Source organism: Pistacia vera, unplaced genomic scaffold, assembly GCF_008641045.1.
Source record: "Pistacia vera cultivar Batoury unplaced genomic scaffold, PisVer_v2 Contig41, whole genome shotgun sequence".
Classification (NCBI taxonomy): domain Eukaryota; kingdom Viridiplantae; phylum Streptophyta; class Magnoliopsida; order Sapindales; family Anacardiaceae; genus Pistacia; species Pistacia vera.
The window spans coordinates 1-72,089 of record NW_022196235.1 but is presented as its reverse complement, the minus strand read 5'-3'; the positions used below and the strand labels follow the sequence as shown (position 1 = coordinate 72,089).

Genomic DNA, 72,089 nt, shown 5'->3' with positions numbered 1-72,089 from the left:
CTAGCATACTCCGACAGTCTCAATTATCTCTCTCTCTCTGATCCTCTCTGCCTCTCTTGCTAGCTCAAACTCTAACAATCTTTATTCTTTAATTTCTTTTAAGAAATATAATACTAGTAAAAGACATGTTCCCACCCAAGGTTTGGCAAAATGGCACGTTTTCACCATTGGTTTCATAAATTATAGATTTTCAACCTTAAATCAATACCGTTAGCAATTTTTAGCCCCAAATTTAAATTACTTTTTTTAACCCCCACAGCTCAAATCTAAAATCTCAAATTAGTAAATTAATTTTTCTGTTATCTCCGTTTATATCATAATACTGATTTATCTATCTTACTCTTTTTTATTCATATTTATTATAATACCTATTTGCTTTCTTACTTTCTCCTTTTCCTTGTTAATAATATTAAATTTTCTCACTTTTTTTCTTTAGCCTATTTATAACTCAAAGTTACTTCTCTCAATTTTATTTCAATTGCATGTTGTAAACATTAATACAAATAGTCACATTCTTTATTTTATGCATCTATACCTATTACAAATACATTAATTATTGACATGAAGAAAAAATTCGTTGAAAAATTAAGTGTATAATAATCATAGATAACTTTCGATATAAAAAATTTTGTTAAATCACGTTTTGATGTATGATCAAATTTAAGAATTGTTTTATATATTATTAAGACTTATTCTTTTCATATTTTATGAATAATACAATATATATATTGTTAAGAAATATGGGTTATTTTGTTTTATTGTTTATTAAGGGTAGATCTGTCTTTTCATTATTTCCTTTGTTTAGCCTATATATATCTTTGTATTTAGGTTAAATCATACTTTTTTGTATTCAATTGCATTGTGCAGTATCAATGAAACCCTAGCCTCCTCTTTTTATTATTTCTTTGGATTGTTTAACATGGTATCAGAGCAGAGTTTCATGAGACAAGGCTTAATCTTAAACATAGTTTATGCGGATCCAACTGGTATTTGTTTAGTTTCTGCAATCTGGTATTTCGTTGGTATTCGTTCAATTTCGGCAATCTGGTATTTCGTTTTCCTTTCTTTTGCATTCTGGTTTTCTTTGTTTTTTGAATATGGCTACTGAAAGAGACGATTCGCTTCAGTCTGTAAGTGTGAGGTTTGATGACAAGAATTACTCATATTGGAGTTATGTGATGATAAATTTTCTTAAGGGTAAAAAGATGTGGGGATATGTTAGTGGAACTTCTGTGAAACCTAAGAATACTGATGAGGGTCATGATGCTTTGATAGATTCCTGGGAAGCAAACAATGCAAAAATTATTACTTGGATTAACAATTCTGTTGGGCATTCCATAGGTACACAATTAGCGAAGTATGAGACAGCAAAGGAGGTTTGAGATCATCTACAAAGGTTATTTACTCAGTCAAATTTTGCAAAGCAGTATCAATTGGAGAATGACATACGAGCTCTTCAGCAGAAGAATATGAGTGTTCATGAGTTTTATTCTGCTATAACAGATCTTTGGGATCAATTGACTCTTACGGAATCTGTAGAATTAAAAGCATGTGGTGCCTATATTGCTCATAGGGAGCAGCAACGGTTGGTACAGTTTTTAACGGCACTTCGCAGTGATTTTGAAGGACTTAGAGCTTCAATTTTGCATCGTTCTCCAATGCCTTCTGTTGACTGAGTTGTCAGTGAGTTATTGGTTGAAGAAATATGTCTTAAGTCTCATTCTGAAAAGGGAATTCTTTCTGCTTCTACTTCTAATCCTTCTGTGTTAGCAGTACCTTCGAAGCCAGTCTTTAATAATCAGAATAAACCTTACACAAGGGTTGCCTTCGACGAGTGCAGTTTCTGTAAGCAAAAAGGTCATTGGAAGGCTCAATGTCTTAAGTTGAGGCAGCAGAATCAATCGCAGCAGCAATCTCAAGCTTGGAAGCCTGGTAACCAGTCACAATCTAATGCTCATAGACCACCTCAGGGTTACAAACCACCATAGTCTAATACTATAGTAGTATTTTCATCAGGTCCTTTCACCAATCCTAGTACTCTGGCTGAGCAATTTCAGAAGTTTCTCTCCTTACAGCCACAAGTTATGTCTGCTTCTTCTTTCGTAGGTCAGTTACCTCATAGTTCTTCAGGTATGTCACATTCTGTATGGGTTTTGGATTCTGGTGCTTCACATCATATGTCTCCAGATTCTTCATCTTTTGCTTCTATGTCTCCTTCGTCTTCTATTCCTGTCATGACTGCTAATGGCACTCTTATGCCTTTAGTAGGTGTTGGTTCTGTTGTCACACCTCACTTGTATCTCTCTAATGTTTATCATATTCTAGAACTTACATTAAATCTTGCTTCTGTTGGTCAGTTATGTGATTCTGGTAATTTAGTCACATTTTCCTCTTCTTTTTGTTATGTGCAGGATCTACAGTATCAGAAGCTGATTGGGACAGGCCGTAGGAAGGGGGGACTCTATATTTTGGATGAGTTAAAAGTGCCAGTTGCTGCTACTACTACTAGTGCTGATGCTGCCGCTACTAGTGTTGATTTGTCTTATTTTCGTTTGAGTCCTTCTTTTTCTAGTTTTTATTTATGGCATTCTCGTTTAGGTCATGTTTCGTCTTCTTGTTTGAGATTTTTGGCATCCAAATGGGCTTTAGCAAATTTGCAAACTTGTGATATTTCTGATTGTAGTGGATGTAAACTGGCAAAATTTTCAGCTTTACCTTTTAATCGAAGTATTTCTGTTTCTTCTTCTCCATTTGATTTGATTCATTCTGATGTTGGGTTGAACTTCATTGTTGCCACAAAGGAGGGTTCGATATTATGTTTCTTTATTGATGATCATACTCGGTATTGTTGGGTTTATTTAATGAAAATCGTTCTGAATTTTTGAGATATAACAGCCTTTCGAGCTTGTCAAACTCAACTTCTGCTATTATCAAAGTTTTAGGTTGATTGGGTGGGGTATACACTTCTAATAAATTTTGTAAGTGCTGTCATAGATGGAACTATTCACCCAACTCGTGTACAGATACTCTGAGCAAAATGGTGTTGCTGAAAGAAAACATAGGCACATTATTGAAACTGCTCGTTCTCTCATGTCTGCCTTTGTCTAGTGTGTTTTGGGGCGAAGCTGTTTCTATTGCTGTAGGTTAATAATTAACAATTCATCTTCTCATAGTTCAGGTTTTTCTCTTTCGAAAATGTGTATGGGTATGCCCCTGATTCTTCCTTTAAAGTTTTTGGTTGTACTTGTTTCGTTCTTCGTCCTATGTAGAAAGCAGCAAGTTGTCTCTCGATCTGCTATTTGGGTCTTTCTTGGATATGGTGAAGGGAAAAAGGGGTATCGTTGTTTTGATCTAATAACTCAGAAAATTTATGTGTCTCGTCATGTGTTTTTCTTGAGCATATACCTTCTTTTCTATTCCATGATTCCTCCACTATCATACCTGATAGATCTGATCTAATTAATAGATCCTTTCTGAGGATTCTGATAGTTTGTCATCTCCGGTTCCTAGTACTGATCATTTTACAGGTATGACATTTTACTCTCCAGACACACTGAAGCCCCCTCTTCTCTATGGTCACTCAAGTTCATTGAGATTGTGGATCCACCTTACGTCAATCCATGCATTCGTAAGTCCACAAAGTTACCAGATTTTGCTATTCTGTTATTTTCATTTTGCTTCTTTTTAGCTTCTATACATTGTCTCTTTGAGCCTCTTCCGTAAAGAGGCAATTCTTGATCCTCTGGCAGCAAGCTATGGATGAGGAACTTTCTGCTTTGCATAAGACAGGTACTTGGGATTTGGTCCTCTACCTCCTGGTAAGACTATTGTTGGTTGTCGTTGGGTGTATAAGATCAAGACTAATTCTCATGGATCTATCGAGCGATACAAAGATGGTTGGTTGCAAAAGGGTACTCTCAACAGTATGGTATGGATTATGAGGAGACATTTGCTCCTGTTGCAAAAATGAACTACATTCTACTCTTATGCAGTAGCTTCAGTCACGGTGGCATATCTCTCAACTTGATGTTTAAAAATGCCTTCTGATGGAGATCTTCAAGAAGAAGTTTATATGGCCCCCTCCTGGTGTTTCACATGATTCTAGGCATGTTGCAAGCTGAAGAAAACGTTATATGGTCTAAACAAGCACCTATGCTTGGTTTGAAAAAATTTCTATTGTGATCTCTTCCTTTGGATTTGCTTCTAGTAGTCAGATTCTGCTTTTTTTGTTAAGTGCACTGCTGCAAGGGATATCATTCTATCTTTATATGTGATGACATGATTATTACTGGTGATGATATTGATGGTATTTCAGTTTTGAAGACAGAGTTAGTCAACAGTTTGAAATGAAGGATTTGGGTTCTCTATGATATTTCTTGGGTGTTGAGGTAGCCTATCACCTAGAGGTTATCTTCTCTCTCAGTCGAAATGGTTGCAGATATTCTTGAGCGGGCTAGACTTACTGATAATAAGACTGGCGATACTCCAATTGAGGTTAACGCAAAGCATTCTTCTTGATGGTGTTACCTTTATCAGATCCTACTTTATATCGTACTATTGTTGGGAGTTTGGTATATCTCACTATTACCGTCCAGATATTGCATATGTTGTTCATGTTGTTAGTCAGTTTGTTGTTCTACTACAGTTCATTGGGCAGCTGTTCTTCGTATTTTGCGGTATCTTCGGGGTACAGTCTTTCAGAGTCTTTATATTTCATCACCTCTTCCTTGGAGCTGCGTGCATACTCTGATGCTGATCATGGCAGTGATCACGGATCGCAAGTCTGTTACTGGTTTCTGTATCTTTTGGGTGATTCTCTTATTTATTGGAAGAGCAAGAAACAATCCATTGTTTCTCAATCTTCAAACGAAGCAAAATTCGTGCTATGACATCTACTACCAAAGAGATTGTTTGGTTACGTTGGGTACTTGCAGATATGGGCGTTTCTCTTTCTCATCCCACTCCTGTATTGTGACAACAAGAGTTCTATAGATTGCTCACAAATCGGTTTTTTATGAACGAACTAAGCACATTGAGATCGATTGTCACCTTACTCGTCATCATCTCAAGCATGGCACCATTACCTTGCCCTTTGTTTCTCTTCTTTGCAGACTGAGATTTCTTTAACAACACATTCTATTTCCCGTTTTCGTTTTTAGATGGAAAATCTCGATGCTTGTAGCCGTCGCATCGTGAGTTTGAGGGGGAGATGTTAAGAAATATGGGTTATTTTGTTTTATTGTTTATTAAGGGTAGATCTGTCTTTCTATATTCCTTTGTTAGCTTATATATATCTTTGTATTTAGGGTAAATCATATTTTGTATTCAAATGAATTGTGCAGTATCAATGAAACCCACCTGCCTCCTCTTTTATTATTTTTGGATTGTTTAACAATATTATATATATAATATATATATATATATAAATATATATATATATATATATATATAGAATTCCATGGACAAAGGTGAAGAACAAGATCTAGCACTGGCAGCGAAGAAGCAGAGTGACAACCAGACTATTCTTTTCATATTTTATGAAATAATATATATATATGTTAAACAATCCAAAGAAACAAACGGCTGGAAGAAAGTCGGGTTGGTTGGAGAACCCGTGGTCATATTGAACTCGGCTGGACAGATCTCTTTGTAATCCTGAATGGCTCGATAAATGGCGCAGACTTCATGCTCCGACAACCCCCAGCAGCCTTGTTACGTGTGTTATATATATATATAGTATTGAATTTTAATTTTTATTTTTTCATCCTGTGTTGACATGCTGGCTTCGCCACGAAAATAGGAGATTGTCGAGATTGTAAAATCAATGATGTACTTATCCAAAATTAAAAGTAATTAAGATTATATACCTTATCTCTTTACCAAAAAAAAGAAAAAAAAATTATATTATTTCTAAATTATTAAATTGAAGCGCTTGATGGTTTGATTGAATGTAACCTATGTTATTTTGAAAGCTTGTTATTATTTAAGTTCAATTTACCGTGCACGATGTCGAAATATACATGTATTATTAAATATTAAAAACAAAAACAACTTCACTCTCGTCGTTTTAAGTCATTAAATACTCTAAGGGGAAGAAAAAAAATTTAAAATTCCACGAATATTAATCAGATTTATGATAAGTTTTGAGATGACAGTCATAAATAAATAAAACACAGAATAACGAAATTTTCACAATAATTATAATTTATTCATAAATCAATTATTTTCGCAATATTTCGTCTCCATGAGTAGAGTACGCGTATAAAAAAACATACCGTTGTCTACTATTACTTTAAAATTCCATGCCCCTTATTCATTAATAAAGTTCACATAAACTCTTCGTAAAGAGCTTCGGTCAGCATTTAGGGTAGGTAACACCACAGGTGCTGGCAACCTTTTAGCATTGGGAGAGTTCACATATTGCTTCAGATTCGGGTCTTGGAGTAACACAAAGGCATGGCTTCTGCTCCCTCAGCTTGCTGCAAAGTCGGCGACGGTGGGGACGATGAAGTGATCGCTGGGAACATGGGTCAACTGTTGGGCTACATGCTGCCTCTGCCACATGCACTTCCTTGAGTGATAGTATCACCACAAACTCAACAGCAACCAGAGCAACGCTGATCTTCTTCATGGTCGATCGAAAGAGAATATAAAAACAAGTAAAATTGATGAGGAGATTGAGAAAGAGATGAGATGGTGGTTCCGAGTGGAGTTTGTCACTGAATTTATAGAGGAGGAAGTGTGAAATTAAATGAAGAAACATAGTTTGGAGTGTGAAATGAGATGGGACCTGGTCATGGATTGAATTCGGTCGGTCCCATTTGGTTGAAACGAGTCCACCAGAAAGCAAACGTGTCAAACGGACAGTGTATAGAAAGACAAATCATTAAGATTCAAATTAGCTTGAAACTATTGGAAAAAGACAATTTTTATAAGAAAAAAATCCTAAATAGGGGTTTGAATTGGTATAATTCGGAAGTTTAGTTTATCTTTTATTTTCAAAAGTCCTGTTTCTTTCTTTTTTTTTTTTTTATTTTTTTTTTTTTAGATTTCAGAAGTATGGATCAGTTTACATACATCTCAACTAATTATTCGAAGTTTTGAGACTGTCTTTAGATAAAAGCCTTGATGGTTACTAATTAGTGTTTGGAAGACTCGAATTTAAGAGTTTACAAAACTCTTTTTGTTCTGTTACTATCAGACATCAAATATTGGTTTAGTCCTGTTTCTAACTAAAGAAAAGACAGAATAGTTTAGGAATTTTTTCTTGATTAAACTCTTTTTCAGTTTGTTCTTTAACATGTTTTAAGTTATAAAAAAAAATAAAAATTTCAAGGTGAAAATGTGTTCAACAGTGGAATCCAATCGTGGGCGGCGCAATTCCTTGAAACCTGGTTAATGAAGACAAATTTGAAAACGACAATCTTCGAACAATATGACTTATGAGACCCAATTGCTCTAGTAATTGGACAAATATGAAGTTAATTTATATTACTGTCTTTATGTATTTAGTAGTTCCTTTAAACTTATAATAATAATAATAATGAACTTCACGATTTTTGTGGATTTATGGGAAAGAAAAAAACAATTGGCATTGTTGTGGTATCGGTGAGATATGTGGTCAATCCACATGTTTACAATCTCACATAAATAAATATTCGAAAATAAATCTGATGGTGCATTTACTGAAACTTCGCTGATAATTCAATGTTACTCCTTGATGTTTATCGAAAATGTGAGGGAGGTGACACCTCGATACAGAAATGAGTAAACTAATGGTTTGAACCAAAAAATTAATAAAAAGAACAAACATACTAAACGACCGAACCAATCCGTTGGGGTTATAACTAATCTTTTAACTCCACGTAAATGTACCTCTGCTTAGGCATTGAATCTTAAGTTGAACAAAAATAGATTTGTTGGGCTACGTCCTACTCCATAACCCATAATTTTTGTCTAAGATGAGAGCTACATGATCGCCAATTCCTCTGATTATAAATCTACCGAACTTAATTGTTCTTAATTGATTTAGCTCAAATTAAGCATTACCAATAATAACTATTCAGAGCACATGCGTGTACTGATAAAGACAATTACAAGTCACTTCTAGATATCAATGAAAATGAAAACCTTCCTCTCCGGCATCTGCTTTTCTCAGAAGTTCCTTCAGTTGTTCCCGGTTTACATATTTGATATCAGCTACTTCATCGGGATTTGGATTGACTTTAACATCTCGGACGATGAAGAGCAGGTAATCGACTGCAAAATGAGGAGACAAATAACAATCAACATGAAATATAAACAATATACTCTTGATAACTCTCGGTGATTAAAACAAGACATTGAATCAAATTGAATTGTAAAACAAATCAAGAATAAAGTTGGTCATTACGTTCATGCTCGCCCCACTTGCCATCAGAAGGTGCCTTGTAGAGTATGCGACCAAGAGGGGTGAACTGATCACCCAATATGAGGAATAAAGAGATTTATTTCTTTTATTAAGATAATGCATTCAAAACTTGGGATCATTTATTGCATTATGATTTATCTTTTTTTTTAAGTTTATAAAGTGTTCAATGGATTTTAAAGATTAATTAAGGTGTTTATAAACTAACCCGAACATCTATATTATTAAAAAAAAAAAAAAAAAAAAAAAAAACTCTTCATAAAATTAATTTGAATAAGATAGATTTTTCTTTAAAAAAATCAATAATTTATATAAAACAGAAATTAAATCTCGAAAGAAAGAAGGCTTCATTTATTGGTTAATGTCTTTTCTCTTAAATATATAGGACAAGACAACAGCGGGCAGTTGGGGGGTAGCAACTAACAACTAACAAGAATAATTTATGGCGTCACCGTCACGGTGAAACAGATGGCAGTCTTTTCATGGTTATACAATTTTTCGATAATGAATTCTATTACAGATTTTGACACTTGAGATTGATCTTCATCTTAGTACTGACTATGGAGTTTATTTATGATATAAATACAAACTTACAGTTCTTCTACAACAATTACAAAGGATTTTGTACAAGCTCTGTAGAAGTTTTTTCTTATAAATTCTGAAAATTTACCTCCATTATTGCATTGTCTAATGTTCTTGATGCTTGCTGCCCACTTTCGTCATACCAGTTCATGCATCTGCAGGGTGATAAACGCAGCAAGTAGAGGGTGAAACTCAAAACGAGTCAATTAAAATTGAACACAAAAAACCATTTTTAAAATGTAATTAATGAGCTAAGCCTTCTGAATTTAGTACTAATCATCAGAATCAAGCTGCAAATCTCTTTTCTGTATAAAGCTTATTGTTTGCACATTCTATGGCAAACCCGATTTCCATACCATTAACGGGAAGCCTAATATGGGATAAAAAAAAAAAGACAAAAAATATAGACAAAACAAACATTCTTTAGAGTTTTTCTCTGATTTGAACCTATGGCTGATGTTAAAACTAGGAGATCTTTATTTTCCTACTAAAAATCGCTCATGTTCTCACTGATACCTAACTTTGATACTTCTGAATAGTTTCATATAACGATTCCAACCTGGACCAAAATTTAGTCTCGGTATTCAATACCAAATTAGAAATATTTTATATTTTAAATAAGTTGATTCATGTATTAAGGTTGTTTTTGAAATAATTAAATTGGTTAAGGGACATGATGGTCATTTATTTTTGATAGAGAGATTACCGCAGTTAATAAAATAATTGAGGGATCTTCTCTCTCTGTTCATTACGTATATTTTTTTTTATCCATCAAAAGAAGAAATTGACAGTAAGGGAATAAAGAGAGAGACACAGTGCCTTCTTTTACAATTTCATAAAGAGATTACTCATGGATTCAGGTATATAATACTCTTATCTTAAATGTGAAAATACATTAAGTTTTAGATATTGGGATTTATGTTTATGCAATTTAGGGCATAGAAATATGATTATATTATTTTTTCTTCACCATTGATGAAATTGCAATTAATTTTTTACATGTGGTATCATAGCAAGGTTTAGAAACTAATGTATTTTTCATTTAGTTGATTTTTTTTTTTTTTATAGTAGGGTTCTTATGGTATAAAAAAATTGAATTGGGTTTGGAAATTGACAAATAAGAGGACTGTCAAATTAGATTGGGTTTGTAAATTTCTTGAGTTGCTCGAAAGTTGGCCTGAATCAAATTTTTCCAAACACGTTTTTTCAATAAAATTTCAGAGATTTGGGTTCATAATATTTCTAGAAATTAAGGTCAATATTTGACATAAATTTGGGTCAAATATTGACCTATATAATAACACTATTCCTTAAGTTGATCCAGCCCAATTTTTGTTTAAGTCTATTTTTAAGTGAGCCCAATTCAAACCCAAACCCGTTAAGAAAACCCAAATAAAAGAAGTTCAAGCCATATTTTTAAGTTCGCCCAATTCAAACCCAAACCTATTAAGAAATTCAGACCCAAACCCATTGTGAATAACCCATAAAAGCCCAACCCATTTAGTAAAAAATGGGTCAACCAATCGGGTCAACAAACCTAGTTAGGATATGATATAGTGAACTGGTCCAGTTAGCGATTTGAATCAGTCAACAGTTCAAACTAGTTCAGATCATTGACTAAACCAATCAACCTTCAAAGTTACGATCAACCATCAAAGTTAACAGTCAACAGTCAATGGTCAATGAAGCGAATTGACTCAATTTTAATCTTGGATAATATTATAGTTATTATTTAAGTTTGATACTACATTATGTATAATTTGTTAATCACCAAAGTGGTCAAATTAAAATGGTTATTTCATAGATATCAAACTAAGTTAGATTCAATTACTCATGATCATTAGATGCTTTAAAGAGATGACATGATCTATTTGACATGAGTAATTTGAAGTTCATAAATTATAGAATAGATAAGGATCGCCCAAAGTAGATTAGTTAATCCTATAATTATGGACATAACTGTGGTTAATTAATATACTTGATTATGTATGTTTAGTATATCCAAAGATGACGAACATATCTAACGAAAGTACATTTGATTACCAATTAAGAAAATTGCATCAATTAAGTTTAATTATCGTATATTATTATATCTCCCAAAGGAGATTTTCAATATACAATTATGTTTTTGTAGCATCTGCTCTTTATGTCTTGTCTGTTGTTAAGTTTAATGGGTTCAGTTATAATGAATGGAGTGAGTAGATAGAGTATTATTTGGGTGTTCAAAATCTCGACCTTGCACTCATGACAGAGAATCCAACTAATCTCATTGAGAATAGTAATGTTTTAAAAACTAACCAGGAGCTTTTTTTCTTTTTATGCTATGTGAAAATTATTTCATACTATTAATTTCGATGTTATCTATTATATTTATATTTTTATACGTCATACCCTAAAAGTGCTATCTTTTGTGGACGAAAAATTTCGTCACAAAATAAATAATCTTTAATAATAAAACCATATTTTGTCCCCAATGACATGGCTTTGGGACGGTTTTTTTTTTTTTTAGGCATTTAGTAACGCAGCTTTAGGGAAGATTTGGAATGTCGCCCCGTATTACTTTTTAGGACGAATTTTTCACTTTTTGTGACGAAAATCTTTGTCACATTTTTTTTAAATTTTTTGTAGTGAATTATGTCAAATTATTTTTTCTTTTTACACTGTGTGTGAAAATTATTTCATACTATTAATTTCGATGTTGTCTATTATATTTATGAGTAATGCTACAGCACCGAAATTTTACACTGAATTTGGGTACCGAAGGACATGGCAACTAGTCAGACGCAAGCACACTGAAGTCTTTCGTGAATGAACGACCGTCCAATAATTATGGACGTCCGTCTATATTTAATAGACTCCCGTTCATATCATATGGACGAGTGTCCATTTACTATGAACGAGCATCCATTTAAGATGGACACCCATCTAAAAAATTTTAGAAGAAAAATAATGGATACCCATTTATCTTATATGGACAAGTGTCTATTTACTATAGATGAGCGTCTATATAAGATAGACGCCCGTCCAAATAATTTTAAAAAATTTTATATTTACTATGGACGCCCGACCAAACAATTTTAAAAAAGTTTGCATTCAATGCACAGGCGTCCCTTATATATGGATGCCTGTCCATTGTTTATATTCATTAAATTTTTGCCATTTAACTTTTGTCAATGTTTAAAGTAAGAAAATGCTATTCTTACAAAGACAATACAAAGAGAGCTACAAAGTGACATCAGCAGGAAGGAAAAAATAAAGAAAAAACAAAAAAAAGAGGGAGAAAGAGAGAGAAATCGTGAAGATAAAGGATGTAAATTATCTTTGTATGCCCTCTTTGTTTTTGTCTTTGTAAGACTAGTATTGTTCTTAAAGTAATTAGACAAATTTAATTAAATTTTTGTCCACATTCAAAGCAATTGGATGGACGGCCAATTAAATAAATTAATGCATTAAATAACTTTTGTCAACTTTTGGACAATTAATGCATTTAATAAATTTAAATTTTAAAATTTATTAATATTAAAATATGGCATCCATAACTATGGATAGTCGTCCTCATAAGAGGACGGGCATCCATAAATAATTTAGGACAAATCTTTTAAGTTTAAACTATAAACGGAAGTCTATTCTAGGTGGAGGGTCATCCATATAATATGAACGACAGTCCATTTCAAATGAACGATCGTCTAATAATAATAGATGATCATCCATATTTGATGGACAGTCATTCATTCGCAGAATATTTGTTAACGTGATATGTGGCTTGTTTGAATCAGTGGATACGTCATTCGGTATAAAAATTCGATGCAAAACGTTGATGTCCATAGCATTTTTCTGGATAGAAAACACATCTCCCATGAATGGATGACCGTCCAAAAATTACAGACGACTGTTTATCACGAATGAATGAGTGTTTATAAAAATATCAATAGACTCTCATCCATATTATATGGATGGATGTCCATTAACTATAGATAGACGTCCATATAAGATGGACATCTGTCCATATATAATGGATGATCATCTATATTTTATAGATGTCTATGCATCATGAATAGACAAATGTCCATAAAAATATCAGACAGACGTCCATATAAGGTAGAATTTAACCAACATTTGAGATTTGCTCCAATATAATACGCCAGTGTCTAGATACAGAGTTCCTCTGGCAGATAAAAAAGTGTTTCAAAATGAATGTAGATCAAAACTTATTTTCAGAGGTCAAATTAGGCAGAAGGTACTGTTTTGGCATTGACTTACCAGTTAAATTTCACTCATAACAGTGACCACACAAAAATTGATAAAGAAATATGGAGCAAGTGGGTAGCCCTTGAAAAACGTATAAACATAATGATGATTCGGACGGTCGTCCATTGCATATGGGCGGCTGTCCATTGTATATGGCCGACCGGCCATCCCTATTAAATTAATAGATAGGCGTCAATCATTTTATTTTTAAAATTTTCTAAATGGGTATAGACGTTCGTCTATAGTAAATAGATATCCATCTATATAATATGAATGTACGTCTATTTATGATGGACAATCATCCATAAAGTATAGATGGTCATCCATAATTATTAGACGACCATCCATTCAAAGAAGACATATTTTCTATCCAATGTGTCTGCGTCTGTGTTATGTGGTTCGATAAAAAATTTCGGTGCAAAAAATCGGTGCCTGTAGCATTATTCTTTTTGTCCAACGTGTTTGCGTCTGACTGGATGCCACGTCGTTCTGTAAAAAATTTTGGTGTAAAAAATCGGTGTCCCTAGCATTATTCTTATTTAATTGGGCATCCATCCAATTGCTTTGAATAGAGCTGGTTAAGGACACGTCCCAAGCAGGCCCAGGCTTGGGCCCATTTGGGACTGGTCCTGGGATCGGTCCCAGGCCCATGAGCAATTCTAGGACCTGGATCGGTCCCTAGGACTGGTCCTATGGGCCCAGAACCGGTCCTATGGGTCTGAAAAATTTCTTTCCCTCCTCGATTTTTTTTATTTTAGGGGTGAAACAAAATTTTGTAGGGCGTTTTTAGTATTTTTTAGGGGTAAATTTTATAAATTTTTTAGGGCCTGGAAAACTTCTTTTTTTAAAATAAATTTTGTAAAATTTTCTTTTAACCCCTATAATTTATATTTATTTCAAAATTTATAAGGGTTTTAGTAATTGTACAAGGGACTAAAACGAAAATATGTAAAAAAAATTTGGACCCAGACCTAGGACAGAGCCTTGGAGGAGGGCCCAGTGGAGGGATTGAACCCTCCTCCTAAGGCTGGTCCAGTTTTGGGACTAGGCCTCTTAGGACCGAATTTTTGGGCTTAGTTTTTAGACCCAGTCCCAAATGCCTACCTTTAGCTTTGAATATAGACACAAATTTAATGAAATTTGTCCAATTATTTTAAACATCGACAAAAGTTAAATGGCAAAAATTTAATGAATATAAACAATGGACAGGCGTCCCTATCCATTGAATACAAATTTTTTAAAAATTGTTTTCTATAGTAAATGTAAAATTTTTTAAAATTGTTTGGACGGGCGTCCATCTTATATGGACGCTCGTCCATAGTAAATAGACACCCGCCCATATAAGATGAACAGACGTCCATTATTTTTCTTTTAAAATTTTTTGGACGAGCATCCATCTTAAAAAGACGTTTGTTCATAATAAATAGACACCCATCCATATAATATGAACGAGAATCTATTAAATATGAACGGATGTCCATAAATATTAGATGATTATTCATTCATAAAAAGCTCTAACGTGATCGCGTCTGACTGGTTGTCATGTCCTTCGATTCAAAAATTTGGTATAAAATTTTGGTGTCTGTATTACTCATGCTCTATTTGTGTTTATGTATTGAAATTTGAACCATGTTTGTGAACCAGGGTGGGAACCATGTTTAGTCCTAAGGTGACCTTTGAAAGAGACCATACATCCTATGTGTAAAATGTTTTAAATTACTGCTTTGACCACCCCATAGTTTTTGTAACGCTAGAAATATCTGGATTATATGGTCTTTTAAGATAAAGTGGCTTCATCTTTATTCTTTAATTTCTTATTAATAACAACTATTAACAAGCAATCAAGTTTCATTTAATAAGAGAGAGAAAAAAACTCTCCCTGTGCATTTTCAACTATAATATTGTAAACATTAATACAAATAATCACATTCTTTATTTAATGCATTTATACCTATTATTATTATAGATACATTAATTATTTATACGGAGAAAGAATTTTTTGAAAAAGTTAATGTATAGTAACCATAGATCACTTCCGCTATACAAAATCTCATTAAATCATGTTTATATATATATATAAAGATTTATTCTTATATTTTTTTATGAATAATATAATATAATATATTTATTTTTTGTGTTGAATTAAAAAAAAAAAACTTTATATTTTTACCCAAAAAAAAAAAAAAAACTTTATATGATTTCTAAATTATTAAATTGAAGTGCTTTTGATGGTTTTTGTTGAATTAAACTTATGTTATTTTGAAAGTTTGTTATCTATTGAAGTTTAATTTAACTTCGATGCTATAACCGATGTCAAAATATACATGTATTATAAAGTATTAAAAATAAAACATTTTGTTTTAGTTTTTTACCAACTTCACTCTCATCGTTTTTAAGATCATAAAATGACTCTAAGAGGAAGAAAAAAAATTATAAAATTCCACGAATATTTAATCAGATTTATGATAAGTTTTGAGATGACAGTCATAAATAAATAAATAAAACATAGAATCACAATAATTATTATTTATTCACAACTCATAATATATTCATCTCCATGAGTAGAGTACACTGTATAAAAACAACATACCATTGTTTACTATTACCTTAACCTTCCATGCCCCTTATTCATTAATAAAGTTTACATAAACTCTTCGTAAAGAGCTTTCGATCAGCATTTAGGGAAGGTAACACCACAGGTGCTGGCAACCTTTTTAGCATTGGGAGAGTTCACATATTGCTTCAGATTCGGGTCCTTAAGGTACCCACAAAGGCATGGCTTCTGCTCCCTCAGCTTGCTGCAGCAAGTCGGCGACGGTGGGGACGATGAAGTGATCGCTGGCTTACATGTGCTCAACTCTGTTGGGCTACATGCTGCCTCTGCCACATGCACTTCCTTGAGTGATAGTATCACCACCAAACTCAACACTGCAACAAGAGCAACGCTGATCTTCTTCATGGTCGATCGAAAGAGACTATTAAAACAAGTGAAAAATGATGAAGGGGATTGGAGATGAGATGGTGGTTCTGAGTGGAGTTTGTCACTGAATTTATAGAGGAAGAAGTGTGAAATCAAATGAAGGAAGAAACGTAGTTTGGAGTGTGAAATGATCAGAATGGACCTCGACAATTGAATTCGGTCGGTCCCATTTCGTTGAAACGAGTCCATCAGAAAGCAAACGTGTCAAACAGACAGTGTATCAGAAAGGCAAATCATTTAAGATTCGAAATTACTAAATTAGCTTCAAAACTATTGGGAAAAGACAATTTTTATTAAAAAAAAAAAAAAATCCTAAATATAGATGTTTTGAATTTGAGTATAATTTGGAAGTTAAGTCTATCTTTTATTTTCAATATTTTTTTTTTTTCTTAAAGTAAATAAAAATTCTAGTGATTATTTCTATTAATATTTGAGAGGACTTAAATACAAGAATTTGTGAAACTTCTTTTTATTCTATTATCAATCTTGCTTTCTTAACTAAAGAAAAACACAAAAAAAAAAAAAAAATTACAAATTTTTTTCTTTGATTAAGCACATTTTTAGTTTTTTTTCTTTAACATGTTTTTAAGTTTTAAAAGAAAAGAGTGGAATGCAATCGTGGGCGCCGCCGGTGATTCCTTGAGACCTGGTTAAATGAATACAAATTTGAAAACAAAGTCTTACTTCTCACTAATTATAGCCATAATCTTCGGAAAGAATATTGACTTATGAGACCCAGTTGCTCTACTAATTGGACAAATATGAAGTTAATTTATATTACTGTCTTTATGAATTTAGTAGTTCCCTTTAAACTTCAAAAAATAATGATAAACTTTAAAAAATGAACCCTTACGATTTTAGTGGATTTATGGAAAAAAACAAAAATTGGCATTCTGGTGGTGTCAGTGCGATATGTGGTCAATCCACATCTACTCTGCAATCTCTCATAAATAAAGATTCCAAAAATGAATCTGATGGTGCATTCACGTGAAACTTCGCCAATAATTCAATGGTTACTCTTTAATGTTTATTGCATTATTAGGTAATCAGTAGGGAAATAAATTTCCTCCTTTAAATGCGAGGGATGTGACATTAGAGAATTAGTCTCGTAATCAAAGACATTTATTCCCTAACTTTCGTTGAGTAAGGTCAGATCTTAAAGTTATCTATTGCATTGTAATTTATCTAATGCAATATAATTTATCTAATCTTTTATATTTATAAGATATTTAATAGATTTTAAGAATTAATTAAGGGATTAATTTAAGTATATATAAACTTACTTAAATATTATACTTTAAAAAAAAAAAAAAAGTGACTTCTATGAAATTAATTAGAATAAGAGAGAATTTTCTTTAAAAAAAAATCAATAATTTATGATAAACAGAAATTAAAATCTTGAAAGAAATAGGTTTCATTAATTGGTTAATGTCTTTTCTCTTAAATATGTAGGACAAGACATAGCAGTGGGTAGCTGGGGTAACAAGAATAATTTATGAGATTATAGACGTGTGCCTTGGCGTCACCGTCACGGTGAAACAGATGGCAGTCTTTTCATGGTTGTACAATTATTCAATAATGGATTCTATTACAGATTTTGACACTTGGAGATTAATCTTCATCTTAGTACTGACTGTGGAGTTAATTTATGATATAAATGCAAACCTACAGTTCTTCTACAACAATTACAAAGGATTTTGTACAAGGTCTGTAGAAGTTTTTTTCTTAAAAAATCTGAAAATTTACCTCCATGATTGCATAGTCTAATGTTCTTGATGCTTGCTGCCCACTTTTGTCATACCAGTTCATGAATCTGCAGAGTGACAAACTCAGCAAGTAGAGGGTGAAATTCAAAACGAGTCAATAAAAATTGAACACAAATAACCATTCTTAAAAATGTAATTAATGAGCTAAGCCTTCTGAATTTAGAACTAATCATTAGCGGAATTAAGCTGCNAAGGCTGGATCAACTTCAGCCATGGTTGGAGAATCTGCAGACAGTGTGATGGATGGTAAAAGAAACTATTGGCTGTGTTTGATGATCTTTGTATCAACTTAAAATACACTGAACCTGGACCATTTAAGGTGATTAAAAATTGACAGTTAGGTGGGTTAGTTTGGAAATTTCAGTAAGAAATCTTGATTTTTCAATGCCAGCAGGTGTTGATGATGCTGCCACTTCTATTTCTTGTGGGAGTCTGGACAAATTTGTGGGACAGAGAATAAAGAGATGACACGTTGAAACTCTTCTCAAAGGGCCCATTGAGCACTATGCCATATTATTAGTTTGACGTAGACTTTAATGGAAGGTGAGGGAAAGAGACAGCCTGGGAAAGCACTTGCACTGAAAGGTTAAGCTACATTAAACTCATATACTTAAAAGACACATTGAACTTCACCCCAAATTCAGACAAAAGCAATTCCATACTAGGTTAATTGTTAGAGATGACAATTGCACCGGCCTAATCCATAAAAGCAGAGCATTACCTGCTGTTTGCGGGCATGGGCACGGGCCAGGGCATAGTTTTAGAGCCACGTCCCCAGTTACAGGTCGGGCCCAGGACAACCATCGTACTTGCGCTGAAAGGTTAAGCTATATTAAACTCATATACTTAAAGCAGAAATACTATGCTTACTCACGAGTTTTACTAATCGATTTACTACCTTTGTTAAAATTACACATAGTACCTTTACTATGCGTTATATTTTCAAAGGATAATAAGATGGTTAGTAAGATGGTAAGTAAGCATAGCATTACTCATACTTAAAGACACGTTGAGCTTCACCTCAATTTCAGACAAAAGCTATTCCATAATAGGCTAATTGTGTTGATCTAAGCAATACTTAAATGTCCATTACAGTGAAGTAAGAGATAAAAAACACCTATCTGGACAACAATCAAAGAAGCAGTTTTGACTGTCTTCTATAGATACAGAGAATTGATCTACCCACCTTAAATAGTCTTCTAATGGGTTCCGAGAGTTACAATGATCACATATTATTCTAACCACCCCATTAGGTGAGTCTTGAATTTATTTCTTACTCACCTCACATTGTGAGGCTGAGAGCAGGTTCCTCTTGACTCGAACTTGGATATCATCTTTCTAAATGAATCAGAATTACCAATTGTCACCATGATACGCTTTCCTTAATGGTTTTCACCAGTTGTACATATATACACTTCCTTATTTAGTCAGAATATGTATAGTTTTGGTATAAACAGATTTAATGGCTGTAATTTAGGCAGATTTTCGGCTGTAATTTAGGCAGATTTTCGGCTGTAATTCAGGCTTGATTTTAGCCTTGTATATTGCACATTTGTGCCTATATAATGAGAAGAAATCCTCACTAAGAGGACATTGAATCCAATTGACATGGTATCAGAGCTAGGCTCCTAAGTTACAAACCTTTCTTGTATGGGTTTTCTGTTTTTTTTTCTTCTCGGTGTTCTTGGTCATGTTGGGCTTCCTCTTGGGTGCTATTGGCGTTGTTTTTGGGACTTCTTGGTATTTTTGTCACTGTCTGAGTGCTTCTTGGAGTTTTTCGACGCATTCTGGGTGTGCTTTCTTGGTGGCACATCTTTGGTTTTGAGGTTGTCGACAGTTTCTGGTGGTGTGTTGCGTTTGTCGGCAGTTTGTGGTGGTTCCTTGGTGGTGGTCGATCTCTTCTGGGGTGGTTTGGGGATTCAATATTTTTGGGTATCGATTGTTGAAGTTTTTGGCCAGGTATCGTTCTAGTTTGTTTTTCTGAAATTGTTTGGTTGATACTGTTTGGGATTATTCTTGGGCTGGTTATTGGCTATTTTTTGTTAGTGTTTAATTCGGCTATCATGTCTTCTGATTTTATTGCAGTGAAATTCATGGGTAAGAACTATTCTGCCTGGGAATTTCAATTTCGTTTATTTGTTATGGGGAAAGAGTTATGGGGTCATATTTATGGGAGTGATAAGGCTCCTACAGATGTTTCTAAACTAGCTCAGTGGCAAACCAAAGATGCTCGGGTGATGACATGGATTTTAGGATCAGTGGATCCTATTATTGTTCTTAATCTAAGGTCATATAAGACTGCAAAATCTACGTGGGAATACTTAAAAAGAGTCTATAATCAAGACAATATTGCTCGACGTTCTCAATTAGAGTACGAGATTGCTAGTTATACTCAGGGTGATCTCTCCATTCAGGATTATTTTTCTGGATTTAATAATATCTGGGGAGAATTTACTGACATTATTTATGCCAAGGTACCAGAAGATTCTCTCTCAGTTGTGCAGGAAATTCATGCGCAAAGCAAGCGAGATCAATTTTTAATGAAGTTACGACTTGAATTTGAAGCCACTCGCTCTAATTTGATGAATCGCAATCCCGTGCCATCTTTGGATATCTGTTTTGGGGAGTTACTTTGTGAGGAGCAACGACTTACCACCTAGGCCACTTATCAGCACGACAAAATGATATCCGATGCAGTGGCTTATGCTGCTCAAGGAAAAGGCAAGGGTCGAGACATGCGGAACATTCAATGCTTCAGCTGCAAGGAATATGGGCATATTGCTACCAATTGTACACGGAAATTTTGCAACTACTGTAAGAAGCCGGGGCATATTATTAAGGAGTGTCCTACACATCCCCAGAATCGTCAGGCCAATGCTTATCAGGCTACTGTGGATCCCGCTCCTTCTGCTACTCCTAGTGCTTCCTCTGCTCTTACTCTTGAGAAGGTACAACAGATGATTATTTCCGTATTTTCAGCCTTAGGACTGCAAGGTAACAGTTTGCTTTCTCCCTCATGGATTATTGATTCCGGTGCATCTAATCACATGACTAGTTCTTCTGATATTCTTGGCAATGTTCGAACTTATACTGGATCGACACATATTCAGATTGCTAATGGTTGTCAGTTTTCTATTCATGCTATTGGGGATGTTGATTCAACTATTAGAGATGTTTTTGTATCTCCTCAACTTTCTACCAGTCTTATTTCAGTCGGGCAATTGGTTGATAATAACTGTGATGTTCATTTTTCTCGTGATGGTTGTCTTGTGCAGGATCAGGTGTCGGGCAAGATNGGATTGATTCTAATCCCAGCCCGACCCAAAATCCTCGAAAGATTCCAAAATCAAATAAAAAAAATTGAAAAACCAAATAAATAATTTTCTCTTTCAAAATCATTTATGGAAAACGTATGTTATATAATCTATCTATTATATTTGGGTACATAAATTTGTTAAATATAATAATTTAGATAGAGTTATATTCATTTTATCTAATGTGTTTAGATATCAATTAAGCTAGATGAATTTCAGTATTTATTTATCTTTCATTATTTACTTCTTTAAGTATTTATCTTATATAAATTGAGAGAAAATTCATAAACTTTCCTAAAATTTTGTATATTAGACAGTGTTGTAGTTTTCTTCAAATAAAACTTTTTGCTTTCATCGCAATTGCTGGATACTGGGTTGAAGAAAACTACAACACTGTCTAATATTATTTATCTTATATAAATATTTATTTATTTATTTTATCTTATGTATTTAGATATCTATTTATCTAGATGAATTTCAGTATTTATTTATCTCTTTAAGTATTTATCTTATATGAATCGAAAGAAAATCCAGAAAATTTCTCTAATATTTTGTAAATTAGATAGTACTGCAGTTTTCTTAAAAGAAAACTCTTTGTTTTCATTGCAATTATTGGTAACTGTTTTTGAAGAAAACTACAATATTGTCTAATAGTATTTATCTTACATAAATATTTATTTATTTTATCTAATGTATTTAGATATCTATTTATCTAGATGAATTTTAGCATTTAGATATCTTCCATTATTTATCACTTTAAGTATTTATCTTATATAAATTGAGAGAAAATCCAAAAAACTTGGTTAAGATAAATACTATTAGACAGTGTTGCAGTTTTCTTCAAAGAAAACTTTTTACTTTCTTTGCTACTATTGTAATTGCCTTTGAAGAAAACTACAATAGTATCTAATAGTATTTATCTTATATAAATCTTCTTTATTTAAAATATTTTATTTTTTTAAATGAACCTAGACTCTTTTAAGTTTCTATTATTTTCTTTTAATAATTTTCCAAGTGTTTTTTTTTTTTTAATTTCATATGAATCCTTGTTTTTTAATCTCTTATTTCTTAATTATCTCATTTTATTTATTTATTTAAAATCTTTATCTCCATCCTCGTTTATAACAACTAAAGCTATAACTCATTTTAATTGGACTCTTTAGTTAATAATTCAATCCAAGATAGAAAAGGTGAACAAATAATCCCATAAAATGGAACGTTAATACTCAATTAAACTATCAACAAGGAATTAATTTTTAAGTGATCAAATATTATTATGGATCTCCGTGCGGTTGAGCTTCTACTTTTACTTCTTTGGTGGCACAACCCCATCCAGGTAATGGCGCCTCTAGCGTGGTTCAATATTTGGCCAACGACGAACGCCTGTCAAGAGATTGGCACGTGCGCAACTACAGTGGTTAAACAAGGTTACCCGTGCCAGGAGTTCTACGTAAGAGCTAATCATAGTTTGAATTTTTAAATACTAATAAAATAGTATTAATTAGCGAAATAAGTTTTATTTATCAAACATTGGCATATTAATGTGGTTTCAGGTGACAACCAAAGATGGTTATATTCTTAATAGCAAAGAATTCCTGAAGGGCGCGTTGCCAATGGTGAGAAGAAGCAGCCAGTCTTGTTACAACACGGCATCTTTGCGGTACGTTCGTAAATTACTTGTAAGACAATCAATATATACTACCAGTAACTGTTGCATGCATTGGTTTATTTATTGTGAATAGAGAGGTTTCGTTTTGTTGGATTAATGGTGGTGTTCAGGATGGAATGACATGGTTTACAAATCAACCCGAAAAAAATCTACCAATGATTTTGGCTGATAATGGGTTTGATGTGTGGATTGCTAACACTAGAGGAACTAGATTTAGCCGACGCCACGCCTTCCTTGATCCCAACACTAGGTTTTATTTCTTCACTCTTATTTTATTCTACTTTGAAATGTAAATGTTGATCATCTTCTCTAAATGAAAGTTTATATGACAGGAATACTGGGATTGGTCATGGGATGAACTGGCAGCCAATGATCTACCCGCTTTTGTGATTTCATATACAGTCAAACAGGCCGAAAAGTTCATTACGCGGGACATTCATGGTAAGCACCATACAGACAAACATCAGTGTATTGAATTGAACTATAATTTGACTAAATAATGTGCACCGTGCTAATTTAACAGGGAACTCTTACTGCTTTGGCATCTTTCTCTCAAGGGTTAGTGGTGGACAAGGTGAATTCAGCAGTCTTGTTAAGCCCCATAGCTTACCTGAGCCGCGTCCAATATTTTCTCAATGTTGCTGCTAACACTTTTCTTGGAGAGGTCAGTGGAGTCATAGAAATTTCATTGTCAATGAGTATTTCAGACACAACACATGAATAAAATTGATGTTTCTTTTCTTTTTCTTAACAGGCTGCTGGGTTAATTGGAATAGCGAGGTCAACCCAAAAGGGTAAGAATCAGTTTTAAGATATTTAAAACTTTGTTCCTAGCATAAAAATGCTCAAAATTTTAATGGTTTGGTTCTCTGATCATATCAGGGATCGCTGTAGATAGTTTTCTCAGGTCAATTTGCACTTCTACTGGGCTAACTGCAATGATTTAGTAACATCACTTAGCGGTATTTTCTGAGCTCCAGTTGTTTGTTTTGGGCAACAACGGTCTTTTTGTGAACTATTGTTTTACTAAAAATTTTCCCAATTGCAGGATTTAATTGTTGTCTCAATGCTTCAGCGATCAATAACTACCAGAAAATGAGCCTCAATCAACATCAACAAAAAATCTGATACACCTCTCACAGAGTGAGTCGTCATTCCTAACCTTAATATTGGCTGAAAAAATAAACCTTGACTATATGAATTGTGCGGCAAAATGAAATTGCAGTTATGAACTAAGGTGATCGCAAAGTTTGATGGGCTTCTGCTGTATAATCTGAGGCGTTACGGAGCATTCAGACCACCTGTTATAATGTGGCCAACCTTCCAAGAGACCTTCCTCTGTTTTTGGGCCAGGAGGCAATGATGCGATTTCTGATGTTGAAGATGTTCAATATTTAATTAGTATTCTGAAAATCATCTTGGAGATAACCTAAAATCTCTCTTTGTAAAAGGATTACGGACACGATTTCATTAGGGCTGTAAATGCCAAGGATCTTGTTTATAACGAAGTTGTAGACTTCTTTAAAAGTCAGAAGTAGTTGATAGGGATAGAGTTTGTTTACATCCAACATGGATGCTTGGCATGTTTTTCATTTCCTAGTCAGATTGTAAACTAAACTTTGTTCTATGTGCCGGTGTTTTTGATTAAATATATCATAGTAGGTATTTTGGTTTATTCTGATACTTGTCAAAATCTCGTTATTTACTGTATTTTACATTTGTGCAAGTCAAATATGTCTTGGAAATTAATCAACATTGCATCAGATTCCTGAGCTTCATCAGGTAATGACTGAGGCTGCTGAAATATTGAACATTGAGGCTCCTGATCTGTATGTCCGTCAGAGTCCAGTGCCAAATGTTTATACATTAGCTAAAAGTGGTAAAAAGCCATTGTTGTTATACATACTAGCTTGTGGAGCTTGTAACACAAAAGGGTTACAGGTCTTTCCTTGTCTCTTTGTAACAATCTTGCATATAATTATTGAATTCTCTTGTTGTTAGTCATTTCCTTGTAGCATCTTTGATGTTTGTTACTTTGTTCTCAGACAAGGTCATAGAAATGTAATTGGGGAAGTTGAATTCTGACTATATCTGCTATTTCTCTCATTTTTTTGTTGTCCTTGTCTTTTCAAATATACCCATATGTAGATATATAGTCGAACAGACATATAATTATTTCTTTATAATATTTGGCTTTCAGTGAGATTGCTACTGACTTTTTTCCGTTTGACTTAAAAAATAGGCTGTGTTTGGCTCATCTGAAACCATGGTGTTTGGCTCACTTTTCCATTATTATCACCCTTGGAGAGTATACTGTACCCGGTTGGTGTCTGTGCTCTTTTACTTTTCTTAGTTGAGGTTATTAAAATAATGTTGAGCATATTGGGATACTGAAAGGGGTGTTGAACTCTGAATTCAAACAGTTAACTGAGCTCCCAGACGTGTATAAGAGTCTTTGTAATGGCTTCATTGGATCATTGCATTTTACATACACACTATATTCTTTTATCATGGCATTAATCCAATGGTAAAGGTGTTTTTATACTGAAGACAAGAGAGCCATATGTAGTTTTATCCACCATTTGTTTGCATCCACTTTTTTTACTGAAGGCATTACTTTTATGCTTGCAGGTTGTGCATAACTCGGTATGTCAGTTATGTCACCATGATACGCTTTCCTAATTAGTTACCAGTTGTACATATATACACTTCCTTATTTAGTCAGAAATATGTATAGTTTTGGTATAAACAGATTTAATGGCTGTAATTTAGGCAGATTTTTGCTGTAATTCAGGCTTGATTTTAGCCTTGTATATTGCACATTTGTGCCTATATAATGAGAAGAAATCCCACTAAGAGGACATTGAAACCAAATGACATGGTATCAAGCTAGGTTCCTAGGTTACAAACCTTTCTCGTGTGGGTTTTTGTTTTTTTTTTTTCTCAGTGTTCTTGGTTACGTTGGGCTTCCTCTTGAGTGCGTTGGCGTTGTTTTTGGGACTTCTTGGTATTTTCGTCACTATCTGAGTGCTTCTTGGAGTTTTTCGACGCATTTTGGGTGTGCTTTCTTGGTGGCGCATCTTTGGTCCTGAGGTGTCAGCAGTTTCTGGTGGTGTGTTGCATTTGTGCAGTTGTGGTGGTTCTTATGGTGGTCGTCTCTTTTGGGGTGTGTTGGGGTTTCAATATTTTGGGAATTGATTGTTGAAGTTTTTGCCAGGTATCGTTCCAGTTTTCCTTTCTGAAATTGTTTGGTTGATACTATTTGGGATTATTCTGGGCTGGTATTGGCTATTTTTTTGTAGTTTTAATTCGGCTATCATGTCTTCTGATTTTATTGCGGTGAAATTCACGGGTAAGAACTATTTTCTGGGAATTTCAATTTCGTTTATGTTATGGGGAAAGAGTTATGGGGTCATATGATGGGAGTAATAAGGCTCCTACGATGTTTCAAACTAGCTCAGTGGCAAACCAAAGATGCTGGGTGATGACATGGATTTTAGGATCATGGATCCTATATTGTTCTTAATCTAAGGCCATTAGACTCAAAATCTATGTGGGAATACTTAAAAAAAGTCTATAATCAAGACAATATTGCTCGACGATCTCAATTAGAGCACGAGATTTCTAGTTATACTCAGGGTGATCTCTTATTCAGGATTATTTTTCTGGATTTAATAATATCTGGGGAGAATTTACTGACATTATTATGCCAAGGTACCAGAAGTTCTTCTCAGTTGTGCGGAAATTCATGCGCAAAGCAAGCGAGATCAATTTTTAATGAAGTTACGACTGAATTTGAAGCCACTCGCTCTATTTGATGAATCGCAATCCCGTGCCATCTTTGGATATCTGTTTTGGGGAGTACTTTGTGAGGAGCAACGACTTACCACCTAGGCACTATCAGCACGACAAAATGATATCAGCAGTGGCTTATGCTGCTCAAGGAAAAGGCAGGTCGAGACATGCGGAACATTCAATGCTTCAGCTGAAGGAATATGGGCATATTGCTACCAATTGTACACGGAAATTTTGCAACTACTGTAAGAAGCCGGGGCATATTATTAAGGAGTGTCCTACACATCCCAGAATCGTCAGCCAATGCTTATCAGGCTACTGTGGATCCGCTCCTTCTGCTATCCTAGTGCTTCCTCTGCTCTTACTCTGAGAAGGTCAACAGATGATATTTCCGTATTTTCAGTTAGGACTGCAAGGTAACAGTTTGCTTTCCCTCATGGATATTGATTCCGGTGCATCTAATCACATGACTAGTTTCTTTGATATTCTTGGCAATGTTCGAACTTATACTGGATCGACACATATTCAGATTGCTAATGGTTGTCAGTTCGCTATTCATGCTATTGGGGATGTTGATTCAACTATTAGAGATGTTTTTGTATCTCTCAACTTTCTACCAGTCTTATTTCAGTCGGGCAATTGGTTGATAATAACTGTGATGTTCATTTTTCTCGTGATGGTTGTCTTGTGCAGGATCAGGTGTCGGGCAAGATACTTGCGAAGGGGCCTAAAGTTGGACGTTATTTCCTATGCATTTTTCCATTCCTGCTGTTATTTCATTTGCTTGTAATGTTGCGAAAATAAGTGTGAAGTATGGCACAAACGATTGGGTCATCCTAATTCTGCTATTTTCTTATATAATACTCTGGTTTGTTGGGTAATAAGGATCAATTTTCTTTCCTCTCTTTTGATTGTTCCACAGCAAATTAGGTAAAAGTAAGTCTCTTCTTTTCCTTCTCATGTAGTCATGCTAACCGCTGTTTTGATTTAATTCATAGTAATATGTGGGGAATTTCTCGTTATCCCCATGTAACTTATAAATACTTGTTACATTCATAGATGATTATACAAAGTATACCTGGATCTATTTTCTTCGTGCTAAATCTGAGGTCTTATCTGTTTTTCAACAATTCACTGCTTATGGCGAGACTCAATTTTCTTCGGTTTAAAATTCTGAGGTCTGATTCCGAGGGTGAAACATGTCTCGTGAGTTTCATGATTTTCTCACTAAAAAGGCATTGTCTCTCAGCGTTTTGTCCATATACACCTCAGCAAAATGGTGTTGTGAACGTAAAATGACATTGTTGGATGTTGTTCATACTCTTTTGTTCAATCATCTATTCCTCCTAAATTCTGCGTTAAAGCTTTATCTACGGCTGTTTTATAATTAATAGATTGCCATCAGTGTCGAATTATGAAACTCCTTATTCTCTTTATAATCAGCACCCTAAATACCTTGACCTGCATACTTTTGGTTGTGGGGTTTGTTCATTTGCCTTCTCATGAACGACATAAATTATCTGCTCAATCTGTTAGATGTGCATTTATGGGTTATAGTACTTCACACAAAGGCTATGTTTGCTATGATCCATGCTCTAACTGATTTCGTATTTCTCGTCATGTTGTGTTCTTTGAAAATCAGTCATTCTTTCCTTATCATGATAAGTCTTTGCCTGAGATACATGTTTTGCCTCATTTTGATGACTTGCCTCCTTCTATTGACCGATTCAAATCTGGACTTGTATATGAAAGACGACAATCTGCTTTGCCCCTTCTTGAGCCTGGCCTCCCATCTGAACCTGTTCAGACTGAATCGTCTACGGGTGATCCGAATACTATCCCAGTTCCTCGTCACTCGACCAGAGTGTCTCGTCCGCCAGACTGGTATGGTTTCTCGGCTACCTCTCTCCATGTTACTCTGTCTAATATTCCTATTCCATCCGGTTATTCTAAGGCAGCTAAACATGACTGTTGGCATGAGGCAATGGCCGAAGAACTTCAGGCTCTTCAGGATAATCATACATGGGATGTTGTCCCTTGTCCTCCTCAAGTCAAAGCTATTGGTTGCAAATGGGTCTATTCTATCAAGCTTTGTTCTGATGGCACTCTGGATCTGTATAAGGCCCGGTGGGTTGCCCTTGGCAATAGACAAGAATATGGGGTGGACTATGAGGAGACTTTTGCTCCCGTTGCCAAAATGACTATGGTACAGACTGTCCTGTCTGTTACTGCATCCCAAGGTTGGTCTCTTTATCAGATGGATGTCAAAAATGCATTTCTTCATGGTGATCTCAAAGAAGAGATATACATGACCCTTCCACCTGGTTTGTCATCATCTTCTTCCTTGGATGTCTGTAGGTTGAAACGATCATTGTATGGGCTGAAACAAGCTCCCTGGGCCTGGTTTGATAAATTCCGCTCCACTTTGCTCCAATTTTCATTTCAGCAGAGTGCATATGATTCTTCTTTATTTTTGTGCAAGACATCTCTTGGCATTGTCCTTCTTCTGGTTTATGTTGATGATATTGTTATTACTAGCACAGACTCTAGCTTGATCACCTGACTGCAGCAACATCTTCAAGCCTCATTTCATATGAAGGACCTTGGTTCTCTTACATACTTCTTAGGCATGGAAGTTCATACTGATTCCTTTGGCATTTTTTTGAATCAGCATAAATATACTCAGGATCTGATTGCATTGGCTAGTCTTCAAGATACTTCTTCTGTGGATACTCCTATGGAAGTAAACACGAAGTATCGTCGGGAAGAGGGTGATCTCCTTTCCGACCCTATTATGTATCGACAGTTAGTGGGGAGCTTAAACTACTTAACCATTACACGTCCTGATATTTCCTTTGCCGTACAGCAGGTTAGTCAGTTCATGCAGGCTCCACATCATCTACACTTAGCTGCTGTACGTCGTATCATTCGATATCTTCGAGGTTCTTCTAGTCGTGGCCTATTCTTCCCTACTGGGACTCCTCTTCAGCTTGTGGCTTACAGCGATGCAGATTGGGCAGGATATCCTGATACGCGCCGATCTGTTACAGGTTGGTGCATGTTTCTTGGTGACTCTTTGATATATTGGAAGAGTAAGAAACAAGATCGCGTGTCCAAATCTTCTACCAAATCTGAATACCGTGCAATGTCTGCTGCTTGTTCTGAGATTCTTTGGCTTCGTGGCCTCCTTGCTGAGATTGGTTGTGTTCAATTCGATCCTACTCCTCTACATGCTGACAACACTAGTGCCATTCAGATCGCTGCCAATCCCGTCTTTCATGAGCGTACCAAACACATTGAGGTGGACTGTCATTCCATTCGGGAAGTATTGGACACTCGTATCATTTCTCTTCCTCATATTTCTACTGACCTCCAGATTGCAGATGTGTTTACGAAGGCTATGACACGACAACGACATCAGTTTCTTGTAGGCAAATTGATGCTTCTTGACCGACTAGCATCACTTTGAGGGGGGATGTCACCATGATACGCTTTCCTTAATTAGTTTTCACCAGTTGTACATATATACACTTCCTTATTTAGTCAGAATATGTATAGTTTTGGTATAAACAGATTTAATGGCTGTAATTTAGGCAGATTTTCTGCTGTAATTCAGGCTTGATTTTAGCCTTGTATATTGCACATTTGTGCCTATATAATGAGAAGAAATCCTCACTAAGAGGACATTGAATCCAAATGACAAGTTATAGGTCTTACTCTTATAGTACTTGAATTGTATGTTTACTCATTAACTTGCAGTGGATTGTATTTTTACTCATTAACTTGCAGTCCTTTACTGTCTGAATACAAGGCAACTCTCACATCCCCTACCTGTTTCACGTGCCCGTGAAATTGATGAAGGGTCAAGAAGTCCAGATTACAAGACTTTCCTGAAACGTGCAGTACAGATGAATCCTGTACAAAATGTTTAGTATTGTGCTGGAGATGGTCAAAATCTGAAACAATATGATTACGTTTTAGTTACATGGTTAGTTACGAATCAGAATTTTCCCGTATTCCTGCCACTATATTCGATGCATGGAAACTATGTATACTGTTTTCCTTTTGATTGAATTTTTTTGGGGTGCTTTATCAGGTTTTCTCTTTGTCTTGCATATTTGATCTTTTCACTTTTCAAATTATTATCGAAAAGGAGCAGAGAAGGGAGGATCAATTACTCATATACGTTCCAGTCTGGACCCTATATTTAGATAAAAAATGTGAATTTAATATGCAGGAATGATTTTTGGGTCAATCTTATACAAGCATGAAAGATGTATAGTTATGAGAAGTTACTATCATACTTGATATTCTTAAAGAATCACACTCTTGTATAGTTTATGTTCAATACTATACATCAATATATACTTGGAGTCCTAATATTTATTCTCGGTGGAATAAAAAATGTCAACAGCTCCGGTTGCAGTATTATTTTCAAGGTTTCTGTATTTTAGAATGGTGTTTCAAGCATCTAGCTCACCATTTTGTGCTGTATTATACAACTTATTTACGAGTTCAGCTCTGTTTACTGCTTTGGAGGAGCGGAAGAGAAAATTTCTTGTTTTCGGATGTATTAAATAAATGAGCTTACAAGAGGCTACTAAACTTGGGACTTACAAAAGCGTAATACCATCATTTCTTAATCACAGAACTGTTGGTTTAGAGAGTGAGCTGGAGAGTGTAAAATGAGAGTGTTTTTGCAATGGAAAGAGACGTTATGAACTTGAAAATTGTACTCTATTTCATTCACTGAATATGGAATAAATTCATACAAAACAGCCCACTGTTTTACCTAAAGCAAACTACTGCAGTGGATTATAATATTACATTTAAATTTGAATAAAAACATATACCAAAACATGTCTTAGTCCCAACTAAACATGTCATACAAAAGTAACTTGTCTGTGCAAATATCTGCTGCATCAGCTATAGCAGCCTAACCAAAACAGAACAGTTGGCGCCAAAATGTTGTTTGAACCTTCAGCCGAATTTTGTTCCATTTCCAGCAGGTTATCACCAACTTCATCACTCCTCCTTGATAATCTTGCTGGAAACACCAAGTCTAAGTCTTAAATTCTCAAACTTGGTTTTAGGTAAAGCCTTGGTCATGACATCAGCTATTTGTTCTTCACCTCTGTAGTGGATTAATTTCACTTCTCCATTACTCGCTCCCTCTCTCATAGCATGGAATTTGATTTTGATATGCTTGGTTCTGTAGTGTAAGATGAGATTCTTTGCCATTGCAACAGCTGACTGATTGTCACAGAATATTACAGTTCGTTTCTTCTGAGTTTGCCGCAAATCCTACAAAATTTTCCTAAGCCATATAGCCTGGTTTACAGCGGCAGCAACAAACATGTATTTTGCTTCTACTGTGGACTGAGCAATGGTGTCTTGCTTCTTGGAAAGCCAACATAGGCTCTTGAGTTTAAGAAGAAAACATAACTTGAAGTACTTCTCATATCATCAATGCATCCAACCCAATCTATCTAAGTACCCAATAAGTTGCAGATTTTCAATCTTCTTAAACCATACATCAAGTTCAGAACTTCCCTTGACATACCTCAGCACTCTCTTGGCTGCCTTGAGATGGATTTCACTCTAGCTGGTCATGAATCTGGAGAGAATACTTGTTGCAAACATTAATTCTGGTCTGGTGGCAGTCAAATATAGTAGGCACCCAATCAGACTTCTATCCATTTTCTCATCAATTTTTATAGCCCCATCATCTTTGCTCAGCTTCAAATTTGCAACCAGAGGAGTGTCTATTGGTTTGCACCTATCCATATCGAACTTATGTAGAATTTCATTGGCAAATTTCTTTTGGCTAACAAATATCCCATGCTAACTTTGGTGGATCTCCATTGCAAGAAAATAGGACATTTCCCCAAGGTCAATCATTTCAAATTCATTATGCATGGCCATCTTAAACTTCTATAGCTGAATTGAGCTGCTTCCCATGATGAGTAAGTCATCAACATACAATGACACTATAGTGAATTCCCCTTCCAGCCTTCTCACATATAGTGTATGTTCATTTGGACTCTTTACATATCCCAAGCTAACCAAATGATCATTGATCCTACTATACCAGGCTCCAGGAGCCCGTTTTAGCCCATATAGTGCCTTCCTCAACAAATAGACTTTGTTCTCCTACCCCTCCACTTCATATCCCTCTGGTTGCTCCACATAAATTTCCTCATTGAGCCAACAATTTAGGAAAGCAGACTTGACATCTAGTTGATAGATTCTCCACTCAAATTGGGCTGCCAAGGCAAAGAGAAGCCTAATTGTGTCATGTCTAGCCACGGGTGCAAATGTATCTGAGAAGTCTACTCCAAATTGTTAAGCAAACCCTTTGACAACCAACCTTGCTTTATGTTTATACACCGATCCATAAGGTTTTAGCTTCCTTTTGCAAATCCATTTGACTTGAATTACCCTTCTGGTTACTGGTCTATCTACCAATTCCTAGGTGCCATTCTTTTCAATAATCTTTATCTCCTCCTCCATTGCATTCCTCCATACCTCTGACTTAATAGCCTCCTTGTAGCTTGTAGGTTCAAGTAAGGTTGCATTACATCTCTCATAAACCTTTGCTAGAGTCCTTGTACCCCGAACTGGAAAATCATCATCAAAATGTGCCTCTTTTGGATCATTATGTCTGCTTGCTGCTGTATCTGTTAACTACCCTCTTGAGTCTTCTTCAACCTCATTTTTCTCCCAGTTCAAGAACCCACTTTCATTTACCTTCACATCTCTAATGATGTGAATTTTCTTGGTTGTTGGAACATAGACTCTATAAGCTTTGGACTACTCACTATAGCCTATAAAGATCTCTGTCATGGCCTTGCCATCTAATTTGCTTCTTTTGATTGCTGGAATGAGTGCATAGCATACCCTCCCAAAAATTTTTAGATTTCCAACCGAAGGCTTCACTCCATACCAGGCCTCATAGGGTGTTTGATTAGTTAAGGCCTTGGTGGGGAGTCTATTAAGCAAATAGACCCCTGTGTTTACTGTCTCTGCCCAAAAAAACTTGGGCAACTTCTTTTCAGCAACCATGTGTTAGTGTATGCCCTAGGAACCAATCGTGTCATCGGTTCCGAGGCATTATGTTTTGTATATATATGTGAATGTATATAGTTTGTATATACATTTTATCTTATCAATAAAAGAAAGTGTTCTTATTTCACATGTAGTTTATTGCTTCATTTATATATATGTATTACATGTGAAATGTCCAGATGATACAAATCTTTAGAAGATCAAAATCATCAAAGTATTCCCTACATAGGTAATATTAATTGGGCAATAATATTACATAGTAGGCATGCTGAATGCCTCCGTAGAATATCATGTGATGGTATTGGTGTGGGTGATTATAAAAGTTATATCACTAGGGCATTAGCATGGATACGCGGTTAGTGAACTGTTTATCGAATATGGCCATTTATGATGAATCACATGGACATTTAAAATGTAGTCAATGATTTATCATAAGATCGTACTAGGGTATTTTTAATCCTTAGACCTGAGATATCACGGTTGGATTCTGCATAAACGCATATGGTTCATATGGTGTATAAACATGAGGCTAATCATGCCATGTGTTAATAAGCCGATTTGGCCATGTGTTGTTTATGTGTGAGGACAAGTGATAGTCAAGATGGGATCCGTTGACTTGGTATAGATTGATATCAAGTTCCTAGACAAATGTCAAGATACATTGGAAAAGGGAAATCTCCGGCCGGGGTATATAAAATGTTACATGAAAGGTTGTTTCATGGTGACACGTTCCATATGTATTGAATTAAAATTAAGATAAGGATTTTGACATACCATGAATCCATTCTTAATTGGGATTAGACAACGGAAGGATTTGATTATACAACATGTATGATTGTAAAAGGTTCGTTGGAGTATATCTTCATTGTGACTTAGGGGTTATGGAGCATTGCTAGATGCCTACCATAATCAGTGGGAGTTTTGTTCATAAAGAGTTATGACAAAACATATCGAAATAGTCTGTGATATTGGGCCCACGGCTAGGCCACAGTGAACCTAAGAGGTCACACATAAAAACTAAGGAGAATGAAGAAATAGCCAAAGAGAGTTGATTATCCAAGGTTGGCTAGCACCTACCAAAGGTAATAAAGTTATTTATATTAATCATTTTCTTTATATTAAATTGGATTTTACAAGGGGTTGTAATTGTAAACAATTTAAGGGTTAAATTGTTATGTAAACAATTTAAGAGTTAAATTGTTAATTGTGATTAAATGTTAATCCAATGTTATCATTTAAAGAAGTTTAACAACTTCATAACAATTATGGAATTGTTTAAGGAAGTCCAAAACAATTATTGAATTGTTTACAAGGATTCCTATATAAAGAAAATGATATATCAATTTTTGTGTAGAAAAAAATCTCTAAGAACCCTAAATCTCCCTCTTGGTCAAATTTCTTCTTCCCTTGGTGTGGATACTCTTTTGCTTAATTTCTCTTGAAATTAAGAGTCTCCAAGGTTGCTAAGGGCTTAAGGTAACATGTTCTACCTTACTTATTTCAATTTGGTTGAAATTTATTTTTAAACTATGACTATACTTGTTATAGTATGATATACTTGATTCTCCATGCATCTATCTTTCACCATGCACCTGGCCATCTCCATAACAATCATATTATTCCTCTCACTGACTCTATTCTGCTGTGGTGTATAGGGACTACTGAACTGGTGCACAATTTCAGCTTGCTTGCAGATTGTTTCAAACTCAGTGGAGGTGTACTCACTCCCATTGTCACTTCTGACAGTTTTGATGCTAAGTCCAGTTTGGTTTTCAACTTGCAGCTTAAATTTTTCAAACACAACTGCAATTTCACTTTTCTATTTCAAAAAGTAAACCCAGCACATCTAGGACTAGTCATCAATGAATAAATCAAAGTATTTGCTCCCATTTAGTGATGGTGTCTGCATAGGTCCGCACACATCTGTGTGGATAAGCTGGAGGTTCTCAGCAGCTCTCCAAGCTTTGTTTGTAGGGAATAATTGTCTACTCATTTTGCCAAGCTGACATGTAACACATACAACCTTGGTCTCTACAATTTATGGCAGATTGTAGACCAATTCTTTGGTCTGAATTTCCCTAAGACCATGATAGTTGAAATGGCCTAATCTTTTGTGCCATAATTTTGACTCATTCACACTAGCAGTGTAAGTTTTAGGTTCTGGTTTTTTTAGTCTAATAGGGAAGCTTTTTCCCATCATTCTAACCCTCATTAACTCACTGCTTTCACTGTCCAGGATTGTGCAAAATTGATCTTGGAAGTGCAGGGCATACTTCCTTTCTAGCATTTGTCCTACACTAAGCAAATTATGGCTTATATCAGGTACATACAAAACGTTAGGGATTAGTTTAATACCTGAGCTTGTTTGCACAGTAATGTCTCCTCTTCCTTTGATAGCTACAAACTCCTCATTTCTAACTTTAATTTTGGAGTGGTATGACTTGTCCATGTTGACAAAATCCTCCAGGTTTGCTGTCATATGATTAGTGCAGCTACTGTCTATCAGCCATGCATCATTGTAAGCTTGAACTGCATAACATGAAGCCACAAACAATTGCTCAGAATCTAAATTTGCGGCTGCTAATCCTCAGCAATTTGTGCTTGTTGTTTGGCTGGTTTGGCTTGTTCTTGCACACTTTTTCAATATGGTCATATTGCTTGCATGCTTTACATTGGATATTAGGTCTGAACCAGCACCTTTTTTCAGCGTGACCCTTCTTCTTGCAGTGAGAGCGCGGTGGAAGCTCTCTCATTCCACTTGGCTTACTCCACTGGTTGGCTATTTTCTCCTCCCATTTCTTATCTCCAGCAGGCCGTTTGCTTCCTCCTTGACCAGGTTTGCCTTTAAGTCTTGCCACCATTGCACCCTCACTTGAATCCTCTTGCCTCAACAATTTCCTTTGCTCCTGAGCTTGCAAAGCATACAGCAATTTGGTGAGAGTAATTTGTGACAAATCCTTAGAATCCTCAAGTGAAGAAATCTTAAATTCAAACCTCTCGGGTAGACTAACTAGGACTTTCTCCACTATCCTTTTATTTGTCGTTTCCTCTCCCATCAACCTGATTTTATTCACCACATTCATCAACCTATCTACATAATCCTTCACTGATTCTGACTCTTGCATCTTCAGCATTTCAAACTCCCTCCTTAAGTTCAATATATGCATGTTTCTTGTTGTATTACTGCCACTGAACTCCTCCTTGAGTTTATCCCATGCTTCCTTGGCTGTCTCATATGCCATGATTCTTGTAAACACTTGTTCAGTCACTGCTGCATGGATATGTGACAAAGCTCTAGGAGCCTTGGTAGCTTCCTCATCATGCAGACTGATCTGATTCAGAGTGGGGTTTCGCCCTAATGCTAGTGGCTGTCTATCCTCTTCAACATACTGCCATAAACCTTCTCCCCTCAGGTTTTCATTTTGACAGCCCATATATGGTATTGATCACCGTTGAAGGTTGGAGGAGTAAGGGAGTCTATGTGCTGTGCCATTGAATTAGGCTGTGTGGAGTTTGACAGGTGGTTACACCATAACAGAGAGGTGAGTTTATCAGACCCTTAAGATCAGCTAAGCTCTGATACCAATTGTTGGTTTAGAGAGTGAGCTAGAGAGTGTAAAATGAGAGTGTTTTTGCAATGGAAAAAGACGGTATGAACCTGAAAATTGTACTCTATTTCATTCACTAAACATGGAATAAATTTATACAAAACAGCCCACTGTTTTACCTAAAGCAAACTACTGCGGTGGATTATAATATTAAATTTAAATTTGAATAAAAACTTATACCAAAACATGTCTTAATCCCAACTAAACATGTCATACAAAAGTAACTTGTCTGTACCAAATATCTGTTGCATCAACTACTGCAGCCTAACCAAAATAGAACAGTTGGCGCCAAAATGTTGTTTGAACCTTCAGCCGAATTTTGTTCCATTTCCAGCAGGTTATCACCAACTTCATCAAGAACTACGGCCAGAACTAAAACATAAATTAAAATCTCCAACTTCAGTTGTAGTTTCGGCCCATGGGAGGCACGCAAGACTACTTCATCAATTATAGGGCCGCAAACACACCATCTTTCGTCTGGTTTGTGCTACCGCTGAGAAAACTGATTGGATTTGGACCGGAACCTACTTTGAAAGGCGCTGAGTACTTGAAGGCTGATCCTTTACCTAAACTTTAAGGGTAATATTTCGGACAACTGGTCCTTCTTGAACCCTTATCATAAGCTTTCCGTTGCATCCATCTCTGGCGTCTCCTACTGTAAAGGGTAATATTTTGGACAGCTGGTCCTGCTTGAACCCTCACTATGAGCTTTCCCTCGCATCCATCACTTTCGTCTCCAACTGTAAAATCCAAATAGTATGAAGAACCCTCAGTGAGCATTACGTCTATTTGTATGCCAGTTGAAACTCCTGAGACAAGCTCAATTGTAGCATTGTCTTTGTGGACAAAGAAATGCATGGAGTTGATGTATTTGACAGTTCCTATCATAGTCCAATTCAGTAATGCAGACTGATCAGAATTTCGTTCTGATTCAAGCAAAATTCCTTCAATAGAATCACTCAGGAAATCTGACCCAGCTTCAAAACCTCCATTCAGCAAGAGGTTATCCGTGTATCTAAATCATAATTGAAAGCAAGACTTTAGTATGTGAGAAATGGAATTTATTTTGCAGAATGTCATGTATATATGATTTACAATTGAATTCATAAGTAAATAAGTTAATCTACTTAAATTTCCGGGAAGGTTCTGAAATGATCTTCAATATCAGACCCCATTATTCACTCCACTCTCAAAATTAAATTTATTAAAAGTTAAGAGTTAGAAATACACTTACCAATGGCTTTAACAAGTGTTTCAATGGTTTTGAGAAGCGGCATATCAATCACTGGCCAGCATATTGAATTGGCATCAGATTGATTAGTTAGGCTTAGAATCACCAGATCAATAGGCTCAGCCTGATCCCATCTACCCAAATAGAGAGCATAGCTCTCTTAGCTCTCTTTTCCATAATGTTACTTCAAAGAGAAGACTCTGCCACTGTCAAGTGACTCGGGTCCAAACACTAGTGCATCAGCATTCGCTGAACAATTCTCAACTCCTGGAACTAGTATGAATGTAAGTAAATAGTTCATGTTATCACCATTAGTGATGAAAGTCTGGTTGATTTTCCCATCTTGACCCAGTTTTATGGCGTGTCCATTATCTGGCAATTTCATGCTTTGGCATCTTTCTAATTTAACAGGGAACTCTTACTGCTTTGGCATCTTTCTATCAGGGGTTAGTGGTGGACAAGGTGAAATCAGCAGTCTTGTTAAGCCCCATGGCTTACATGAGCCGCATCCAATCTATTCTTCTCAATGTTGCTGCTAACACTTTTCTCGGAGAGGTCAGTGGAGTTATAAGAATTTCATTGTCAATGATTACTTCAGACACAACAGATTAATAAAATTGATGTTTCGTTTCCTTAACAAGCCGTTGGGTTGATTGGAATAGCATAGTTCAACCCAAAAGGGTAAGAATCAGTTTTAAGATATTTATAAACTTTGTTCCTAACATAAAAATGCTCATAATTTTAATGGTTTGGTTCTCTGATCATATCAGGGATCCTTCTGTTGATAGTTTTCTCAGGTCAATTTGCTCTTTTACTAGGCTTAACTGCAATGATTTAGTTACATCACTTAGCGGTAATTTTTTGAGCTCTAATTGTTTGTTCTTGGGCAACAACGATCTTTCTGTGAACTATTGTTTTCACTAAAATTTTCCCAATTGCAGGATTTAATTGTTGTCTCAATGCTTCAGCGATCAATAACTACCCGGAAAATGAGCCTCAATCAACATAAAAAAATAACCTTAATATTGGCTGAAAAAATTAAATAAAGCTTGAACTATACGTAATTGTGGGGTAAAATGAAATTGTAGTTATTCGAACTAAGTTGATTGCGAAGTTTGATGGGCTTCTGCCATATAATCTGAGGCGTTACAGAGCATTCAGACCACCTGCTTATAATGTGGCCAACTTCCATGTGACCTTCCTCCTGCGATTTTTTATGTTGAAGATGTTCAGTATTTAATTAATATTCTTAAGTCTCATCTTGGAGCTAAAATCTCAGTTTGTAAAAGATTACGGACACTTCGATTTCATTAGGGCTGTAAATGCCAAGGATCTTGTTTATAATGAAGTTTTAGACTTCTTTAAAAGTCAAAAGTAGTTTATCCCCGAAGAGGGTAGAGTTTTGTTTACATCCAATTTTTCAATAAATCATTTTCAGAAATTAGATTGGTTTTGATGAGAAACTGTTGAACGATTGGCAGCAAGTTTATAAATTTACTACTCCTCAGATAAAGATTATTTTAATTAGTCATTATGGAAAAACAGATAAATTGTTAGAGGATCGGAATTTTTTTACAATTTCACCTGCAGACGCCGATGCTATGAAAAGAAGGTGGAGGAAAAATATTTCAGCATCCATTTTGTTGGTACAGAGAGGAGAATAACCTGCATACTAAATATGATTATATGTGTTTATGAATCACATGTTCATAGAGTCTACTTTGAAATTTGAATCACAGGTCTCTAAACTAATATATGGGGAAGTGGGAAGCTTCTTCTGAGTACGAGGAGAAACACAGGTTCACTGGCACTTCTTTTGGTGAATACATGGGGTCTACAACCTACTTACCTTTGCCAGAGTTAATGTTACCCGTATACCATAACCAATCTTCGGATCATAAATGCTCTTTTATTGAGCTTCTTTAATAATTTAAAAGATATTTTAAAGTTGAATTCTTCACAAAAAAAAAAAAAAAAATATCGTATTTATTTGTAATTTAAAAAGATTATATAATTGATTAAATTATCTAAATGGATAATGATATTTACCACCATTTGGTTCATAAATCGAACATCGGTTCTCAACCATTTTAATACAAATAATTCTACTTTTACTTTAAAGAGAAATGCAATAAAAATAACCAATTTATGCAATAAAGAAAAATTCAGAGTTAGAAATATTAAAAACAAAAAAGGAAAATATTTATTATTGTTGTGTGTGATTTTTCCTTCAAGCTCGGAGGATTGCAAAGTTATAGCCCGATCCAAAACTGGCTCGACTCTTTCGATTTTCCGACCCAACATAAGCTTGTCGAGTTATAGCTCGACCTAGCACAAGCTAGTCATGACCAATCCTTGCAGTTGTTCAACCAATTCATAGATAACTTCAGATCCCAGATATCTCGAAAAGGATCAGATCGACAACAATCTTTGTGTGATCACAACGTCCAATCGCGAGAATATCAGAGTTGCATTTCAAACTTGGTTGTAATCTCTTTATTTTTGCTCTTTCCTTTGTACACAATCTATATATAAACCCACTCCAATGATGAGAAAGGGGTTAGCAAATTATTTTAGGATTATCATTGTAAGCTCTCACAGCTAATATAAGAACAGCAGACATATGCTCAAGAGTTTATCTCGCTGAACCACTTTAAAAATATCTTTGTTATTTTCCTTACAGCATTTCATTGTTTATTCATTACTGGTTACTCGTAATCACGCACACATCAGTTCTGATCCCACCAAGGTCTATCAGATCACTTTGGATGGTGTATTTGCATTAACTTTTTGGCGCTAGAATGGGGGTCTTCGCTAAAATCCCAGAAATTATGCAAGCAATCCTAGTAACCCGATCACTTTAGGCCTACAATGGTTTGTACAAGATCGAAAACGACCATAGGAAACCACGACAACGTGGAAACCACCCACCAAGAAGTACATCAAGATTTTGTTGGACGTCGACCGCCAATGCCACCGGTGCAGCAAGCCACAAACCAACTGGGAGTAGGGACATCAAATCCCAAGAACGGCCAATTGGTGGAGATGATCAGAACGATGGTTGCACAAGTAGTGCAATAGAAAGTGGCTGAGTTGAAGAATTGGCAACCTGCCCCCTAGGATCTTGACCGACCACATTCCACAAACGTCACTCTGATGGGGCGACCTCCAGCTGACGACCGGTCTAGTTCGTCGGCATTAAGGCATGGCTGATGGCTCTGGCATCATCGAGAACATTCTATGCAAGAAAGAGAATCCCGCAGGCAAACTAGCCTTGGGATGCTGCAGCCCATAGAAGGAGACGAAGATAAGGGTCACTAGAGAGATACCCAACTTACTCGGTGATACCCCCAACGTTAGCGTGCCGGTTTAACTTACGCCCAAGACAGGCTCAGTCCTTGCAAGCTCGCGAGACGAGTTATGTGCACCAATATGCCAATGACCGACGTTCTGCTTATAACCAACGTCACAAGCAATGTAGTGACGAGCATGATCGCACCTACCAACCTAGCCATCATGACTTAACCTCACGCATCAATGCGCAGAATAGAGGAGGCTCAAAAGTAATATATCTGCGAACTCACTTACTCGAGGTAAGGCTGAACAGAGTCAGCCAAGGTAATCACAACGAAGACTTAGATCAGGTACAAAAAATGCTAGATGATCTAAAAGCTCACTAGAACAATGTGGCAAAAGAGATAATGAGCTCTCCCTTTACAAAGGAAGCTTGCCAATTCCCGCTTCCCTAAGGATTCAAGGTGCCAGAAAGCAGGTTCGATGGGAGAGGAGATCTTAGAGATCACATCGACACTTTTAATGACTTGATGGAGCTACATCAGGTCTGTGACTTAGTAAAATGTCACTGCTTCATGGTCAAACTGGTAGGGGATGCCAAGAGGTGGTATAAAAGACTCAAGCGAATTCCATCAGTTCTTGGCAACAATTCTCCTTGCTATACTTGCAGCAGTTCCAAGCGAGTAGACAATTTGCAATGCCGCTCAGCTACTTGAGCAACATTCGTTAGGAGAGACACAAAACATTGACCTCATATTTAATGAGGTTCCAGAATGAACAGGCAAAGGTCGCAAATGCACCTGAAGAGTTGATCCAAACTTTGCTAATTGCAAGCATCAAACCGCAAACAGAGCTGTGGAAAGAGCTCCAAAGTGAAGACCATGTGAGCCTAGCAAGGTTTTACCAAATGGCTGCCAAGCGTTAGTAAATAGAAAGCTCGCTAGCCGCCCTAGCCAGAAGCTCGCCAAGAATAGCCCTATACAAGTGACAGGATCACCCAGTAGACAAGCGAAGGGGCCAAGATCGCAATGACAATGATCGAAACAAGTCCCAAAAGAGATAAATAACAGATAATTGTGGAGACAGGCAACTTTTCCCGTGATATGCAGAATACACCTCTCTAACATAAGACATAGCTCACATTTATGAAGTCTCCCATGAGGCTAAGAGACTGCCTGCTCTAGAAAGAATAAAGGGGGCTCCAGGCAGAAGAGATCGGTAGAAATATTGCTGATACCACCAAGACATCAGGCACAATACCAATAAGTGTCGGGCTTTAAAGGACGCCTTCGAAGACCTGATACGAAATGGCCATTTAAAAGAATTTTTTACGGAGGCACTAGCTTGCAAAGGCATAGGCGAGTTGAATAACCAGATCTAGCAAGCCTTGGCCAACACCAACAATGAAGTCCTGGTAGGCATGATCCATGGAGGGCCCGACATAGCAAAGAGCTCAAGGCGTTCTCGCGAGTAATATCCTCGAGAGGCCAGAAAAGACTCGATTTTCTGAGTAATGAGCTGTGAGCAGAAGCCGCTGAAGTAGCCTAGACAAGAGAGCCAGTGGTAGGATTCACAGTTGAAGAATGTGAAGAATCCCCTAGCCATAATCATGATGCGATTGTAATCACGGCCAGGATTGGCAATGCTAGGGTACTAAGGGTGATAGTCGATAATGGAAGTGCAACAAACATCATATTCTTAGGAGATTTTCGAGAAATGAGGCTCACGAAGAGAGACTTTAGAGCGTGTCAATCACCGCTCTATGGATTCATCGGAGACAGCCAGGTCCCCAAGGGAACGATCGACCTACCCGTGACTCTAGGGACAAAGCCTAAAAATTAGGATAGTAATGGTAGAATTCCTAGTGGTGGACTGTCCGACTACGTATAATATCATCTTCAGAAGACCGATCCTAAATGATTTAAGTGTAGTCACTTCGGTGCGCTGCCAAGCAATGAGTTTCTCAACTCCCAAGGGGGTCGCAATGATCAAAAGTTGCAGAAAAGAATCTCGAGAAAGTTACAACCAAGCCATTAATGTTGTACTAAAATGGCCACTCCCGAGGACAATGGTCATTAGAGAATCTGAATACCACTCCAGACCTCTCGAGGATACCATAGAACCTTGCATCCATAGGGAAGAGCCCATAACGGGCACAACAGAAGAGCTGCGAAAAATATCTGTCAACGTGGAAGGCCCAACTCACATACTGAAGGTCGGCAACAATTTTAGCAAAGAAATAGCTGATAATCTGGTAGGGTTTTTGAAGAAAAACCTCGACCTATTCACAGGGGTGCATGCTGATATAGTGAGGATCAACCCCGAGGTAATATGCCATAGATTAAACATTAATCCAATAGCTCAGCCAATCAAACAAAAGAGAAGATCTATGGATGCAAAGCGCTCTAAGGCGCTCAAAGATGAAGTTGACAAACTCCTGAACATCAATTCATTAGAGAAGTGAAGTACCCAGATTGGCTTGCCAACCCAGTTTGGGTGAAGAAGTCCAATGGAAAGTGGCGGACTTGCGTCGACTTCACAGACTTGAATAAAACCTGTCCCAAAGATAGCTTTCCGCTGCCCTAGATCGACCAGTTAGTAGATGCGACAGTTGGGAACACACTACTTAGCTTCATGGATGCATACTCAGGATTTAACCAGATCTCAATTTATCAGCTCGATTAAAAACACACCTCCTTTATTACTGACTAGGGTATTTATTGTTACAGGGTTATGCTGTTTGGCTTGAAAAATGTTGGGGTGACCTATTAGCGCTTGGTGAACAAGATGTTTGCCAACCAAATTATCAAAATAATGGAGGTGTACATTGGCGACATGCTCGTCAAATCAAAGGTCATCGAAAGCTATATTAAGCACTTGGGGGAAATGTTTAACATCCTCAGAAAATACAGAATGAAACGCAACCCTCTGAAGTGTGCTTTTGGAGTAAGCTTAGGAAAGTTCCTAGGGTTCCTGGTAAATCAACAAGGTGTTGAAGCCAACCCAAAGAAGATTTAAGCTCTGTTAGACATGAAAAATCATACCAGCATAAGACATGTACAAAGTTTGACAGGGCATGTGGCCGCACTTAGCAGGTTTGTTTCTCAAGCCATAGATAGATGCTTACCATTTTTTGAGACTCTGAAGGGGAAGAAGGGTTTAAAATGGATAAAGAAGTGTGAGAAAACTTTCCAGGAATTGAAGAAACACCTGGGACAACCTCCTCTGTTATCAAAGCCTGTATAAGGCGAGCCATTGTTTTTATATTTATCGGTGTCCAAGTTCGTGATTAGTGGAGCTTTGGTACATGAAGAATGGGGAGTGCAGTGGTCGGTGTACTATGTGAGTAAGAGGTTGCTCGATGCGGAGACAAGTACCCTGAGATGGAGAAGCTCGCCTATGCCCTTGTCATCGCCACCAAGAAGCTGTGGCCCTATTTCTAGGAGCACTCCATTCATCAGCTGACAAATTTTCTATTAAGGAAGATAATGCAAAAGCCCGAGGCATCAGGCAGATTGACCCAGTGGACAATGGAAATGAGTCAGCACAATATCAAGTACATCCCGATGACAGCAATAAAAGGTTAGGCTTTGGCGGATTTTATTTTAGAATCCTCTTATCAGCCAAAAGGGGAAGTAAGCCCACCAAGGGCAAGCGTCTCAAAAGAAAATGAACAGCATAAGCCAAAGTTTGATGAACTATGGCAGTGGACTCTATATGTAGACGGGTCTTCAAATGAGAAGGGGGCAGGAGTCGAGCTCTTGCTCCAAAGTCCAGAAGGGAACCCGAGCAAGGCCATAGTCAAATTCGGGTTTGTCGCATCTAACAACGAGGCTAAGTACGAAGCATTGCTCGCGGGGATCCGCCTCGCCAAGGAAATGAGGGTAGCGTCCATAAAGATCTATAGTGACTCCCAACTTGTAGTTCATTAGATTACCGGAGAATATCAAGCAAAAGAGGATATAATGGCATCCTATCTTCAACAAGTGAAATCTGAACTTGAGTAATTCAAATCCTTTACTATTCTTCAGATCCTAAGGGAGAAGAATTCAGTTGTCGACACTCTAGCTCTTCTAGCCTCTGCAATGAGCCAAGAGAAGGATGATTCAATACCTATTAAGTTTCTCCCAAGTGCAAGCATCTCCTCTCCATAGGAACCAATCTTAGTGACAAGTCAGAGATACAACTGGATGGATGCAATAATTGCCTACCTAAGAGATGGAACAATACCTAAAAGGAGAAATGAAGCTGAAACACTCCGAGTAAAATCATCTCGATACACGCTCATCAATGACAATTTGTATGAGCGTGGGTTCAATTCACCATTATTGCGGTGTGTTGACCATGAAGATGCGGACTATGTTCTAAGAGAGATCCATGAAAGCATCTGTAGGAACCATGTAGGAGATTGATCTCTAGCATACAAAGTACTTTATAAGGGTTATTACTGGCCGACAGTCTTTGACGATGCAGCAAACTATGTGTGTAGATGCGACAAATGCTAGAGGTTCGTAGATGCTCAGTGAGCTCCACCCCAAGAATTAACTACTTTGACAAGCCCCTGGCCGTTTGCAATTTGGGGCATCAACCTGATAAGCCTTTTACCTCAAGGAAAAGTGGGTATTAAGTTCGCAGTAGTTGTTGTAGACTACTTCACCAAGTGGGCAGAAGTCGAGCCTTTAGCCACCATCATGTCGAACAAGCTGAAGGATTTTGTCTACAAAAACATCATTTATAGATTCAGAATTCCCCATATTACAATAATTGACAATGGAAAACAATTCAATAGTAATACTTCAGATCTTTCTAAAAATGGGTTAGTATTAAGAAGAGTTTCGCTGCTGTTCATCGACCTCAAGCCAATGGTCAAGTGAAGGCTGTGAACAAGGTTATCAAGCACACCATCAAGAAGAAGCTTGACACCTTGAAGGGAACGTGGGCCGAAGAATTGCCCGTATGGTCTCATAGAACAATAGCTAGAAACTCGACAAGAGAAACCTCGTTCTCTCTATCATATGGTTGTAAAGCAATGGCTCTAGTTGAAGTGGGGATTAGTTTGTTCCAGAGGGAAGTTTTCAACGAAGAGAAAAACGAAGATCTTCTCCGCCTAAGGTTAGACCTAATTGAAGAACATCGAGCCAAATCTCAGTTAAGGCTCGCCTCGTACTAGCAACGAGTCAGATGATACTTCAATATCAAAGTCAAGAACAGGGACTTTGAGGTGGGCAACCTTGTCTCAGAAAGATTGTCCAGGGTATTTGGAGGCACTTGGGCCCAAATGGGAAGGTCCATTTAGGATCTCTAAAAAGTTCGCACATGAGACCTTCCACCCAGAACACCTCAATGGCGAAACTATACTGCGAGCTTGGAATGCCAAGCATCTGTGAAGGTATTACCAATGAGCAGCTCGGGTTCTAGCCATGTTTTATTTCCTTCCAAATATTCATTGTAAGGTTGTTCACAACTAAAAGATTCTGTCAATAAAAGGAGGTATTATTCATAAGTTATTCATTGATTATCATTTATCATTTTCTTTATGTTGTTCATAACTTTATGTTGTTCACCATTTTCTTTTTATTTATTAATTAGTTATCATTTATCATTTATTGCTTTAAAAATCATGACCTACATGATTGCATTCAAAAACTCAGAGTCATGAGTTAGGAAAAAGGCAACTTAGTTCGATAAGCCACGGCAAAATTCAACTCATTAAGGGTGAAATTTCCCGAATCGACGAAGTGAAAAGATCCGAGTAAAACACATCAGAAGAAATCGGTCATAAACCAGCGACCAAAACTCGAGACGGACAATGAGTCTGAAGTCTGAGTTGGCGGATAAAATTTCCTCGTGTATATTCGGTAAGTTCCTCAAGAAGCAAGTTACGCAAAACTTGGAACAAATTCAAATTTTTTATGACGATTTAAACGACTCTGTAGAAATAAAAATTTTTCAACAAATATATGTAAAATATCTTCCATTGATTGAAGAGTTTGTTTACCAAAAAAAAAAAAAAAGATACAAAAAGGGGAAAATTTATAGGCAGTTGGAGTAGCAGGGGGGTCATCGCGAGTCAGACCATGAAGCTCGCCGCTAACTGGGACAGATGGTTCCTCGGCAGTAGGAGTCATGACGGCTTCTTTAGGGGTGGGAGCTAGCACATCTTTTGGAGCCTTGCTCGAAGGAAGGTTGACAACAATGAGGGAAAGAGTAGCTAAGGGAGTCAGATCCTCAACCTCTTGCTTAAGGTCGGTTTCCTCATCGCCTTTGTCGACTTCCTCCTGACCCTCACCATCAGGCTTGGAATCATCCAAGTACACATAAGTCATTCCCTGAGCTTCGGTCCTCATCCTATCAACCTTTCTCTGATAAGCTCGTGGAAGAAAGGAGAAATCGATCAAGGGGTGAGCTTTCCATAATTTTTACACAAGGAACACTGACGTCTCCCAAACACAATTAGTAACAGCTTCGTTCAACTCCCCGATCTGAAGCCTAAGCTGGTCAGTCTCAGCCTTGGTAATTTGTTGACCTTTTGCTTCCTAGGCAAAGTCAAGCGAGGCTTATTTGAACTTTAACTCCCAATCCTAGGCAATTTTCTGAGCCAAGGTAAGCTTGAAGTTCAGCTTATAATTGGCACCTCGCTGCTGTGCCAAGTTTTTCTCAGCCTCGACTACCTTGGTTTCAACCTTCGCCTGAGCAGCCTCACTCACCTTAATCTTGTCAAGGAATTCCTTTTCCTTGACCTTGAAGGTTGTTATCTCTTCCTTAAGCTGCTCAAGCTTGATCTGCTTTGCGTCATTCTCCTTCTCTATTACCTAGGCCCCAGCCAAGGCATCCTCCTTAAGTGTCTTTACTTCCTACCATCCTTGATGAGTACCCTCCAATGTGGGATAGCACTCATTATAGAGAAGTCTGCTTGCCACACAGGCCTAGAAAAGGAAAAGTGAAAGTCAATGAGGAATAAGGGAAGCATGTACAAAAATATAAGAGGGCGAGCTACTGGTACCTTTGTCATATAGTTGCATACCCAAGCTAGCAACTGTGGCGGAGACGAATCCCTGATGCCCGTAAAAGTTCGCAGGGTGTTGTCATCCCTGGCCGCCGTGGCCTCGATGCTGATATGATTAGGGAGTTTATCAATTAATTCGTCGATCGCAACTCGAGCCACCTTGTCCATCTTTTTGCCTCCTTGCTGGCGAGCTTGATTTACTCCCCACAGTAGCAGCAGCTTCGCCTATGAGAACAAACTTCTTCTTGGCCAAGTCCTTGGCCATTGACTTCTTCGAGCCGCCAGTCTGCCTTGCAATCTCCTTGCCCAAGCCACACTATTGCTCGACAACCTTTTGCTTTCTCGAGCCCCCTAAGGCTCAATCAATTTTTTCTTGATTGAGCCATCATGTTGCTCAGGCGCTTTCTGTTTCCCTAAGCGTCTAGTCGGCTCAGATGCTTTCCTCGCTAGCCCTTTTTGGGGCCCAAGGTCACCTTTTTTAGCCAACTACCTTAGAGGCAGTCGCGGGCTTCTTCGCACTTGGGCTTCCCCAAGCTCACCTCTACTTCACTTCGTGATAGCGACATTAGTGGGCTGCTTCTTTGCTGGAGCAACCGACAGTTTCTTAGCAACCCTAGAAGTTGCCACCTTTTTCTTCAAGCCCGTCTGTTTCTCGGCCCACATTTCCACGAGAGGGGAAGCAACAATCAGTGACCTACCTACAAAAAAAAAAAAAAAAAAAAAAAAAAGAAAGCCCTAGCAAGTGAACACTTTTACCTTTTTCGAGAATGATAACAAAATTGGCATTATCCTCCCAAAAGTTGTATGCCCTCAAGCAAGGAAGCCAGATAATCTCGTTGATGTTGCGCTCCCTATTAGAAAGGTCATTGAAGCCTCTGTAAGCTCGCAGCAGGGAGAAAATTTTGCTCAACGTTAACTGCAAAGCAAAAGAGTTTGGTTAGTTTGACTATCGAGCTTGAAAACACTCTTCACACACACTGGGGGTTGAAGTCTTATTAGCTTTTGAATCAAAAATGTCGGTCTTGCTGGCCTCATAAAAGAAAAACTAAAAGTCTCAATACGGGACCTTCTTTGGAACGTCGACCAGACCGTTGAAACATACTTTCCTCGCCTTGGAGAGGTAATATGTTTGGTCTTCACCCTTCTTTAATCTATACAAATGGATGAGCTTCTCAACAGATGGCTCGCCCAACTTGGCTATTTGGTTGGCTATGTACAAACCTATGATTATGACGTATGAGTTTGTGGACAGTTAGAGAAGGATGATGTCGAACCATCTCAAAACGTTGTCGATGAAATGGTGAGGGGGAATAGACATCACACATCTCAGAAGGGTCTTAGAGATCACTACCCAACATGTGGGAGGATTCTTCTAGGAGAAGCCTCTCGGAACTCTCAAGTTGAGTTGAGGTGCATAAGTAATCAAGGATTGCGATTCCTTCCACGGCCTATGAACTAGAGATCTCTTTGACTGAGTGACCTCCATAAAAGCATGATCGGACGAGCCTGTCGCATCAAGGTCTAAGCTTTGTGCGACGATCTCCTCGAAAACCTTAGGGATTATGCCCCCAAGGACTGTTGTGCCTGCAGGGGAATCAAACATGCGATCATTGTGTGGTTGCTCGATGAAGACATTATAGCTCACCTCTAGGTACTTGAAACAGAAGCAATCATGTGTCAGAGCTTGAAAAACTCGACGACCTATCCACACTTTGCTTTTAGTTCAGGCACCTGAGATAGCTCGCATCGAACAACAGACACGCGACCTACCAGGGATTCCAACAACCACCACACTAAACCCTTTTTAAACCCAGGACTATTGGAGACACACGTAAAAACCCAAGCAAAACCTTAAAAGACCCAATGTGGCCACGGTAATGGCCACCCATAATCGCAAAAATCAAGAAAGCAACTAAAGGAAGGGAAAAGAAACCTTATCGAAACAAGAGAATAGGAAAAAATCATCAGAAACGCACTATGAAGATGAAGAAGCAATGACAGAGTAAGCAAGAACGTTTGAGAATTTTTGCAAGGTGTGTAAGCTTTCTAATGAGTTCGCTCGCTTTTGTAGTGGTTTGCATGGGAGACGAAAGGGCAGGGTTTAATCGTAGCCATCAATCTACATCAGATCTCGACCCTCCATTCGTTGAGCAATCTTGGCCCTTGGACGTGGCCATGTGTCAATTATCCACAAAAGGGCGATCAACCGTCAGACTGCCATAATCATAACCATCATTGCACGTTGCCTCAACTTCACGCGTGGACAGCTGTAGTCGCCCATGGGTGTGTGCAAAATAATTCGATATCTGGTATCTGGTCTAGATCTGATCCGATCCGAAAAAATCGGATATCCGAAAATTTGGATCGGATTCGGATTAGATATATAAGAAGATTCATATTTTTTGGATCGACTGTGCAAAAAATCAGACATCCGTATCCGATTCGGTTTTTAAAAACCAAATAAAAATAATCCCAAATCATTTTTTGCTTAACTCTAGATCCCAAATCCCTAACTTTTTTCCTCACTCCAGAATCAACGAAAAAAAACCAAAATAATCGGTGCCTCTTCTCCACGATTTTGAGAGATATGTTTTCATTTCATCTCATTCTTAGATCTACTAAAAGCCTTGGTATCCTATAACTTAGTTGGCTGAAGCTCAAGAGTTTGTCTATTTGAGAAATGATTGCTGTGATGATTTAGTGGTCATTGTTGTTCCAACATTTGTTAAGATTGACTTATTATTCCTTCTCCTTAATTTGTTAGGTCTGTTTGATATTTAGAGCAGTAGTTTTTGTGTTTTGGTATATAGGATATTGGTCTAGTGGATAGCAAGATAGGTTCAATGTTTTAAATAAACAATAAGCAACATATTCTTTGTGAAGAATCGGCATTGAAGGAAAGCACACAAAAGGTATTGGTCTGCTCTACTGGTTTACTAGCATTTTTCAGGCTGTTTGGTGGCTGTAGTTTTCGGTTTCTTGCTGCTGTTTTGTAGTTTGTACTGTTCATTGCTCTGTCAAGGTGTTTCGATGCTGTTTTGCTGTGGCAGATTTTTTTGTGTTCCATTTGACTATTGTTTTGTTATTTCATCAAATCTTTATGTCTTTTAACTCCAATTTAGTTTAATTTTAGATAAATATAAAAGATTTAATTTCAAATAAAGTTCTTGTCGTAATGTTGTTTTGAAATTTGGATTAAAACTAGATATCCGGTTGATCCAATCCGAAAATTTGGATCGGATCAAGACTGGATCAGTCAAGAAATCGGATCGAATTCGGATTGGTTTCTTGGCTTATCCAAATATTCGGATTGGATCAGAATAAAGGACAACCGGATCGGATATCCGGTTTTGCACACCCCTAGTCGCCCACGCGTGATGAAAAGTAACTGCCAAATGCTGCCGCATTTAATGCGACATGACCACCTGGAATTTACACAAGTACCTTTTCTTTTCAAATTCTGGGTTCATCGAGGATGTCCCAAAAGAGAAAAGGTCAAGTGTGGAGTACGTCGATTGGACATGAGTACGAGCTCGACCGAATCTGCATCCAATACCCCGTCGATGAATGCCGAGCTTGATATCAAATCGAGCAATAGTCTTCAAAGCATGAAACGAGCATCAACACTAGGGGGCAAATGTTGTGTGTGATTTTTCCATCAAGCTTGGAGGATTACGAGGTTATAGCCTGATCCAGAACCAACTCGACTCTTCCGATTGTCCAACCCAACATAAGCTCGTCGAGTTATAGCTCGACCTAGCACAAGCTAGTTGCAACCAATCCTTACAGTTGTTCAACCAATTCACAGATAACTTCAAATCCAGGATATATCGGGAAAGATCAGATCGACAGTAATCTTTGCGCAATCACAGCGCCCAATTGCGAGAATATTGAAGTTGCATTTCAAACTTGGTTGTAATCCCTTTATTTTCGCTCTTTCCTTTGTACACAGTTTGTATATAAACCCCCTCCTACGATGAGAAAGGGGTTAGCAAATTAGTCAAGGACTATCATTGTAAGCTCTCACAGCTAATATAAGAACAGTGGACGTAGGGTCAAGAGTTTATCTCGCCGAATGGTGGGTGTCGAATCCAACAAATAATAAAATTCTCACTCTCAAATAAATACAAATTGTAATAGTGATGAGCAAGGTCGTATCCACAGAGATTGGGTAGATTTATTTTAATGAAAATTAAAGCAAAAAAAAAAAGGGGGTTTTGAAATTTCGAAGTGAAATAAAAGAAAACAATTATAATCAACTAAAAATTAAGGAAAAATCAATATCAGGCAAATATCCAACCAAAGGTATAATTTCAGAATTGGTTCAGAGAATTGATCACAGATACAAGGATAAAATCTTCTATTCTTCACTAAATTGGTTATGGTTATTAACAAGCTCTAACAACCTATCTCTCCTTACTTTCTCGATAACCAAAACAAGCTCTTTGATTACTTCCCTTGTCAATAAACAACCCTAAACAAGCTCTTAGGATTTAATCTATCGACAGCATTAATAATTAGAGAGACTACCAATTCTAGCCAACAAATACACAAGCTCGATTCATTTAGACTAGATTATACATCTTCATAACATAAATCGAAAATCCCTTTATAATCAACTATGTTATTTTACCACTAATATTAGAACACTTAAACAACTACGGATTTAAAGTTCTAAATGGCAATTTATCAACCTGATAATTGAACAACGGGCCCTTTGTATCAATCAATCAAGACAATAATTGTTAATAAACATAGAAGATATATAAATAGTAAAGAAATAAAAGAACATTGAAAATTATTTAGATCTCACGATCCTTGAAGAACCAAAACTTCAATTATCCTTTAGTTGGAAGAAAAGTATTTAACTACACATAATTTAAAAGAAAGCCTAAAGAAAAGAGAAGAAAAAGAGGTAGAGATAGATGTCCAATTTCTTGTGAATAATCTCCCTATTTATAACCCATCTAATAATAGTTGTCCTATCTAGATCAGGAAACTAATTAAAAGCAAATCCCACCAAAATAGGGAGTCTTGGCAAATCCTAAAGATTAAGAAAGGGGTAAATAAATCTTTCCAGCTGTCATATATATCTTTTTCTCCAACAAATTCGTAACCCTAAGTCAAAAATCTCGGATCCAATAAGGCGCGCCCACGCTTTAAGCAAAATCCGCTTTTGGAATGTATCTCTTTTCGAGCTCCAAATTTTTCTCTCCAAAACTCTTGATTTTGAATTCAATTTGATTTAACTCCTCAATCTACTCCACAAAATACGAAACATAATCAAAACCCAAGATTTAAGCATTTATAACCATTAAAACATGAGGAAATATAACAAATATATAGATATTATGAATGCTTATCACCGAACCACTTTAAAAATCTCTTTGCTATTTTCCTTACTGCATTTCATTGTTTATTTATTGCTGGTTACCCGTAATCATGCACACATCAGTTCCGATCCTGCCAAGGTCGATCAGATCACTCTGGTTGGTGTATTTTTGCATCAAAAATTATGTTTGAAAACCTCCCTGACTTCATTCCAAATTGATTTGAGAATGCCATGTGAAATGAAACAGTATACCATTAAATACCACAAAGGGGGCGTTTGGTTGGGGGTAACGTGGGATTACTAAGGTTATGTCATCTTATATTACTTTATTACCACGTTTGATTGTCAAGTAATATAAAATTCCGGTAATCTTCAAATATCAATAGTAGTTATTGATGGTAATGTTGGAGGTAATCTGATTACCTCCATTTTCTTAGGTATTGTAAGATTACTAGGGTAATCTTTTTTTTTTTTTTTTTGTTACAATTCTATCCCTTATTAATAAAATTTTAGGACAATAATGCCCTTAGTTTTAAATTTATTTACATGAATGTTGCTTTTACTATTTCACCTCAATTAATTAATTTTTTGGACAAAATTACCCTTAAATTCAAAACAAATTGTAGCCCACCCAAGCCACCACCCCCACCCACCTACCGCCGGCAACCACCATTGTGACCAGCCGCCGCTGTAGCCGGAATAGAGCATGGAAGGCCGAAAATGTCCGCCATGCGTCGATATGGCCATTTCCAGCCACATATCTGGCCATTGATGGCATATCTAATCTGGCCATCAAAGGCCAAATCCGTCGATCTGGCCGTCGACGGCCAAATCTATCACGTCTGGCCATTTTGGCCGGAAATGGCCATACGGCGCACGGAGGCCATTTCCTACCTTCTGTGAGCCATTAGGTTGTCGACGGCCTGTGGTGGTTGCTGGCAGCCGGCAATGGCTAGGTTTGTGGGGGTGCTTTGTTGATTTTCCAAACTTTTATTATGGGGTTATTTTTGCTAAATTTTTAACTACAGAGGGTTATAATAATCCAAATAATAATCAATATTAAAAAATAATATAATAATAATATTTAATTAGAGAACAGTTCTGTAATTTAAATAACATACCCACCAATTTATTTCTCACATTCAAACATATTAATATAACATACCTACCAATTAACTAAACACATTTTTCTAAAGATTCATAATAATCTTCAAGGTAATTTAACTTTCCAGTAATCCAACATTCCCTGAACCAAACACCTCCAAAGTAGTTTGACGGTTCGCTACGAATTATTGGGTGTATTACTCAAGAGGTCCTAAATTCGAATCCCCACGACTACTAATAAAGGATAGTTTGAGACTTAGCTGGCCGTTAATTTCAAGCCTAGGAGAATAGTCAAGATGGGCAAAAGTTGGCTCGGATACCAAAAAAAAAAAAAAAATGTATACTATTATGTTAGGCATGTGGAGATGATGCACGTATCAAGCAGGTTTGTCAACTATTAGACGGACTTTGTTCACAAATTGAGCTTGGAATGAAACATGATTCTTGAAAGACAGACTTAATTACATGAAAAGATCATTACTTTGGAAGAAAAAAAATCAGGCAATTTGCTCCTTCTCTAGCTTTCGAAAGAGAATGAACGCTTCCTCGGCATGTCCATAACTAGCCCACCCACAAATCAGTATTCCAACTAGCAATATTTCTCTAGGCATGGAATCAAACAATTCTTTAGCCCTTGAAATGGCTCCACTTTTTGCATACATATGCACCAACGCAGTGCCAAGAATGACTCCCATTTCGAGCCCTCTCGTTCTCATAAAAACATGAACCTTTTCTCCTAATTCTAAACAATCAGACTGTGCGCACGCAGATAAAACAGAAGCCAAAGTCACGCTATTGGGTTCAAATCCTTCTGAAATCATTTGATCAAACAGCAGCAACGCTTCATTAGCAAAAAAATTTTGCGCGTACCCACGTATCATCGTGGTCCATATGGTCAAATTCTTGTTAGTAAATCTGTCAAACAGTCGACGTGCATTATTTAAATCACTCGAAACAGAATAACTCGACGTGCATTATTTAAATCACTCGAAACAGAATAACTTCTGACTAAACCGTTAACAACATGCAAATCTAAATCCAACCCAGATTTTAAAACATGGGTATGAACCTGTTTACAACAATTTAAAGAACGAAGGCTAGCACAAGCCTTGAGAACAAAAGGAAAAGTATGCTCAGATGGTGCAAAACCAATTCTCCTCATATTTACATAAAGGGAAATTGCTTCATCTGGATTTTTATTACTAGCTTGAGCTCTAATGAGAGTGTTCCACATGAATTGATTCGGGTTTTCAATTTTGTTGAAAAGCTTTATAGCGTAGGGAAGATCGCCGGATGAAGATAGAGCGCAAAAGCAAAGTAAACGACTGGCGGCAAAGTGATCGTCAATGCGGGAAGAAACGATCATTTGAGCGTGGATTTGCTTTAGTTGGTGCATTGACTTGCATTTGTCTGCTAGAAGAGAGAGAGTCATAATGGGACGGGGTTAACGTAACCACACATGACCAGTTATTTACAAGAACAAATTTCATCAATATAATCATGGTAAATAATAATTATTTCTACATTAAAATTAACATTTGAATACGCAATCTAGTTTAAAATTAACTTGAGTTTATAGATTTAGGAAGTAGTTTATTTTGTTTGACCCATGAGTTTGTTAATAGCCGGGATGGCAAAATTCCTTGTGGGCTGTCCCTGCAAGCCTCTGCCCCATTCATGTTGAGGATTAAGTGTAAAAAGTCAGAGACGGGCCCAGAATGGTGATGACTCATCATCCCCACATTGGTGTTGGGTCAGAGAGGGGATTGATTCTAATCCCAGCCCTACCCAAAATCCTCGAAAGATACAAAAATCAAATAAATAAATTGAAAAACCAAATAAATAAATTTCTCTTTCAAAATCATTTATGGAAAACGTATGTTATATAATCTATCTATTATATTTGGGTACATAAATTTGTTAAATATAATAATTTAGATAGAGTTATATTCATTTTATCTAATGTATTTAGATATCAATTTATCTAGATGAATTTAAGTATTTATTTATCTTCCATTATTTACCTTTTTAAATATTCATCTTATATAAATTGAGAGAAAATCCAGAAAATTTTCCCAAAATTTTGTATATTAGACAGTGTTGTAGTTTTCTTCAAAGAAAACTTTTTGCTTTCATCGCAACTGCTGGATACTGGGTTGAAGAAAACTACAACACTGTCTAATAGTATTTATCTTATATAAATATTTATTTATTTATTTATTTTATCTTATATATTTAGATATCTATTTGTCTAGATGAATTTCAGTATTTATTTATCTCTTAAGTATTTATCTTATATGAATCGAAAGAAAATCCAGAAATCCTCTCTAATATTTTGTAAATTAGATAGTTTTAGGAAAACTCTTTGTTTTCATTGCAATTACTAGTAACTGCATTTGAAGAAAACTACAACACTGTCTAATAGCATTTATCTTACATAAATATTTCCTTATTTATTTATTTTATCTAATGTATTTAGATATCTATTTATCTAGATGAATTTTAGCATTTAAATATCTTCCATTATTTATCACTTTAAATATTTATCTTATATAAATCGAGAGAAAATCCAGAAAACTTCATTAAGAGCCGGGCCTAGAATGGTAATGACTCATCATCCCCAAATTGATGTTGGGTCGGAGAGGGGATTGATTCTAATCCCAGCCCGACCCAAAATCCTCGAAAGATACAAAAATCAAATAAAAAAATTGAAAACCCAAATAAATAATTTTCTCTTTCAAAATCATTTATGGAAAACGTATGTTATATAATCTATCTATTATATTTGGGTAGATAAATTTGTTAAATATAATAATTTAGATAGAGTTATATTCATTTTATCTAATGTATTTAGATATCTATTTATCTAAATGAATTTCAGTATTTATTAATTTTCCATTATTTACGTCTTTAAATATTTATCTTATATAAATTGAGAGAAAATCCAGAAAACTTTTCTAAAATTTTGTATATTAGACAGTGTTGTAGTTTTCTTCAAAGAAAACTTGTTGCTTTCATTGCAACTGTTGGATACTGGGTTGAAAAAAACTACAACATTGTTTAATAGTATTTATCTTATATAAATATTTATTTATTTATTTATTTTATCTTATGTATTTAGATATCTATTTATCTAGATGAATTTTAGTATTTATTTATCTTTTTAAGTATTTATCTTATATGAATGAAAGAAAATCTAGAAAACTTCTCTAATTCTGTATTTTGTAAATTAGATAGTATTGCAGTTTTCTTAAAAGAGTTTAAGAAAACTCTTTGCTTTCATTGTAACTGCTGGTAACTGCCTTTGAAGAAAACTACAACATTGTCTAATATTATTTATCTTACATGAATATTTATTTATTTTATCTAATGTATTTAGATATCTATTTATCTAGATGAATTTTAGTATTTATTTATCTTCCATTATTTATCTCTTTAAGTATTTATCTTATATGAATCAAAAGAAAATCCAGAAAACTTCTCTAATATTTTGTATATTAGATAGTACTGCAATTTTCTTAAAAGAAAATTCTTTGCTTTCATTGCAACTGCTGGTAACTGTCTTTGAAGAAAACTACAACACTATATAATAGTATTTATCTTACATAATTTTTATTTATTTATTTATTTTATCTAATGTATTTAGATATCTATTTATCTAGATGAATTTTAGTATTTATTTATCTTCCATTATTTATCTCCTTAAGTATTTATCTTATATAAATTGATAGAAAATCCAGAAAACTTCGTTAAGATAAATACTATTGGACAGTGTTGCAATTTTCTTCAGAGAAAACTTTTTGCTTTCATAGCAACTGTTGATGTTTGCCTTTGAAGAAAACTACAACCGTGTCTAATAGTATTTATCTTGTATAATTATTCTTTATTTAAAATATTTTATTTTTTTAATTGAATCTTGACTCTTTTAAGTTTCACTTATTTTCTTTTAACAATTTTCCAAGTTTTTTTTTTTTTTTTTTTTATTTCATATGAATCCTTTTCTCGGAGAGGTCAGTGGAGTTATAAGAATTTCATTGTCAATGATTACTTCAGACACAACACATGAATAAAATTGATGTTTCGTTTTCTTAACAGGCCGTTGGGTTGATTGGAATAGCAGAGTTCAAACCAAAAGGGTAAGAATCAGTTTTAAGATATTTATAAACTTTGTTCCTAACATAAAAATGCTCATAATTTTAATGGTTTGGTTCTCTGATCATATCAGGGATCCTGTTGTTGATAGTTTTCTCAAATCAATTTGTTCTTTTACTGGGCTTAACTGCAATGATTTAGTAACATCACTTAGCGGTAATTTTTTGAGCTCTAATTGTTTGTTCTTGGGCAACAACGGTCTTTTTGTGAACTATTGTTTTAACTAAAATTTTCCCAATTGCAGGATTTAATTGTTGTCTCAATGCTTCAGCGATCAATAAGTACCTAAAAAATGAGCCTCAATCGACATTAATAAAAAATCTGATACACCTCTCGCAGAGTGAGTCTGTCATCTCTAACCTTAATATTGGTTGAAAAAATTAAATAAACCTTAAACTATATGTAATTGTCGGGCAAAATGAAATTGTAGTTATTCGAACTAAGGTGATTGCAAAGTTTGATGGGTTTCTACCATATAATCTAAAGCGTTACGAAGCATTCAGACCGCCTGTTTATAATGTGGCCAACCTTCCAAGTGACCTTCCTCTGTTTCTGAGCTATGGAGGCAATGATGCAATTTCTGATGTTGAAGATGTTCAGTATTTAATTAATATTCAGAAAAATCATCTTGGAGATAAGCTAAAATCTTTGTTTGTAAAAGATTACGGACACTTTGATTTCATTAAAGCTGTAAATGCCAAGGATCTCTTTATAATGAAGTTGTAGACTTCTTTATAAGTCAGAAGTAGTTGATCTCTAAAGAGGTTAGAGTTTTGTTTGCATCCAATTTTTCAATAAATCATTTTCAAAAATTAGATTGATTTTGATGAGAAACTTTTGAATGATTGGCAACAGGTTTATAAATTTACTACTCCTCAAATAAAGATTATTTTAATTTGTCATTAATTCTCTCTCTCTCTTTTTCCGTTCTTTCTTTGTTTTTTCATTCTTGCTGACATTACTTTGTTGCCCTCTTTGTATTGTCTTTATAAAGATAACATTTTTCTATATAAATAAGCTAGATGTCTTTGGTGGAAGTGGATTTTATTAGGTACACGAAGGTTCTGGCAATAGTTATAAAAGACACACTGTCCAGGACAACTCCAATTAAACGACATCACACTGCACCATAAAAACTTCATCCCGAGGCTGAGGTTGGGTGGGTCCCCTTAACATCAACGGCATTTTATTAAAAAGTCAAATAAAGTTCAAATTTAATTAAAATGTCATATAGTTTGAAAGTGTTAAGTAAATAACCTCATTATTGATTAAGGTTAATTAAACATGATTAGTGGTTAATTATGATTAATGAAGTATTGTGTAATCTTTTAAAAATGACAATGTGTCCCCAAAGACCCGAAATTCTTGCAAACAAACCCAAACACCTTTTTCTTCTTCGTCCCGCCATTAACGCATCCCTCCTCTGGTTGTTGTTTCTTCTAAGGTTTGTCTACTTCTTCTTCTTCTTCTTCTTTTGCATCTTCTTCTTCGTCTACATCTTCTTCTTCTTGTACATCTTCTTCTTCCTCCTTCCTGTACATCTTCTCCTTCCTGCCATTAACACTACCTTCTTCCTCCGCCATTAACTTCTTCTCCACCACAGATCCTCCTCCTCCTGACATTTCGTCCAGGTATGTGTATCTCCCTTTCCATTTTATATTTCGATTTACAAAGATTTAATGATGGATTGAGTTTGGGTTATGATTTTGATTTAGTTGTTTAGGTTGTTGGGTTGTGTTTGATGTAATGCAAGTTGAAAGAAGTGAAATTTGTTGAATATTTTCTTGCATTGTGGGTAGCTGCGGGTGGTAGCACCGATTGTAGGTGGAGATGACTGAAAATGTATTCTGGATATGATGGATCGCTTAAGTGATCTGGTGTATTGCTTAAGCGATCTGGTATGTCTGGTATAATGCAGCAAAAGATCGCTTAAGCGATCTGCTATAAGGCTGGTATCTGACAGCAGATCGCTTAAGCGATTAGGTAAATGACAAAAGATCGCTTAAGCGATATGTTATGTCTGGTGTATGGCAGCAGATTGCTTAAGTGATCAAGTAAAAGGCAAAAGATCACTTAAGCGATCAAGCTTATTTATCCATTATATCGCTTAAGCGATATACCAGATCGTTTAAGCGATACACCAGATTGCTCAAATGACTCTACAGATGCTTTTTAAAATCTTTCAACCCTTAATAAATCAGTTAATAATATTTTTTTTCTTGCATTATAGGTACTTGGCTATTATTAGACATGGGACAAGTTGTTTTGGGTGTTGAATATTTTGGTGAGTGGGTGGAGGAAGAAAGTTGCTGGAAATGAATTGGGAAGAGCAAAGAAGTTATACCAATTGTTGTGAGCACAGAGGTTAGTTTTGATGAGTTGATTGATGAAATAATTAGAAGAGGTGATTTGAGTTGCTCACGTAGTGATATAGTTGTGAAGTATGTTTTAAGCAAAGTTCCTGAACATTATAAGGTACCTCCTACTATATTAAAGTCAAATAAATGTGTGAAATTATATAAGATTGATGTGGGTGATAATGGTTTGAGACCGATTTTAAGGGTTCCTCTTATAGATAAACCATTAGAAGTTGGTTCAAAGGAAGGGGATAACGAGGAAGTTGGCAAAGAGAATGCTACTTTTAATTTGAACTACGAGGGCATTGATTTCTTAGTTGAAAAATCAAGAGTAGGCGGTGATTTGGGTGGTGAGGAGGACACTGTAGAAGAGGTTGGTCATGTGCGGCAGAATGAAAATGTTGAAGAGGAGGACCCCGTACATATTCTCGCAAATGTAGATATTCCTTTAAATACAGATTATGCAGAAGGTGTAGTTTGTGAGGAAGAGAACACTATGGTCCTTTATGCAGGTTCAGAGTGGCAATTGCAGGTAGTAGTGAATCAGCTCATATTTTTACGGATAGATCAGAGTTATGCATAAAGTATTTATTTGATAACAAAGAGGAAGTGGTGAGGAAGCCAAAACTTGTTGCCGTGAGAGGTAATTTTGAGTTCATTACCAAAACGTCTAATTCATCGGTTGTGACAGTTGCATGTCGTGATCGAAAGTGAAAGTGGCGGGTTTATTGTAGAAGGTTGGCGAAGTCCAAAAAATTTATTGTTAACACATATACTCATAAGCACGTATGTGGTTTGAGACATATTTCAGGTGAGCATCGACAAGCCTCTACTGATGTTATTGGACAATTTGTCAAAAGTCAGTTCATTAAAGGGAAATGTCTATCTCCTAAAGACATTCAGAGACTTGTGCACACAGAGTTGAGATGTGTTGTTAGTTACTAGAAATGTTGGAAAGGGAGACAATATGCACAAGTTTTTGTGAGGGGCACACATTATTAGAAGCGTACCGTTATATGCTTGAGTTGACAAACCAAGGTAGTAGGACGGCTTGGAGTGGGACAAGAATATGAGGTTTAAATACTTTTTTGTTGCTTGCGGTTCTACTGTAAGGGGTTTTGTAAACATGAAAAAGGTGTTGGTTGTTGATGGTTGCTTTTTTACGGGAAAGTATGAAGGTACATTGTTGGTGACCACTGCACAAGACATCGAGAATCACACATATCCCGTTGGATGGTGTGTGGTTGACTCTAAGAACAACAAGTCATGGACTTAGTTTTTTCAGCAATTACGTATGATAGTGCTTGACAATGACGAGCTGTGCATAATATCCAATAGGCACAACTTTATAAAGATTGGGATTGCCACTATTTACCCTCAAACACATCACAGATTTTGTATGAGGCACCTTGGTGAGAACATAAACAAAAGTTTAAGTGTTCTGGCCTCCTTCAGACATACTACATGGCAGCAAAAGCTTATCGAGTTGATGAGTTTGAGGAGCACTTCCAGCAAATCCGAATCAAGGATGATAAAATTGCTAAGTATCTTGAGTATGATGTTGGTTTCGAGCAATAGAGTAGAGCTTACTATCCTGGAAGAAGGTTTGACGTCATGACCACGAACATAGCCGAGTCCATAAATTTGAAGTTATTAATAGAAAGAGAGTTTACAATAGTTTCCCTTTTTGATGCAATCCAGAGGACATTGTCACGGTGGTTCCATGAGCATTATACGGAGTTAGATAATTTTACCACAACTCTTATTCCATCAACTGAAATATTATTGCGAGAACATATGGAACTGTCAAATGCACTATTTGCCTATTCTCTTAATGCTTAAGAGTTCATCGTGCACCGCTATGGTCCGAATGCCCTAATTAACCTTCTTAGTAAAACTTGCAACTGTAAAGTGTTTGACATTCAACGTTTACCTTGTCCTCATGCACTAGCAACACTGAAAAACCAACGGAAGCTGGATTTTGGTTCAAGAATTTACATGGAACTTTGCTCCCCTCTCTATATGGCAAATCACTACATGTTGGCTTATTCGGAAACGATATATCTTGTTCCTCCAAAAGAGCAATGGGTGGTGCCGTCAGAGTTGGTTCACATTATCATCCATCCGCCATTCAAGAAGACAAAAAAGGGGAGAAAAAGAGTTAAGTGTATTCCAGCAGCCTCTGAGGTTCCCCGGAGGATGAATAAGTGCTCAATTTGCAAGCAAGCTGGCCACAAGAGAAGCAGTTGCCAGAATTGATCACATTTAGATCCAAAAAATCATGTTGAATTGATCAGCAGCAAGAAAGCAAGCCATCTGTAAATAAGATCAGATCGCTTAAGCGACATAAGATCGCTATTTGCATATCTGAACAGCAGATCGTTTAAGCGATCTACTGCTTAGATCAGATTTGGTGGCTACCAGATCGCTTCAACGACATAAGGTCGCTTAAGCGACCGAAGATTGCTTAAGCGATCTGATGAAGTTATTATGTTTCTCTTTTGTAGTGCATTAAACTGATTTTATATCCCTATAATTCCAGTTATGTCATCAAGAAGAAGGATGAAATCGAGAGAGTTGCTAAGGCCAACCGTTGAAGAGTGGCTGTTTTCAATTTTTTATGTTTTAAATTTTATTGTTACCTTGAATAAATCATCCTTTATAACGTATTAAATCAAATTAATTATTTTTCATTTTCATCAATTTTAAAAAGGGTTTAAGTTAGTAAAATTTTGCATATTACCTTTGAATAGCATTGATAGCTGCCCAAAGAAGTAAGACAAGCAAAATAAATATTATCAACATCACTGTCGTATCAAGACAATCAATCAATCAATCAATTTACTAAATTAGTCACGAGTGTGGCATGTTAGTAGAAACGTACCTCATTTCACAAATATGGATGGTTATGATTGAATATAAAGCTCAGCCACAACACGAAATATAATTTCTCACTCAAACGTGCACAATATCAAAAGATCGGCGAGATAAGAAGAAAAATGGCCTTGGTCGCTTAAGCGATCAATGATCGCTTAAGCGACCAAGGCCAAAAGTGAAGAATCGTTTAACGACCAAGGGTAAAAACGAAGAATCGCTTAAGCGAGACCTTAAATTGCTTAAGCAATCGTGCATCTAGGCAGATCTTGATTCTACCCTGGACTTGACTACTTAAGCGATCCCAAATCGCTTAAACGACCAAGGGTAAAACCAAAGAATCGCTTAAGCGAGACCATAAATCGCTTAAGCGATCATGCATCTAGGCAGATCTTGATTCTGCCTCAGACTTGATGGCTTAAGTGATCCTAAACTGCTAAAGCGACGTAAAAGCGAACAATCACTTAAGCAAGAAAGTAAATCGCTTAAACGATCATGCATCTGGGCACGTATTGATTTTGCCTTGTACATGATCGCTTAAGCGACCAATGGTAAAAGTGAAGCATCGCTTAAGTGATCCTGATCCTCGCTTGTATGTGATCGCTTAAGCAACTAAGTCTGAACATATTGGATCGCTTGAGAAAGACCTAAGATCACTTAAGCGATCCATTGTAGTCGGATGACCTTTATTCTACCTTTGACAAGATCGCGTAAGCGATTTATTATCTCTTAAGTAACCAAGGCTAAATAGCCAAGATCTCTTAAGTGAAACCATATATCGCTTAAGCGATCAAGGCTAAATAGATGGAATCGCTTAAGCGACACCATATATTGCTTAAGCGATTAAAGGTAATTTACTTTGGTACTTTAAAAACATTTTATACTTTAATATTTTTTTTTTTAATGTTTAAGTACAGACGTAAAAAAACTAATTTAATTAAAATATAATTTTGAAAAAAAATCATTAAGTGATATAAATAATCAAATCAATTGACACAAGACAGATCATGGTTCATTAAACTAATCGTACAGTCAAAATTGAAGTTTATTTCAATCTAATCATTCTCAAATACATCATCCATATTTATGAAATTAGGTACGTTTCTACTAATATGTCATGCTAGTGCGCTATGACATTCATCCATCTATCATACGGTTGTAACCTTAATATGTGTTGATGGAATTAGGTTGCAAATAATCCTTCTTAATTGGCCTTAATAAGTGTTACTAACCGATGTTGCTTAACATTAACGTTAATAATCATGTGATGTTATGAACGTCCGAAGTTCACACTAACGTCACTTAATATGGGACAACCTATTCCCAAAAAAAAAAAATAAAGGGAATCGCTTAAGCGATCCTGTCATCACTTAAGCGATCCAGTGTTGATAAGCTTTTATCGCTTAAGCGATAGTGTTAATTGCTTAAGTGATCTTGTGAAAGGCAATAAAAATAATCCGAATACACTGGATCGCTTAAGAGATTTCATTTCTCGTTTAAGCAATCCAGTGTATTTAGCCCTAGTCGCTTAAGCGATCACGTACAGGCAAGAATCAAGATCACTTAAGCAATCATGTACAAAGTAGAATCAATATCTGTCTAGATGCACGATCACTTAAGCGATTTACTTTCTCGTTTAAGCGATTGTTCGCTTTTACCCTTGGTCAGTTAAGCGATCAAGTCCGAGGCAAAATCAAGATCTACCTAGATGCACGATCGCTTAAGCGATTTATGGTCTCACTTAAACGATTCTTCGCTTTTACCCTTGGTCGATTAAGCGATTTGGTATCACTTAAGCGATCAAGTCCGAGGCAAAATCAAGATCTGCCTAGATGCACGATCGCTTAAGGGATTTATGGTCTTGCTTAAGCAATTCTTCGCTTTTACCCTTGGTCGCTTAAGCGATTTGGTATCACTTAAGCGATCAGGTCCAAGGCAGAATCAAGATTTGCCCAGATGCATGATCGCTTAAGCGATATATGGTCTAACTTAAGCAATTCTTCGTTTTTACTCTTGATCGCTTAAGCGATACCAAATCGCTTAGGCGATCAAGTCCGAGGCAGAATCAATATCTGCTCAGATGCATGATCGCTTAAGCGATTTATTGTCTCGCTTAAGCGATTCTTCGCTTTTACCCTTGGTCGCTTAAGCAATTTGGTATCACTTAAGCGATTTGGTATCACTTAAGCGATCAAGTCCGAGGCAGAATCAATATCTTCCCAGATGCACGATCGCTTAAGCGATTTATGGTCTCGCTTAAGCGATTCTTCGCTTTTACCCTTAGTCACTTAAGCAATTTGGTATCGCTTAAGCGATTTGGTATCACCTAAGTGATCAAGTCCGAGGTAGAATCAATATCTGCCCAGATGCACGATCGCTTAAGCATTTTATGGTCTTGCTTAAGCGATCCTTCGCTTTTACCCTTGATCGCTTAAGCGATTTGGTATCACTTAAGTGATCAAGTCCGAGGCAGAATCAAGATTTGCCTAGATGCATGATCACTTAAGCAATTTATGGTCTCGCGTAAGTGATTATTTGCTTTTACCCTTGGTCGCTTAAGTGATTTCTAATCGCTTAAGTGATCAAGTCCATGACAGTATAAACATCTGCTCAGATGCACGATCGCTTAAGCGATTTATTGTCTTACTTAAGCGATCCTTTATAAAAAAAAAACCTTTATCACTTAAGCGATATATGTAGTCACTTATATATCGCTTAAGCGATCATGAGCAATACATATTTTTTCCAGCTTTTCTCCTGAATTTTGACAAACTAAAATCACCAACACATATTAATTCCATATTTTCTCCTGAATTTGATAACCTAATTGCATCAACACATCAATGCCATGTAACAAGAATACTAAATAAACTCAAACTCAAAAGAGGGAGAGAAATACTGAATTTTTTTTGTATTAATATGAAATGTGTCAATTACATTAAATTACAACATTATATACAACAAATAAATCTCCTATATACATCCAAAACAAAAGCAGGGCCGTCAGCCTCCATCCCCCCTCTTCATCATTCTTTTTAGCCACTTCCCTATCCTCCAAAATTATCCAGCACACCTTCAGCATCAGCGGTAGCACCACAACCCAAGTATCAACAATCTAACGCCTAACAACACTAGTTGATCCAATTCAAGACAACCCAATAAGACAACATCACATAAAAAAATTCTAAGTCCAATTTCCATACCTTTTGATGACAAAATCAATAATGACTTGGATTGAGTTCTGGTAAGTCAAAAGGGATCTATATGCCCATGAAAGCACTCAACAGCTTAGCGCTCCCGACAGTTGCTTATTGTTTTGTTATTCAAGCCATCCATCGGGGTGTTGGTCATGTCGAACTCAATAAATTTTAGTGCATTTGCCCTACAATAAGCACTACAATAGGAGGAAGACATTAGCATTAGAATCAACTTATAAAACAGTTGCATTATGTAAGTTTTATACAAAATTTATCTTGAGTCATTTGTCGGGACGGGAAGGCGCTTGAGTGGCCACTTTCCCATCAGAAGTTCATCACCTAAGTGTTGAAACATCTCACTGTCATGCAACAACTGCAGGAACAATACACACAGTGGCTGCAACTCCGTCTCCAATTGCCTCTCTCAACAAATATTGGGGTTGCAGTCAAGGATCTACAACAAGTCCTCCTCTAGTAGCGCGAAGATGGTTATCCAATGCATATCCTTGATGTTCATCATGTAGTATACTCTTTTAATGTTTGCCCAACTACTGCCATGTTTGGGCCTTTCCCCCTGTACATACTGCATCATCCTGTCATCAAATTGAAAATCATTAGGGACACCATCGAAGTCATCTATGGCTAATCTTCTCTACTTGTCTCCCCTTGTTGCACCTTTATCAATGACCTTTTTCATTAAACTGTCATATGTAGTTACTAGCGTTTGGCCAAAAGCCACATCGGTGTGGCATAGTGCAGATACAAAATATCATCATTACTGCTCTGTCGTAGCCTCATAAGTGCCAATACCTCATTGATGTGCTGCATCAAATAAAAACTACATGATAAATATACAATACCTCATGGAAAACATAAGCAAAAATAAGGGAAAATAACTCACCAAGTCGTCGAGCCACCTGCCCATTGTCAACATCTTTTCAAACCACACCCGGGGATAATCCGCGGTCTTGCACTTGACATGTCCATCACTTCCAGAATCATTGTAATAGGCATAGAAGAGTTTTTTCTTTTCCTCGTTTATTGGCCTATACAAATCGACCTTTAACTTATCTGATTTCACTTGCCCACTTCCTCCGCCTTCCTCCTCAATTTTCACTTACCCACTTCCTCCGCCTTCCTCCTCTAATTTCACTTCCCCACTTCCTCCTCTAATTTCACTTCCCCACTTCCTCCTTACCTTCCTCCTCCATTTTTGCTTCTCCACTTTCATGGACTTCCTCATTTTTTTCTTCATTTTCCTATTCTTTCCATACATTACTGCCGTGTAAGGAGAAATTACATGTTTACTCTTTCGGCTCTCTCTTTTATACTTAGGTTGCACTTCAACCACTTTTAATACCCCACCAACTTCCTCCTCCACCCTACCAACTTTCTCCGTCACCCTATCAACTTTCTCCCCCACCCTTTTCATCTGCTATTTCATGTTCTCAAACCTCTCATAAACGATTTTTGTAAAACTCTACAACAGACAGCTTATGAGGTCAACCACCTCATTCTCCCGACCCCAATGCCTCGGCAAAGCGGTACTTGTTGTACCAGTTTGCCAATTGGGTGGAGGTGTATGAACCTCTTCATCTTCCTCTCTCCCGCCGATTGGAGCTTCATCATCCTCGGCGTCAACAACATTCTCAAGCAGTGGCCCTGCAATTGCACTCACATACGTGACTCGCATTAGGTGTTCTATCCCTTCATCTGCTTTATCCTCCAGTGCTTTGAACGATGTAACATACTCTTCTCCCGCTTCACCCCTAGTAGCGGTGAGGACGGGACGGACGACTTCCTACCATAAGAAAAAAAAAATCAATCAAATTTAAGCCACATTTAAAAGCAAATGCATATTCAAAAGATTAATCCTTTAATCTTACCCGAGTCGCTTGAATTTCTATTTCTATTTTGTCGTAATCCCAATGGGGTACACTTCTCGACGTGCCACCACAACATCCTAGGAAATTGCAGTCGCTCATCCGAAGTCATCATTCTCCCCCCCGCCTTAGCCAGGACAGGGACGACCTCATACATCCAAGCCTACATTGTAAAAAAACAGTCCATATCATAATTAAAACAAATATAATAACAAAAATATAACAAAAAGCTATTAATATTTACTTGCATTACCCATGGGAAGCCAAATAAATTGTACGTGTTCGGTCTATTCTTCTTGACAGATTTGCGCTACTTTAACATCATGTCTTTTCCTTACAGGGAGTCCATGGTTAGCTGAAATGATACCCCTCCCCACGATAAGCATTAAAGAAGTCCATGTTGCTTGCAAACTTCACCTAATCCATATTAACGACTTTTGTTGAGTCAGAAGCCATTAGGATCGAATGCACGAACCATATCATGACACATCTTGAACCTCTCTGAAGAGGTATACCCACCTTCATCTAACCTCTCCTCTAAATCGCGTCTCGTAATAGACGTCTCCCCCCCCCCCCCCCCAAAAAAAAAAAAAAAAAAAACCTTTTTAGCCAAGTTATCAGTTGCCCTACTCTTCTTTATTCTCTCTTGCTCTGCGGCATCTGGAAATACCCTACATCTTAAGCTCGTCATCAGGGCATATTCCATCATCACAAAACGTAGTGGCTTTCCATCCACCACGAACCACATTTTTTTTTCTTTTTTGGCGTTTAGCTAAGTGCAGCAACATATAATGCACTCCCTGCCCCAATCACAAAACGACCGAAACAACTCTCTTTAAATCAGTCTATACCTTTCTCCTGTTCCTATAAAATCTCCATTATTCTTGTAAAAACTTGCCAACTCGACCTAACTATCACTCTTATGAGGAAGTACGGTATCTTATCGCTCACAACCTCCAACCCATAGTCTTTGTAATTTACGCTTTGGAAAATCTGCACAATCGATATAAACTAAATATTAGCAATAAAAAAAAAAAAACCAAAACAACCAATAGGCTGCCAATTTGGGGGATATGGGCTTTAAGAGCATTAGGGAGTGGGTGTTTTTGGCCTCGAGAGGACTGGGGAAGCAAATGCAAGCCCTACAAAAGCTGTTGTGGTAGGTTCAATGAGGTTGGAGGGTTGAGGATGACAGGAGGTGACGGAATAAGGGGGCTCGAGGACTGCCTTGCATATTGCAAGGCTGGCCACGCACAGCATGCCGCCACCTCTTGCCATCCCCAGCCTACCAACCTCCCACAAACAACCTCCCTACAACCTCCCTTGCCTTCCTTCATCCTCTGGAACCCAAACAAAGCCACTCCCTCAATTCCTGCCAACTGCTCGACAAAACGCCACAACCACCGTAACAATAAAACCAACTACATCTCCCCCAAATTCGCACAAATCAATCAAATTTCTCATCCAATTCCAAAAAAAAAAGTAAAAAAACGTACAATTTCTTCATCGACGTCCTCCTCCTCGCCTGAATTCTCGCTGGCGTCTTCCTCTTCAGAACCTTTTTCTAATTCTTCTCTTGTTCTTGTGTTACCATTGTCTTCTCTGCCTCTGGACCACCTTCACTCATCGGATGATCCACCAGAGCATCTTCTTCGACATCATTTGAACTGTCACCGCCGCTGGAGTCTAGGATTTGAAGTGGGTTTGGATTTTCCTCCTCTTTCTGAATATCAGTCATGATTTTGTGTAAGGAAGCTTTAGGATTGAATATTTGCCAGAATAGGGCACTTTCGTCACCAGCAATGGCAAAAAAACTCAAAGGTGTTCGTCGGTTGTTTTTTGGGTATTTGGCTCGATTAAACGATTTTGAAGGGTGGGGGTCGTTTTTAATTTTTAAAATTTAAACAAACTTCTATTAATTATAATATTACCTATATATGTTTAAATTATTTCACTTTAACCCATTTTACATAAAGGTGGGCAAGGGACCGGTCCCTTGCGGGCCCAGGCCTGGGCCCGTTTGGGACTGGTCCCAAATGGGACCAGTCACTCATGGGCCTGGGACCGGTCTCAGGCCCATGAGAAAAACCAGGACCCGGACTAGGCCTTAGGCCTATTCGGGACTGGTCCCATGGGGTTTGGATAATTTTATTTTCCCCCTCAATTTTTTTTTATATTTTGGGGGCAAAACGAAATTTTATAGGGGGTTTTTAGTATTTTTT

General features: G+C 36.7%; 4 protein-coding genes across 4 annotated transcripts; 2 read left to right on the top strand and 2 right to left on the bottom strand.

Moving 5' to 3' along the window:
• Positions 1 to 15,736: 15,736 nt before the first annotated feature.
• Positions 15,737 to 16,290, bottom strand: LOC116142487 (non-specific lipid-transfer protein 2-like). The gene has a single exon (XM_031427910.1). It carries the CDS (start codon positions 16,194 to 16,196, stop codon positions 15,909 to 15,911), a length of 288 nt encoding a protein of 95 aa, XP_031283770.1. The 5' UTR covers positions 16,197 to 16,290; the 3' UTR covers positions 15,737 to 15,908.
• A 3,756-nt stretch (positions 16,291 to 20,046) lies between these two features.
• LOC116142466 lies at positions 20,047 to 20,643 on the top strand. The gene has a single exon (XM_031427899.1). The coding sequence runs from the start codon at positions 20,047 to 20,049 to the stop codon at positions 20,641 to 20,643; it is 597 nt and encodes a 198-aa protein (XP_031283759.1).
• A 35,258-nt stretch (positions 20,644 to 55,901) lies between these two features.
• Positions 55,902 to 56,836, bottom strand: LOC116142465 (pentatricopeptide repeat-containing protein At2g22410, mitochondrial-like). Its single transcript, XM_031427897.1, has 2 exons — positions 56,409 to 56,836; positions 55,902 to 56,370 (listed from the first exon to the last, which is right to left on the bottom strand). Exons 1-2 carry the CDS (start codon positions 56,834 to 56,836, stop codon positions 55,902 to 55,904), a joined length of 897 nt encoding a protein of 298 aa, XP_031283757.1.
• A 2,557-nt stretch (positions 56,837 to 59,393) lies between these two features.
• LOC116142464 (triacylglycerol lipase 2-like) lies at positions 59,394 to 60,282 on the top strand. Its single transcript, XM_031427896.1, has 5 exons — positions 59,394 to 59,414; positions 59,500 to 59,540; positions 59,630 to 59,712; positions 59,801 to 59,896; positions 59,987 to 60,282. The coding sequence occupies exons 1-5, from the start codon at positions 59,394 to 59,396 to the stop codon at positions 60,280 to 60,282; spliced, it is 537 nt and encodes a 178-aa protein (XP_031283756.1).
• Positions 60,283 to 72,089: the final 11,807 nt, after the last annotated feature.

What these genes read in the sequence shown, in the direction of transcription:
- LOC116142487 (XM_031427910.1), bottom strand. Translation starts at nt 16,196, where the DNA reads ATGAAGAAGATCAGCGTTGCTCTTGTTGCAGTGTTGAGTTTGGTGGTG.
- LOC116142466 (XM_031427899.1), top strand. Translation starts at nt 20,047, where the DNA reads ATGTCTTCTGATTTTATTGCAGTGAAATTCATGGGTAAGAACTATTCT.
- LOC116142465 (XM_031427897.1), bottom strand. Translation starts at nt 56,836, where the DNA reads ATGACTCTCTCTCTTCTAGCAGACAAATGCAAGTCAATGCACCAACTA. An exon ending in GTTGTTAACGGTTTAGTCAG is followed by an intron (nt 56,371 to 56,408) that starts AAGTTATTCTGT and finishes ATAATGCACGTC; the next exon opens with GAGTTATTCTGTTTCGAGTG.
- LOC116142464 (XM_031427896.1), top strand. Translation starts at nt 59,394, where the DNA reads ATGAATCCTTTTCTCGGAGAG. An exon ending in TTTAGTAACATCACTTAGCG is followed by an intron (nt 59,713 to 59,800) that starts GTAATTTTTTGA and finishes TCCCAATTGCAG; the next exon opens with GATTTAATTGTTGTCTCAAT. An exon ending in TCTGATACACCTCTCGCAGA is followed by an intron (nt 59,897 to 59,986) that starts GTGAGTCTGTCA and finishes ATGAAATTGTAG; the next exon opens with TTATTCGAACTAAGGTGATT.